The sequence below is a fragment of the Acomys russatus genome, chromosome 9 (assembly GCF_903995435.1).
Source record: "Acomys russatus chromosome 9, mAcoRus1.1, whole genome shotgun sequence".
Classification (NCBI taxonomy): domain Eukaryota; kingdom Metazoa; phylum Chordata; class Mammalia; order Rodentia; family Muridae; genus Acomys; species Acomys russatus.
In genome coordinates this window covers 29819477-29890604 of record NC_067145.1, presented here as the reverse complement: position 1 = coordinate 29890604, position 71128 = coordinate 29819477, and the positions used below count along the sequence as shown (strand labels likewise).

General features: G+C 46.9%; 1 protein-coding gene across 1 annotated transcript; it reads left to right on the top strand.

The window, feature by feature from the left end:
- The first annotated feature begins 20634 nt into the window (after nucleotides 1-20634).
- Ice1 (interactor of little elongation complex ELL subunit 1) lies at nucleotides 20635-66846 on the top strand. Its single transcript, XM_051151061.1, has 19 exons — nucleotides 20635-20936; nucleotides 27194-27252; nucleotides 27702-27736; nucleotides 30134-30152; nucleotides 30813-30924; nucleotides 32555-32631; nucleotides 33538-33575; nucleotides 35088-35170; nucleotides 35381-35420; nucleotides 35503-35559; nucleotides 40414-40500; nucleotides 42007-42410; nucleotides 44166-48860; nucleotides 49784-49952; nucleotides 52383-52543; nucleotides 56666-56856; nucleotides 57894-58000; nucleotides 63253-63351; nucleotides 66105-66846. The coding sequence occupies exons 1-19, from the start codon at nucleotides 20856-20858 to the stop codon at nucleotides 66314-66316; spliced, it is 6726 nt and encodes a 2241-aa protein (XP_051007018.1). The 5' UTR covers nucleotides 20635-20855; the 3' UTR covers nucleotides 66317-66846.
- Nucleotides 66847-71128: the final 4282 nt, after the last annotated feature.

The following is a 71128-nucleotide window of genomic DNA, read 5'->3' as shown; positions in this document are numbered from 1 at the left end:
AGAGGCCTGCTGGGGACAGTCTAGCATCTCTCCAGCACCCACTCCCAATGCTGCTGAATAGAGAGGATGCACACAGCCAGGCAGCACGGGGTTGGGGGGATGAGCAATCCGATTTGGCTGGTGTTTTTCCCACTGGCTTGGCTTTCACTAACAACTGTTCAAACTCAGAGGCTTTCACACACTTGTGATTAGGATCCCAGAGAATGAGATCAGTGTGGCCTGGGAAATAAATGGCACACGGCAAGGACATGAGTACCACGCCATAAGGTCTCAACTGGGAAATTTCGCTGATGGTTTCTTCCCTCATGAGAGCAAATAAAGGCTATCGCTTAACGCCCTTCATCCCAGTGTGCGGAGTGTCCTGTAAAATATGAACAGCAAAGCTGAAAGCAGATTCTGCAAGCCATTCATGAAAAGTGAACCTTCAGTCTCCAACATGCAGATTCATTCCATTGCTAGAGAGGAACAGGACAGGCAGCAAAGAAAGTCTTCCTTGCAGGGGCGGGGGATGCCTTCCCAGGCTGTTGGAGTTTGGCCCATTGGCCCACCTCTGGGGTTTCAATGCACCCCATCAGTCAGCCCACTTACAGATCACAGGTGACACACGTATAACCCACCTCCAGAGCAAAAGTCTAGGGTGAATGCATCCTGGTGCACTGAGCAGGTGTCCAGTGAGAATGGGAGGCAGAGCCCCTCCCCAGTGCATAGGAATTCAATTATTCAATTCAATTAACCACTCAAATTTTGGCTAGGCTTCTTGTGACTGGGACTTTATGAATGACACGAAGGCACAAAATAAGTTCACTTCAAGATAGAGCTATCTTCCAGCTGAGCCTAACCTAGGCAAGTAAATTCATAAAATGGTGAAGGTCTTTCCCAAGGAAGACAGATCTGGGTTGGGGGTTGGGGGGTACGATGTTGAGGGACTGGCTGTGGCTGTCATGGAAGAAGAGGGAGTGCTCTGGATCCAAGGCCCTGGAACTCTGAAGACCTGAACGGTGGGGGGACCTCTGCACGACTTGAGGGGAAAGCCTTCCCTGTGAGCACCCCAGAAGGAAAGAAAGTCAGTACCCTGATTTTACCCTGTGAGACACCGAACAGGGAACCCAGCCTTGTTGTGCCCCAGCTCCAACCAAGCGACAGTAGATTATGAAGCGACTGTGTCTAAGCAGGACGATTTATGGTAGCCTTCCCAGAGCAAAGGAAAAGCAGTACAATTTGTTTTGGAATCAAATATAGGCAAATCCTTGACTAAGCCTCAGCCATCCAACAGAGAGAGACGGTCAGCAACCTCTCACTAGTCTGTACTACGATTGGCTGCCCTCCATTTCTTACTGGTGGATGCACAGGAGCTGCTCAGCAGCACAGTCCCTGCCATCTGTACTGGAGCTGACCACACTCCCACTGCTGTGAGTATCAGCAATCCCCTGGAGTCATTGCGCCTTTTCCACGACTGGTTGGTATTGCAATGGGATCGTGGCCTTTCACAGGCTTCTGTGGCCACTCAGATGCTGCCTGGTGGGCCTCCAAGGTGCCCCAACTGTCTAGTTGTCCCCCACTCTTCTTAGATAGTCACAATGACAGCAGTGGACGGCCTGCAGTAGGGAAGGCTGCTCAGCCTTCTCGCGGCACTCTGCAATCCATCTGGCCCCATAGCATTTTCCTTCAGCCACTCGGACAAATCTTACAGGACTGGGAGGAAAGCTAGTGGCTTGTGGCAGCAAAGCATCAGGATCTGTGGTGTTCGAAAGCATCTAGCCTTGTTGTCTCATGACCCTGAGTCTGCATGAGTTGTCCACTACCTGAGATACCAACCAACCTTCAGATGACCCCTGCATCTAGAACATTCTCATGCTCTGGTAGGCAAAGGAAAATTAGTACTGGAAAGAATAGTGCGAAAGGTAGCTCTTCCTTTTGATGCATTCAAACTAAATGTGTATCCAAATGACTAAACCACAGTACAATTGGCAGTGTAGTTCACTAAGAAGTGAAGAGACTCTCTCTCTCTCTCTCTCTCTCTCTCTCTCTCTCTCTCTCTCTCTCTCTCTCTCTCTCTTTGCTGGAAAATACTTAGCCTCCAAATAAAAAGTCCTGGCCTTTAAACAGCACACCATTTTCCCCCTATAAAAACAATCTACATAACTGGGCGTGGTGGCACACGTCTTTAATTCCAGCACTTGCGAGGTAGAAGCAGATGGATCTCTGTGAGTTCGAGGCCAACCTGGTCTACAAAATGAGTCTAGGATCGCCAAGGCTACACAATGAAATCCTGTCTGAAAAAACCAACCAAACCAACCAACAAACAAACCAACAAAAACAATCCACAAATGAGCCAGAGGCTACATAACATCATCAATTTTTGTGATTTGGTGTCACAAGCCACCAGGTTCCCCCAGCTGGCTCTAGAGGCCCTTCTAGTCTCGTGAGATTTATCAGAGTGGCTGAAGGAAAACAGGAGACGTTTAAACATGGCCTGTGTTTCCAGATGAAGAACTGTGTTATAAATCAACACTAATTTACATTGTGTGGCCTACGGCCAGGATGACAGACAGGCCTGGGAGTGGAATAGACAGTCTGGGAAGGCTAGGATCCTTGCAGTCCTCTCATAGGAACAATGTGACAGAAGATGGCATAAGCAAGGATTAGAATTGAGAAGATCGGCCAACTCTCTGGGGGAAGCTATTTTCTCATAGTCACTCATTTTAAAATGAAGCTTGAATGTAATATAAGTCTATGTTAGAAGAAAATTTAGTTCTGGGGTTAAGGAAGGATTTTCCTACATAATCCAAGAAATAAAAACCATAAAGTAAAATACCAATGAGTTTGATGGATTTATACGGCATGTGAATTTCTACATTGGAAAAAAAAAAAAACCCATAAATCTAAAGCGACGAGGGAAAATCTAGGAGAGCATTTGCAGCATTCATAAAAGGCTAATTGTGATGACGATGTGAATGAGGAAAGTCTGGGTTCCCCAGAAGGCCAGTGGGCAGGGGGCACAAACAGGTAAAGTGAACGCATGGCCAACAGATGCATGAAATGTCGCTGACCTTTCGGGTAATAGTCAACAGAAGCAAGGTAATGTCGCATTTGTTGGTGAAAATTTAATAAAACAAATCATAACCTACATGTTGGGTTGGCTAAGAAATAGTCAGCCGAGGGCCTGCATGTGTAGGGTCAGCAGCTTCCTCTAGGGTCCTCTGTGAGGACTGCCACCCACACCCTTCACAGTCAGCCTTGCAGGCCACTGAGCAACTCCCTGCACGAGATGAGCGTGTCATCCGCATGGGCTCTCTGTTTCCATGAGAGACATGTTTATTAACTTTTTTTTTTTTTTAAGCTTAGTCAGAAATCTGGCATACGTATATCACTGGCCTAGAATGAGTACCTTTTCCTTGCAGCAGCCATTTAGCTTCCAGGAATCCAACATCTAGTGCCATTAGACAGGGAGAAATGACAGCTATACCAATGTTAAAAGTTACTTTTCTAAAGATTTAAGATGAAAGCAGATAGCTGGAGAAATGGCTCAGTGGCTAAGAGCACTGGCTCTTCTTGCAGAGGACCAGGTTCAATTCCCAGAACTCACAGTGGCTCACAACCTTCTGTAAGCCCAGTTCCAGGGATGCAAAATTTTCTTCGGGACATCTATGGGCATCAGGCAGGCAAGTGGTGTGCAGACTCAAATCTGTATGCTTTATGCGAACAAACTCATTTAACCTTTGGGTTAGAGGGAACTGTAGAAGACAGATCTTGTATCTATTGCCACATTCAGATGGCCTAACGCAGCACAGATGTCTTCACTTTGTGTCCCGATGTTCTGGAGGCCAGAGGCAGAAGGCAGATTCAGGAACCGAAGCCCAGGAGTCACCAGCCCCAGCTCCTTTTATGCAGGCTTGGAGGAGAACTCCATCCCAGCCTTCACCAGCTGCCTTGGCCACCTGTGTTCCCCAGCCTGGAGCTTCTCCCTCCGTCTTCAGAAGTACCAATCCACTTCTTCTTCTGTCTACACAGTGCTTTACCTCTGCATCAACCTGATATGGATCCTTTTACTTGATTGCTTTAGGCCTTCCCCATAACCAAGAGAAAACCTTCTGTCGTGAGTACATCTTCCAAGTCTTCCTTGCCATATAAGGGGTAAAGGATGCAGCTGTGATGTAGCCCGGTGCTTAGCCAGAAGGAGAACACCTACTGCTGAGTGGTGGCTTTGCTTCCACAGAGAGTATCTTTAACTACGTGATTTTTCAGTTTTTGTTTTTTTTTTTTTTTTGAGACTCTGGCTGTCCTGGAATGTACTACACAAACCGGGCTGGCCTCAAACTCACAGGGATCTGCCTGCCTCTACCTCCCAAGTGCTGGGATTAAAGACCTGGGCCACCACACCTGCTTGGTTTAACTACATTACCAATAGCCTCGGGTGGTCCCTGGGAGAGACCTGAGCTCAAAACTAAGCATAGAATTGTGAGATGCCTGGCATCACCCAAGCACCAGCACTCACAAGGCCGAAAGCCAGCTCCTTATCCATTCCACCTGAAGAAGCTGAGTGTTCACAGCACAGGGTGGACAACTCTGCATGGGAAGTCCTACCTTAGAGTCAAAGGGGAGGAGAGCAAGGGCAGAGTGACTAGAAGTGTTGTTGTGTCCACAGGAAAGCAGATCTTTCAAAGCGACAGGCAGGTTCTTACCAGGACTGGATAGATTCTTGGCACAATGGTGCAGAAGATGTAGCTGGCCAGAAGAGCACCCACGCTCCCAGGGTGACCTGTGTGGGGACAGCTACTAAAATAAGAAATTGGATTTTGGGTTTGTTTTTTTTTTTATTGTTGTTGTTTGGTTGGTTTGTTTTTACTGTAATCTCCCTGGACAAGATTAACCTGAAGTGTCCACAAGACAGAAAATTTGGAGATGGAGATAGACAAGAATTCCCTGGGACAACTGTCCAGTAGAGGACTCCCTGGCTTCCACAGGGTGACTGTGATGTTCCCAGAGTGACTACACCAGCCAGGGGGTGTCATAACAACTCTGACAGTGGGCACAGTGTGAACTCTTCCTGTTTGTTTTGGTCTCTTTTTTTTTTTTTTTTTTGTCCAGGATGGCTTGGAACTGTGTAGCTAAGGCTGGCCTCAAACTTACTTTCATCTTCCTAGTACTGGGACTACCGGCATGAACCAACCGCTACACCCAGATAACTTCTTTGTAATGTGTATTTGCTGTCTGGGCTGGGCTGCTTCTAAGAGGATCTCAGCCTGTGAAAAGGGAGCGCAGTAAAATGGATAAGCAGCAGACTTAGGAACACGTTGTCTCTGTAGCTCTACATGTATCAGAGAATCCCAGCCTGTGATCTGTGGCCAGGCACACTGTGTGTTTGCACCACAGCACAGTGGAAGGGCTTGTTGCCCCTTTTTATGAATGCATTGATAGAGACCCTCCCCAGACATTAGTTATCTGTGTAAGGCCACACTGAGTGCCTATGCCCTGAGTGTCTGCATAAGGCCACATTGCCCCCTGGGATTTCCAGACAGTGACTACACTGGTTGCTGGTTTGTTTCTTGTAATGCTTTGATGAGTGTGTGTGTGTGTGTGTGTGTGTGTGTGTGTGTGTGTGTGTGTGTGTTTGTTTACATATATTTATAAACAGCTCTGGGTTTCAAATGTTTTTATTTGTGTCCCACAGAAAAGGAGAAGAAAGCCATCCCTAAAAAGCTTTTGACTTTCAAATCTAGATAGTTAGGACACATAAAATATGGTGTTCTTGCTGCAGAGGTCCCCCTGGAATTTATAGACTCCCCTAAATCCACCTTCTAGGTAATATTTCCTCATCACTCCCTGGACAACCTCCCTTCTAACCATATGTACTTCTCACCTGTCCCTATGAGGCCAGTTCTCTATGTCATGTGCCTTTGCCAAAACCATTCCCTTCCTTTGAGAATGCCTGACCCTAACAGCCATAACACTGTTCCTGGCAGACTCCAATGTCACCTCCTCTGTGAGCAATTCCTGGGTCCTTAACGAAAACTGTTCCTCCTGTGCCTGCTGGCTCAGAGCATTCACAGTGGCCACCATACTTAATGTGAGCGCACTTGCTCAGGCTGTAGTTACCTGCATGTGGAGCCGCATCTCCCTCCTCTTCACTCACGGATATTGGAGTGTCTCTCCTCAGTGTCTGTCATATCTGGAGAAGGGAGTCTCATCTCCTCAGCCTCCATTACCCCGGGAGACAGGAGTGCCTCTCCCCCACCTTCACATCCTAGAGCAGTGGCTGGCTAGGAATTGCATGGTTATTCAATGAGTACAGATCTGAACCCAAATGGGTGGATCTGAACATGGATTCTTATTCTCCTGAGTGGGTGTTTAGGTGAGGGAGTCATGGAATATATGAGAGCTTCATCAAACCTAGTGGGAAACAGGAATTTCCCCTGAAGAAGAAACACAGGAAGACTTTCAGATAAGGGAATTGAAAACATAAACTCTGGCAGGCAGAAAGATTTTTTTTTTCTTTTTTCTTTTTCTTTCTTTCTCTTTTTCTAAATTACTACCACTTGGTTCAAGGGCGATAGATCATGTTTGTCAAGTTTTAAATGGCTTGGGCTCTTTTTGCTCTTGTCAAATGTAAGATCTGTGAGTTAACCCTGCTTTGTGAAGAACATGACGCTGCGCTGGTCACGTTGCTGTTTCCCTGTGAGAGCAAGCTCTTTAGAAACACCACGCTCCTCTGTGGAATTCCAGAGTTGTGAGTCAACTTACTTACCCCCTGGTTCGGGGCAGAAAATCTGAAACATGAGCGAAAAACAAAAGGTTTTATGCTGTACTCGACACGCATGGCTAGCATAAAGTATTTCACACCACCCTCAAGGGCTGTGCATAAGCTGTAGTCCCTGCCTACCATTCCCAAGTGGCCCAGCTAAATGATTGTGGATTAAGCCCTGCTTTGTGAATTGATTTGTAACATACATTGGAGTAGACCCAGTGGTGAGATATAGTGCTTGGGATTTACGATTTACAGATTAAAGAGTGTAGAAGCGCTTAAGAGGAGAGGGGGAGGGCATGGGAGGTAGATGACATAATTCTGTTGTATTCTAAACTCTACCTTGGTTAATTGGCCTGAGCTAGATTAATTCAGCATAAATCATAAAAGAAAAAAAAAATGCTGGGCTTGGGCAGGAATTCGGGGGTAGCAAAGTGTGGGTGGGTAAGATGGACAAAGAGAACTCTCCACAGAGGAATTACGCAGAAGAACACAAGTGAGTGGTGGTGTCCATGTCGAGTTGTGACCCACTCACCATCAGAAAAATCAAGGTTCAGGGATGTAATGGATGGGAGGACTCCTGCCTCATGTGGCAGCAGGCCTTTTTCTGATACGGTGAGAGGGATGTCGGGACTAAGGAACAACCTATTTTCTTCAAGCCACTTCAGGAATGTGTGTCTGTTCTCCCAGGGGATAGAAAAAGGCAGCTTCTCCCAAAATGAGAAAGTAGACAGACCACAAGAGGGAGGGAACACTGGCAGAAGGGACACAGGGCAGCAGAGGAAACGTGACAGAGTCTGCAGAAGGAAGAAACGACAGGGAAGGCGAACTGTCAGTGAGTCAGTGATGAGAAAGAGACAGGTTAGGAGAACAAAGGTCTCAGACGAAAACTTCCAGAAAAGGAACACCAGGCCTTGCTGAGGACAAATGTGACGCGTGCAGCCCACTAGCAATCTCCAACAGGCACAGCTGAGGGCAGGCTGCGGGGGGAGAGGGCGGGGGGGTGGGGGGAGGGTTGGGGGTGGGCTTACTGAACAGCCATAAGGAGCAGCCATAAGGATGCTCTGGACCTGGATGCCAGGTGCTTCTCTGAGGGGCTGAGATGACCCCTAGAACTGGTTAGGGCAGAAATACACTCAGGAAATTGTCTCTGCAGGTGCTGATGGGAACGCTAGTCCTGTGAAACAAGGCCACAGCAGTTCACAGCTGAGACCTGCTCTCCATCGAAGTGGGGCCTGTTTCTGCCTCTATCTGCAACTCTTCCTGGAAGGAATAGGCTGACTAGGAAGCTCACGTCCTTCCTGTCCCCTTCTAGAACATGAGGCATGCTGTGGCAGATACAGGAGGGCACACCAAAGAAAGGTAGAGTGAAGGTGAGTGTCGGTCCACCACCTGTGCCAGACAAAATTGTCTGACCAAAGTCAAAACCGACACTACTTTGCACAGCACATTCCGAACGTGCAATCATTTCCTGAGTTCGCTGGTCTTTGCAGCATCTAGCCACTGCACTATGTTTGTTGGAAACCCTGTGGCACAGGCCCCTGCCTTAGTTTGCTCTGAGCAATCCTTGAAGTTAATAACTATTTTAGTTACTCCGTCCATGGGTGACAGTAGCACACCTGGACACGGAACACTCAGCCTCCAAAACCTAACCAGCAGGCTGAGCAAACACCAATCATGTTTGGAGGGAAACTCTTAAAGAGCACATGGTGTCTTTCACACTCACTCATGTTAGGGTGTATTTGGGTACATCTGGGCTTCTTAACTCTTTCCATGTGTTTGATAGCTGGTGCGGGGCCAGACACCAGCTGCCCATGTTCAATATTTTTTTTACCATGAATATATATATATATATATATATATATATATATATATATATATATATTCCATAAATTATATAAGTATAATTTGCCAATTTATATTTTCTTAGACACTCATGTTTGAGTCGAACAGAATTTAAACATAGTTTTCACAGTGCTGAGCACTGGGATGGGAGCTGACTGCGAGCTGGGCCTCCAGAAGAACAGCAGGCCAAGCCAGAGCAGAAGCAAGCAAAGCCTGCCCTCTGGTACTCAGGAAGGCGGAAGGCAGGAAGGAAGAGAGCCACCACATCCTGCAGCTAAAGGACCTCTTTTCCTGTTTGTTAAGAGCTGGAAGCTGCAGGTTCCACTGCTCCTGAGGGCTTCAGGGCTCAGCTCTGAACTGCTCCATACACAGGCAGCAGGACAATTCCTGTCCTAGGAATGTCTAATTATCTAAGTGTAACTTGTATCTAAATTCTAGTTACATTGTGTTTTGTTTAAATAATTGACACGGAGCAAAAATGATGCCTATGTATAGAAAATACTATGGTACTTTTCTGTGACTAGTGGGAGAATGGTCAATTCTTTTTAAATGTATGTCATTTTCCTTTATGAACCTTTGAATCCTTCTATTAGCGTTTATAAAACATTGTAAGCCATCCTCTCTCTAATGTTCTACAGAATGCCAGAGAGTTTCAGCATGAGAGAAGAGGGCAAGGTTGAAAAAGATGCTGTTTGGATCACCCCTTCTGTCACATTAATCCATCTTTGAAGAAAAGACTTTGATTTATTGCCACCATTTTTCTTTGCATTAATTCACCTCAGGTGTAGATTTTCTATCACAAACAGAAATCGATGCCAACTCTCTGCCTTTGTCTCTTCTTCTGACACTTGTTTGGGCACCGTGTTTGTGGCTTCATAACGGGAACCTGCAATCTAGTGGAAGCTAAGAAAATGAACACTGAGCCGGCTTTTTTTCTCAAACTCCTTAGTTTAGAGTAACTATTTATACAATATCAAGCTTTCCCCCTTTTTTATGTCACATGTGCATAAAATTCTTGAAAAAAGTGTCAAGAGACATACAAACATTTTCCAGTGAAATCTTTTACATGCCTTTAATAAAGACATCCTTCCTCCTGTTCCATAGCTTTGAAGACGGGTATGCAGGCTTCCAGGTCCAGTTATTTGTTTCAGAAGTGTGGAGACAAGTCTCAGCTGGGTTAACAGCTATTACCGTCTCTAGCAGACTTTACTTTTTAAGGGTTTTATGTTTATTTTTTAAAAAGCAAGTAGAAAGTACAATTTCCCCCCATGCATTGCTGTTTCTGCCTGTGTCCTGCTACTCAGACGTGCTGACTCCCATTCAGTACTGAGTCTTGCTTGTTTACTAGAGGTTAGTGGGTCCACATTAGGATCCACTCTTGAGTCATACATTCTATAGGTTTGTAACAACGTACCTGAATATGTCACAGAGTCACAAGAACAAGCTACCCTTTTGTGAAAATCCCCTCTGCTCTGCCATTTCCTTTTCCTTCTCTGGAGCTCCCAGAAGCCACCAACCTCCTCAGTGACTCCACAGTTCTGCCTTCCCAACACATCATGGAATCACAGAGCATGCAGCCTCCTTCCATGGCATCGTTAGTCCACCCCTCCCACTCCCTTTAATGACTCAATCGCTCATTTCTCTTTAGTGCTGAACAATATTCTCTTGTCAGGATGCACTGTGGTTCATTTGTGAGTTCATGTTCTAAAGAACATTTTGATTCTTCCCCCAAGTTTTGCAATTATCGGCAAAAGTTTTCTCACACGCACACTTCCCCGAGCTCCTAAATTTTCAAGCCTTCTGGGTCAATATCAAGGCTCGCCATTGCTTCCATTTTCCATTCCTCTTCTCCCTGGGTTGTGAGTTTCTTCAGATATCAGCTGGAAAGCTTCCACCAATTCCTTCACTCGTGCTTCTTTCAACAACTGTTTTTTGAATGCTTGTCATGTGTGAGGAATGATGTCAGCCCTGGGGACACAGTGATAAACTAAGAGAAGGGGAGCCCCCACATCCTCACGAAAGTCTCCACTCCTGGGGAGAAAGGCAGTAAGGAAACACATAGGTACTAGCTGCTGGGCAGTGAAGGGGCAGGATGAGCTGCCAAGCGCCCAGCTGCTCTCTGACAGGGTAGCCTTGGAGCAGAGGCACTAATGAGGTAAAGTCAGAGGTCAGGGGAAGGAAGAGATGCCTGAGGGAATGAGGAACAGGGCAAAGGTCTTCAGAAAGAAGGCTACTTGCTGGGTAGCAGGGAGGGGACACAGCTGTCCTGGGAAGGAAAAGAAGGACAGGCAGGCATGAGAAAGGTCACTGATGGGTGCATTTCTTTTCTTCATCCATGGAAGATATTGTAGAGTTACATTTAAAAACATTTTTGTCTTAGTGTGTGTGGCACGAGGACAGGAGTGAACAGTGCTGGTGGTGAGACACAGTCAGGACAGCACAGGCTGTCACTCCAACTGAGCTGCTAGCCGGAGAAGCTGGTCTTGAGTGCCCACATGGGAAAGGAGGTTGAGTGGGAGGTCTCAGTCTCAGGTGCTAACTGTAAACTATCAGTGGTGTAGTTAACCTGGGTGTTTCAGGGCTCAGATACTCTGATGGAGAATGAGAATTTATAGCTTGCAAACACTGACATCCTGAGCCTCTTAGAGATACTTTTTTAGGAATCCTACATCTTCCAAATTCTTCTAGAAGACTCCCATGAGAAACAAGCCTACAGTACAGACTCACAAACAGAGAAACATGTTTCCTCGGATGGAACTAAAGACATCAAAAGCCCACTGTGTGAGGACCAGAATTCATCAGCCCTTGTTTTAGTGACTACAGTGTGGTGATGTGGGACACTGCCACACAGCAGGGGCAGCTTAGTGATGCTCTGATTAAGTCATCACACAATGAGACACAGGGATCACAAACAGTGGGTCTCCCTGTGGGAGGAGCTCTTTGGTCCGTTGTAACATTCCCCGGAGGCAGCTTGCAGTTACTCTAGGTCTCTGAATGATTGTAACCATACATTCATACATGGTGTACAGCAGGAGCAATGTACATGATGGGAACACCAAAGACCTAGGTAAGCAAAGAGGAAAGAGAGGCAAGACCTACACATGTGTGGCTGATGCAAGAAGTGAACCAGCCAGCAGTGTCCTTGGTGTCTCCAGATGGTGGGGACTTGTTCTGAAGGAAGGTGGGACTGGACACGAGGGTGAAAGGTCAAGGTGAGCATGGTTGAAAGTGGAGGTGGGCATCCAGTGTCCTTGGCTCTGGAGGATAATGACACTGTACACACGAAGAGTACTGGGATGGCCAGGGAAAAAGTACCAGGCAAGGCCATTTCCCAGCCATCCTATCAAATGTAACATCCACCTACACTCGCAAGGGTTTGCCTGTGACTTGATGGGTCTAAGCATCTCTGATGAATTTAGAAAGACAAGCCTCCAATTTCATTTGCACCACACTTCACAGCTTACACAGCTAGTCCTGGTGCCAGAATGAAATAGAGAAATGCTGGTGGCATGGGTATTTTGAGGTAGAAGTAAACATGGCTCTCAAAGAGCCTGTGCGAAGCTAGCAAGATGGGACAAAGAGCTACAAGTACCGGTTTGGAGAACACACTTTATGAGGAAAAATCTGGCCTCTTGTTTGCTCACTCAGGCTGCCATGTACTAACAGTACCCAGCAAGTTGTCTCTACTCAGTAAATATCTGGTAATGTGTTGGGGTGAGAAGCAAGGAGACATGAGCAAAGCATGGGCTTTGGGCCCAGGGAAGACAGGTGCTCTGGGCAGGACATCCTCACTACCGTACCTCACAGCATCGTGTGCAAGTGCCAGAGACTCAAGAAGGCTGTCTCTTCAGGCAGGTATGTATGGGGACAGGCAAGTGGAAACAGGAAGGGCGGTGGTGAGGAAGCGCCTGCAAATCTTCAGAGAAATGGTAACACCCCATCCAAGTGTGGAAGACAGGCTTCCTCGCGCAGACCTGGAAGAAGAGGGGTGAGGCAGACAGAACGTGTAGTAGGTGAAAAGCCCCATGTGTGCTTGAGGCTGTACCCCGTGGGACCTGTTAGAAAGCACGCTATGTTTGGAGTGCTGTGCTGGGATCCAGGAGATGGCTAAGAATCAAAAGCAAATCTGACACAGATGGACTCTACCTTCCCTGGCACTCAAGCTGGAGTCCTAACTCCGCCACTTCTTCTCTGTGACTCACGGGGCCTGACGTGGATGACTCTGACATCCATGTGCTCACTGTAAACCAGCACAGGCCTTGCTAGAGTTGTGAAAACAAGCAAGCTTATCTATTCACTCAAGAGACACCACCTGTCTGCATGGTGCTTTGGGCTCTGAGCCGTGGTAAAGAACACGGCTGTGAGTCCCTACTCTCTCAGGGTCACCTACTTTGAATATTTTACATCTATTTAGGGTAGTGTGATCCAGAAGCTATGGGTGGGGGGAGGGATACCTAGTGGTGGAGGCCTGGAGGAGCTGAGCTGGTCACGTTTAGGCTGAGGGTAGGCAGCCACACAAGATTTGGAGAATTATAGAGATGGTACACAGAAAGTCTGGCTCGGAGCAGACCAAACCAGAAGAAAGTTTGCTTTTGTGTCTGCTGCAGAAGCAACTGGAACCTATCCAGTCTCTGCTTTTTAGGCCATGCTCACAGCCAGGAGGTGAAGGACAGTGAGCAAGGGGGTACGTGCTGGGAGGATATGGCAGGGAAGGGAGTCCTCCTTCCAGGAAGCTAGGGGAAAGCTGGGAGCCTGGGATGGGAGTGCGGAGGTGACAGTGGGCTGTGGAGGAAGGCATAGGTGGTTGTGGAAGCAGCACCCGAGAGTCTCGATGATGCATGCGTGCATGCATGTGGGGAAGGCTGGAGCTGCAAAGCGAAATATCCAGGAGGATGTAGCACAGCACTGCACAAAAACAACCAGAGAAGACAGACCGGCACCAGGAGGTACACAGAGGAAGTTCACTGAATGGACCTTGGAGAGCTGGGAGGACTCCATCCTGGGATGGCAAGGTTTGCCACCTGCCTGCCCCAGCCTTTAGAGTGGCCACCTGCCACTGTGTCAATCATGGACAATGTACTCACTGCCATGAGATTTCACTGGGGTCTCCCTTAGCTGCCATCTCAGGCATAGACTTTGCCCCTTACAGCCCCTTTGAGAAAACACAATGTCCTTTTCAGTTTGCTGGTCAGGCCTCTTATCGTCCAGTTAAAATGTTGCCCACCCCCTATTCCTCAACCCCCATCTCTCTTATCTTTCGGTTAAAACTTCCCCCAGCTGCGAATTCCAACCTGCCACTTGAGGGCAAGAAGACTTGCCTTTGCTCCAGTAGGATCCAGTATTCTCCAGCTGCCTGGCTTTCCTCCAGGACTGGACTGAGGAGAAGAGGAGTCAGTTGAAACAATGTCTACCACACATGGCTCCTTCAACTGAGACCTGGATTTGTGAGGTGCTTTAAGCCAATCCACGGCCAGAGTACCCTTCCCTTCATGGCTCCACAAGGGCTGTGTGTGTGTGTGTGTGTGTGTGTGTGTGTGTGTGTGTGTGTGATAATACATTATAGAATATATTTCACATACATTCATAAATGTAACCTTCTCGGCCTGAATAATGTTACTCGTATGCTTGATGTATGTTTCCGGGTTGACCATTTGGTATTGCGTAACTGCGTTCTTCCCTGAGGAGGACTGCTTCTCCCGCTCTCAGCACTCCTTAGTTGCCTGTGGTACTTTGTGTAGGTTGAGACCTCGTTAGCTTTCCCCAGTTTACATTAGCATGTGTGTTGGTATCATTTTTATTTAGGGCATGTGTAGGCAGCCATATTGTTTATACAACGTGTGTGTAGCTTCTCTGTGTCTCCTAGAGACACAATAAAACAGCAAACTCCCTCTTACTCTGGCCCTTACAATCTAAGAGCCTTAGGCGAGAGAATTGTTTTGTAGATGTACCAGGTAGGACTGCGCTCCGCAACTCTGCAAACTGACTGGCTGATCTTCTGCAACGGTCTCTGCCTGTTGCAAAGGGAAGTTTTCTTGACGAGGGGTGAAGATTACACTGATCTGTGGTATAGGGCCAAGTGTTTACATGGTTGTTAGGGACTACGCTGGTTTAGTCAAGTGGCAGTTGCAGATATGGGTTCACTAGCTCTGACTAGTTAGCTAGGTTTCCAGGCCAGGCATGATTTCCCTCATATTGAGATAGCTGTAAGCTCAACTAGAGAGCGGATGGTGACAGGCGAGGCGTGTATGCCACTACTGCTCCCTTGGTGCCATCATGCTAAGCTGGTTGTCGCTGTGGTTTATAGCTAGGCAGGACTCTGGGGTGACAGAGGCTTTGCCTTTTGAAGGGGACTTGAAAGGCTGGCTGCTCCTAGGTTCTCTGGGAGGTATGACTCGGTGGCACTGGGAACCAATCTCAGTCACAAAAAGGCAACAGTACGGGACTGGTTGTGCAAGAGGCACTGCATGAGGGAAACAGATGTTGCTGTGGGAGGAGCTCCCACTCCCAAGGTGCAAACGTGAGGACTGGGGCACAGAAACAAAGCATGCTGCGGCAGGAGGTGCGAACTCAGCCTCTTTGTGATATGTTGCTGCGAGGCAGCTACACAAGCCCTACGTTGCCGCATCATGAACAGACAACACAAGAGAAGGGTTGGGATTGAGAGATGAGCTTCAGTTGCTGTTCCGAGCCCTAGAGTCATATTTCCTCCAGTCAGTGGTCAGACAACGAGTAAGGGAGCATCGTCCTAGCAACGGACGACCAGGAGAACCAAATGATACCATGGGGTCAGGTGCAAGGAGCCTGGAAGCTAGCTGCCTTGATGTCCAGGACAAAGAGAAACAGGCTTTAGGATGCTGATGACATCATGGGCTGCAGGTGCCCTCGGGTCACAAGAGAAGGCCAGAGCTCCAGACAGCTGTGGTTCTGGGCACAGTGGATATAATAGCAGTTTTAACTTCTACCTCCCCTCTGAAGAGGTGCAAAGCCCACCTTGGTCCCGGACGTACCACAGAACATCTGCTGGCTCCATTCCCTGTCTCTTGCTGTTCTCTTGTGCCTATGACACCCTGTGGTCTATCCTAGCACACAGAACCCTGCCCTCATTGCCCAGGTCCTGTGAGGATATGGCTGATTATATGTGTGTACCTGTTTTCTGTGGACACAGATACCTCTGAACAAGGTCCCATAAACAGCCCGCAGTTTCTGGGAATCAGTGCAGGGAACACGTTTAGCTCTGAGTTCATTGCTTGTAGCCCTCACTGGCCCCAGGTAAAGAGAAATGTTTCCCACGCTTTCATATTGTCATCTTGAGAGCTCGCATGTGAGCCTATGTCTCTTCTAGGCCTGCCTTCCTCCCATGTGACAAGGCACTGCAACCGCCACGTATGCACAAGCAGGCAGCAACATCGGAGCCTGTCTCCTTTCTGCCTTCACGTCTGTCAGTTTCCATTCTGTCTGAGCCAGGACTGATTTAAAATAGGGCAGCCTTAATTTTTTTTTGAGTACCTAAAGTGCTCCTGGAAGTGGGTTTACCATTCTGAGGGATAGAGCTGACACTCAGAGCAAACCAGTGTTTCCTAGGGACACCTACTGCCCACTACCCAGGCAGGTGTGTTCCAGAACCTGGAGCAAAGGCCCTTAGGACCAGGCAGTGTGGACTGAGAGAGGGCAAGATCACTACCCCAAACTGCATCACTGTAGACAGTCCCAAGGGCCACCTCCCTCCCCTTAAGAGCTCCTAAAGGCCAGTGTGTTCCTGTTCTTATTGGAAAGAGGCTATTTCTAAAACACTCACAGGGAAAGGTCGCCACCTGGCGTCCATTTACTAATATTACATACAGAAGGAGAAATACACAGAACTGCAGACTCTGAAGGGGTGGTTGAGGGATTTTAATTTAATGACAACAGCAACAACAACAAAACCGGCCCACCTTTGGATAATTTATGAAATGAGATAAATGTGTCCGGATGCACATGCACCTATGTGAGCATGCACATGAGGCCCAAGGACATCCTCACACTGGCCTAGAAATCACCATGTAGGCTATGCTGGCTGGCCAGAAATCCCCAGGGATCGGCTGCCGCTGCTTCCCGGCACTAAAACTACAAGCACACCTCCTTTTTATCCTTTTAATATGGGCTCTGAGGATCACACTGAGGTGCATCTCCTGTGCAGTGTGTCAACTGAGCTCCTCAGCCCAAGAATATACCTACTCATGAAGCAGAACATAGTGACTTCAGCTGGGCGGTGGCGATGTACACCTTTAGTCCCAGCACTCAAGAGGCAGAGGCAGGCGGATCTCTGTGAGTTCGAGGCCACCCTGGTCTACAGAGTGAGTTCCAGGAGAGCCAGAGCTGTTACATAGCGAAACCCTGTCTTGAAAAACAAAACAAAACAAAACAAAGAAACAAACAAACAAAAAACCATAGTGACTTCAATGACAAATAGCTTCCCATGGTGAATTTTCCTTGGTTTCTGAGGCTAATCTATCAGCCATCTCACCTGAGAGGTAAGTAGCCAGTTGCCTACTGCTGATACCAACTTCCAAAGCTTCGCTTCCCAGGAGGTGCATAAGTCTAAAGGAAGTGAGGGGGAGGTGGGAATGCAAGCCTTCCAGGAGATTCTCCAGGTAGCTGGTGAGACTTGACAGCATAGGGAATCTCCTAGAGCCATGGCTAGAATTCAGGTACCCTGTCAGACCCGAGGACACTGACAGAAAAGCATATTGTTCTTGAAAGTCTAACAGGAAATATGCTCTCTCACCCTCTCCTACTCTCTCCTACTCTCTCCCCCGCCCCTCTTCCCTCCAGTCTCTTCCCCTGTCTTGCCACCCCTCCCCGCCCCGAGTGTGTATGTGCATGTATGCATGTGTTTATATATCTTGGTGGGTGGGGAAGGAGGCATATGCAAGTGTGTTCGTGTGTGAGGGACAGAATTTGACCTTAGGTCTTTCTTCAGTTCTCTCCAGCTTCATTTTTGAGTCTCACACAGGACCTGAAGTTTCTGGATCCCACTAGATCCCACTAGACATGCCGCCGGCACGCCGAGGGAGCCTTTAGTATCCTCCTCACTGCGTACTCCTGCATCTTGTTTTTCATTAGGATGCTGGGGATCAGAACTCACACACGTCCCTACTTCAATGTTCTTTACAAAGTACCATCTCCCCCCCCCCCATGAGTAACCTGAGATACGTCTTAGCTTTTGGTGCTGCTGAGGCCATATGCCAAGAGCTGGATAGGATTTGAAGAGAGGGTTATTCTTTGTATGGTTCTGGAAGTCTAACCCCATGTGAAGGCCTTCTTGTAGAGTCGCAAGGCTGTCGGTTGTGTGGCACCATGGAGCAGGAAGCAGGTGTCTCCTCTGGTTTGTCTCTCTCCTCTTCCAAAGACACACATGATCATCTTGGGGGCTTCACCCTGGCGGCCATATCTAAGCTTGGCCATGACTCTAAGTCTCTTACTCTACACAGCAAAGCCCAAACACTCATAGCATCTGCTGTGGGGGCGTTTTGCCTGCTGAATGCAAGGAAGTAAATCCAGGTGCTGTGCGCAGTGAGGCCAAGGGTGTGCCAGGCTTGGTCTCTGAAAAGATACACCTCAAAAGGATTCTGTGCCTAAAGGGCGCAGTGGCTCCTTAGCCTGAGCAGTTCCTTTGCTTGTTGCCTGGTTCCTCATGGACCCCCTCAGCACTCCTTTAACCTTTTCCACAGACATCAGGTATCCACATAGATCAACTCTTTCCCATTGTTCATCACTTTTGCTCAAGCATCTCACCATCAATCTAACTGAAAGCAGCCAATATTACCTATGGCCCACGGCCCAGGGCTCAGGCTAAGTGCTTGGTTTCGAAATCTCCTCTGGCTCATAACCTAGTGAACCACTTTCAGTTCAGTCTTCTACAGCCTCAGGTTTCCTGTGATGCTGAAACAAGGACGAGGATGGCCTTTCCCCCACTCCCAGGAGCCTCTTCCTTTCCACCTGAGAAGAATGACTTACTCTCATGTTCTGAGGCCTCGGCAAGAACATTCCAGAAGACCAGCTGAAGTATAGTAGGTCCCTGCTCCTCCAAATTTCTTCCAGCCTCAACCTATCACTCAATTACAAAGTCACTCCTATGCTGTCAGGGACTTGCCACCAGCAATGCCCTCCACAGTGAGAACCTATCTGTCTGAAGTCACTAATAATACAATGCCCCAGATGACTTCAAGGAGAGATTAATTCGGGTTCACTGATGCCTCTGCCTAAGGCTGAAAGAGAACCTGCCAGTGGTTTGAAATTTGGTAGACAAATTTCGTGGCTGGGCAAGAAAAAGAGAGTGTACCTGTGTGTACTCTCTTTTTCTAATGCTACTGCACCTCATCAGGGGGCTCCACACAGATGACCTTATCTAATCCTACTGGTCTTCCCAAGTTTTTACCTCTTAAGTGCCAACCTAATGGTGTAGATTGCTATTGTCTTAATAGCATGCAAAGGGAATTAAGCTACAGTGCATGTTTAGAAGGGGAAGAACCAAAGCAAGATATATTTATCTGTCTTCCCAAGATGGAGAGAGTCATCAGTGCATGACAAATAATTGGTTTCTGCATAGTGAATCCTGTGGCTTGAAAACAGCAACAAGGTCACCACACAATTTGAAATGTGGTCTTTTAAAAATTAGTTCTTAGAAGGAAATAGCTGAAGTCCAGGGCCAACCAGAAGGGAAGCCCATATCTAATCTTGCCTTGCTGCAGAAGCTGGAGCCAACACAATGATGGATCTCTGACAGGCAGGGCCACACCAACCAGGACTGCTTATGCATAACTCCTGCCCTCTACTTAAGCCTGAACCCACATCATAATTCAGAAGATGGACTTGGGGTCAGGGATGTGGATGAGGGTAATTACTCTGTGTGTGTGTGTGTGTGTGTGTGTGTGTGTGTGTGTGTGTGTGTGTGTGTGTTGGGGGTGGGGGGAGGGGAAACCTTGGATACACCTTTTTCTGATTTTCACTATTAATTGTGTCCTCCACTTGGCTTGTCAAAGATAGGTGCCCAGGCCAAGCTTGTTACCAGTGATTGGCCCTGACCCTAAAATTCCAAGTTCTCCTTGTAATCTGACCCATCCTGCTGCTCACCGGATTCTGAGGAGACCTGCACAGACTGTGTCATCATGGGCCTGTCTTGCTTGGTTACAAACAACAATGAGAAAACATCCAGTTGTCTCTGGGTATCTCTCTGGTCTTTCAACATCAAGGAAAGTGGCTTGAAAAAGGGACAGAGTGTGAGGGTTTTACCTGTTTTCAGTTTCACTTTCTCAACGGACAGGACAGCAGGGTCTGGATGCCCTCTATTGTCGAAATCTCAGAAACTGGGAACGTTGTAACCAGAAGATGAGGAGGTGTCAGACATTTCCTAGTTGATAGATACAGATGGCAACAAAGAAAGTTTCTGAGTGCGGTGGATACAATGTCAGCGAGAGTTCAAGCTCTGCTTTCAAGCTGTCTTTAAGGCTAAATGAGAATCTGTCCTCTTCGCCTTTCCAGCTTAAGCATGACAGTAGCCGGGAAAACTCTCAGCGGGATCGTTGGGGTTGGCTGTGTGCAGACAGAACCCACACGTTCGTTGCAGGGCCCTTCTAGGAGGAAGGGGCCTTGGAGGTTGACTTAGGCGGCGCCCAGTCTTACCGTCCATCCCTGCGAGGCACTCTGGGAATTGTAGTTTTTCCTCAGCTTGTCTAGTAGGAGAACAGTGCTGCTCAGGTATTAACTCACACACGTTCCCACCCCCAGGCTAGGGCCCTCCCGCGGCGGGAGGCACGCCAATGACGCCGAAGCCACGCCCCTTAGGGGCGGAAAAGATTTAGGTGTCTACACAGAGCCTGTAATGCAGCAGGCTGCAGGGAGAGAGCCGACAGTTCCCGGAGGCAGGGTCTGGCTCTGTCTCAGCTTTCCAAGGACAGGGGTCAGGGATTTGCACTTTGCGCGGTCCAGCTCCGTGCCGGTTTTCTGATCAGGCGGCGCCGCGGGCAACCCTGAGGAGGGGCGGGGCCGGGTGGGGCGGGGACCTGGTGTGCTGTCGTCGCTCTTGGGCCCTCCGGGCTGCGCCGCTCCCCAGTGCCCTAGGCTGCTAAGCTGGTCTGAGCCCTAGGCCGGCTCTACGGGGACTTCGGCGCACGCATGGACCTGCCCGCGCCCGGCGGGAAGCGGCCAGGCTGGCGGTGGCCCGGGAGGCGGAGCAGGGCCGAGGCAGCGGGCCCCTGAGCGCGCGCCCTGCAGGCCCGGCCGCAGCACCATGATGCCCGGCGAGACGCACCCGGCGGCGCCCGGGCCAGCCGACCTCGCGCGGTGTCAAGGCTGCGCCTCCCTGCAGCAGGTACGACGATCTCTGGCAGACCATTTTGAGCTGTCTTGGGGGCCGGGGCCCGTGCTTTGTTTAGTTCCTGGACTCCACCATTGCTTCACCCGATGCGATGCTGGTGACGGACAGAATGAACGTGGTCTGTAAGATCCCTTCCTCGCCTGCCCAGACTCAGGGTTTGTAGAACCGAGCTGTCAAAGTGAGAAGGGAATCTTCCTTTTGGGGATGAAGGCCTTCTCGCAGTCCTATTTGTTGCTTGAGGGGCAAGGGTTTTATGATTTATGTTGCGTGCCCGGGTCTCTAGACTTGAAAATTTGGGAGCTTGCATTTAAGCTTACACCTATCGGTTAACATATCATCAAGCTTAGCTTTTGTTAAGTAACATGTTAGTTATCTGGTTAAAATATTACATTAAGGATATGTACTTGTCGGTAGTTTGTTCCAGCGGCGTTCTCAACAATGAATCGCTGCGGATGGGTTATGTGGGTTTGTACTGATGCAGTATAGTCCCAGTGCTGTTCTGGAGATCGTCGCAGCTTTCTGTTCTTAGCGTCCCATTTAACTATTATTGTCAGTGGCAAAACGGAATACACCCTAGCCCGGTTCATGTCATCCCCTTTCTGCCTTCTCTTCTAAGCGCTGTTCACGTTTTGGTAAACCAGGTGGATGCTAATAAGATGAACGCGTGCAAGTACGACTTGACAGGATTTTAGATATTGGGAAGAAAATAATGGACGATGTCCAGGGGAGGGGTTTTTGAGGTAGTGGCAGCTGTGGACGACGAAAGGCAGCTCTGGACATCGATTTTAACAGGTGGGATGGTTTCTTGCTGTTTGATGAACAAAGCCTGTGGCAGTCTCATGGTTAGTGATGAGATCAGGGATGCAGACTAGGTAGCTATGCGTGGAAGCCTGGTTTTTATTGCAAAGTGCAGTGTGTCTGCGCCGATTCATATATTCTAGTTGTTTGGGGATAGGAGATGGGAAATTTGGTTGCACTTTTGTATAAAGAAGATGGATATGTTATAATTCTTCCCTCCTATCGCAAGTTTCTGAATGACATGCTCTTGTTTGTGTTTTGAGCCTATTTACTCAAAAAGAACATTTTGGGGATCCACTGCTGTTTTATAGCAATGCATGTAAAGAGAAGAGGAAAGTTATGTTTGAAGCATTGTGACAGAGTCAAAAATAGGAGGGAAGAGTGGGTAAGGACCAGGCTGTGGTTGCTGGGATTTTGTGGTCTCTGAGAAAATCATATTTGAGCAAAGTAGTAAGAGAATGAGTTCTGCAGATGTTTTTGTTTTTGTTTTTTTGTTTGTTTGTTTGTTTGGGTTTTTTTTTTTTTTTTTTTTTTTTTTTGGAGGGGTGGGAGGCACAAACATTCTACTGGCTACCTCATGGCCTGGAGTAGGTGCTTTCCTGGTGTGCTTTGATGACCACAAAGGCCGTTGAGGCCAGGCTGAAGGGTTAGAGTTGGCAGAGGTCAGGACAGCAAGAAGAGCCCTAGTTGTAAGATCCTCACACAGCACCGTGTGGGCTTAGGGTTCTCCAAATGAGCTGGTGAGTCAGGGCAGGTGTTTGCACAAATAGCTGTGGAGACCGTACTTCTTAGCCATCATGAGAGCTGCCTCCACACACTGCCCACCAGGGACTCCCTGTCTGTTGAATCAGCACTGGCATCGAGTCCTAACAGTTACTTAGGCCAGAAGCCAGAGACCATCCTAGTGCCTCCTTTCTCTGACAGATCACATCTAGTCCATTTACTGGTTCTCTTGACCCCACCATCTTTATTTCTTACCACCTTCACTGTAGAAAGAATTCTAACTTGTGTGCTAGAAGGGGGTACTTTTCTCTTTCCAAGGGCACCTCTTTTTCTTCCCCTCCAAGCCACACTTCTACTGTTGGTCTCCAGAACAGCAAGTAGAGGAGGGGCTCTTTTAGCTCTGTATAGGCCTGGTCTGTATGTAAACTTTCTTCCTTAAGTGGCAAGATCATAAACCGCTGTGCTTTGGGAACTTGTTCACACCTGCTTAGTTGCCATTGAGGTGTGAAAGCAGCCATAGACAGTGAAAGAGTCCCAGGGCTGGGCTCCTCACAAGGGGAGGTGAGCTTTTAAAAGGGCTTTTTAGGGCAGTAGTGTTCCAGAGGCAGCTGTGAGTTCTGTCTCTGGAACAAGTCTTTAATTTGCAAAGTGAGTCTGGGAAGATGGGTCCCCAGCAGATGGTGGAGCATCCAGGAGGCTCTGTGCCTACTTCCTGTCTGTTGAGAGTTGGAAGCTTTTGTCTGTTAACACCACCACAGCAAAGCATGTGGTGGAAAGCCCAGGTGAAAGGTAAATTGTCTCACTAGTGTGACCTAGTGAGAGAGCATGCCAGCAAGGAGTTCACCGAGCTCTAGGGAACGATAGCCGACAAGGCTCCTGAGTGTGAGAAGTCTTCGGATGGTTCTCATGTGTGGATGTGGAAGGTACCAAGACTTCAGTCTTTAAATAACTCTGTGGCCTGTGGTGGAAGAAGAAGGAAGCTGGATGCTGGAAATCTGGGGCTAAATGTTTTAAAATGACATTATACTGGGGAGGTTTAGCCATTCTTCAGATGGTTCTGAAGTGTCTCTGAAATGTCCTAATGCACATCCAAGGATGTGAAAGCTGGTTTCTAGATTTCTCTGGACAACTGAGTCCATAGTAAGAATCTTTTTCTGGGGAAGGATTAGGTAGCATTTTGAGTCACTTAAGCTTTGAAAACCTCTAGCTTCTGAAGAGTGTCTGGCTGCTGGGGCTGAGCCTTTGAGAGGAAAGCATGGAATGGAGAGGGGTGAAAAGACAGAAAGAGACTTACACAGGAAGTAGGTTGCTGGCCTCTTGGGAGGAGAAAGATGACTGGACATCACCATAGCAAGAGTTTGCTGTGTGCAGCTTAAACTTCTCCAGGAGAGAAGCCTGACAGTTTTAACCCATTTCTACTTCTCCATCCTGCAGACAAATGTCCACATAGTCTTTCCCACCTGAATAGTCCTTTGCCTGCAGAACATCTGTCTGTCTGTCTCTCGTTTCCTTTAGCATGGAGGATACAGTTGTCTTTTTATCTGCTAAGTCAGGAATGTATCTAAAGGCTTCCCAGTGGTCTTAAGTGTCTCACGATAGCTTCCCAGAGCACTCCTGACCTTTGGGTTGTAGTAGTTTGTTACCATTTGTAGCCCAGCAGTCACGGAAACCAGTGTGGGGCCTGAATCTGATGTTGCCAATGTAAATTAGGCAAGCATTGAGTTTCTTAGTTTTAGGATAAGCCAGGGGATTGGCTATTGGAAGATGCTTTTCTTTTGGGGAACATTTGAAACTGCACTTTGCATTAGAGTTGGTCAGCACATAAAAAAGCTGTGGATACTCCCCAGAACAGGAAACTACTCAGAAGTATTTCACTTAAAGGATCCTCATCTTGTAGAGGCTCCAGGAGAGAAAGTGTGACTGCTGAGAGAACAGTTTTCAGAGAGCACCATGCCCTTCCCTAGAACTGTTGAGCAGTGGATCCCACCTGCCCACAGGACTGTGGGTCAGAAGGACGCAGAGGGCCCCCTCAACCTCCCATACTCCACTAATCTCACTACTCAGAGAGTTCAGTTCCAAATATCATAAATAAGCCTGGGTTGGAAGAGGAGGAAAAAAAAATGCTCAGTTAGGAACAATGCAGTGTCCAAATGGTGACACAGGATATCGGGCATACACATAGGCCTTGGGCTTAGTACAAGGGCTGAAACAGGTAATGTGGAAGGCTCTCCTTTCCCTAGAGCAGTGGTTCTCAACCTTCCTGATGCTGTGACCCTTTAATACAGTCTCTTGTGCTATGGTGACCCAACCATAAACTTATTTTCTTGCTATCTCATAACAGTAATTTTGCTACTGTTATGAGTTGCAAAATTTAAATATCTGTGTTTTTCTATAATTTAGGTGACCCCTGTGAAAAAATCATATGATCCTCAAAAGGGTCTCCATCCACAGGCTGAGAACCACTGCTCTAGGGTGTTATGTTTTGTGGCTTTAAGTCCCGCCCCCCCTCTGGTTTCTCTAAGCCAGAGTTATATGTCTTCAACGTTGAGAGATAAACTGTTAACAGTGTCCTATTAACACAACCTGGAGGCCTGCCCATATCATCTTTCCAAAAGACACCATTTTTAATTGCTTATATTATATGAAATTGAAAATGAACCTTCTTGTCCTTAGTGAATTTGTTCCCTGTTTTGTAGTTGAAGACATTTAGTCTAGATTTGTAATCTTGGAAGTTGAGGGTGGTACACTCATGTTACCCCTATCTCCACACCTATGTTGGCTGCCCATCTTCCCTGTGCACAGGACTTCAGCTGTGCTCTAAGGTAGATTGGCACCTTTGTGTTTCTTCGTGGTTTCTTCCTTCTTTGCTCTAGTTCATATGTACTTTTAAAGACTATTATGCAGCTGGCCTAGGCTGTTCAGCAATCACTGCGTAGCTTAGGTTAGCCCCATCCTCCCGCCACCATTTCCAAATGCTGGGGTAACAGCCATAGACCACCACAGCAGGTTTAGTAACTGGACTCCACTTTTAGTTTTTCTTGTTACTGTGACAAAACACTTAGCACCAATAGGTTAAGGAGTACTTGTCTTGCTCATGGTTGGGGGGAGGGGATGCAGTCCACGGGGGAAGTGTGGCACAGACGTGTGTGCACACTGCACCAGCAGTCAGGAGCTGGGAGCTCAGTGCTCGTGCTCAGCTTGCTTAGTCCTTTCCATTCGGTCTAAGCCTCAGCCCATGGAACAATGCTGCCCACATTCAGAACAGGCCTTCCTCTCTTGGTCAAACCTCTCTGGAAATTCCTTCATGGGATACACTCTCCCATCTTCCCAGTAATCCAAATCTCATTGCTTTTCATCATCAGTTATGGGTGGCTTAGCCATTCGTCCTTTAATGAGATTAAGTTTATGCTTCTGTTTGCAGTGTCAACAGTGCTGCTGTGAACATTACTATGAACTTGCCATGGGCATGTGTTTTCTGCTGCTTTAGACATCCTAGTGACTGACTTGTCCCTGTGTCTGATTTTGTGGGTGCTCTCAGTGTCCCTTTAACCATCACCTGGCTTCTCCAGTGTTCCCTCATTCATGTCATTGTATTAGTGCCTGTAAGGTTTTCTCCTCCGCTTTTGTTTACTTTAAGTCAGGCTTTGGTCTGTTTCCATTCATCATCATAGCTTAGCTTTGGAAATCTTTGGTTCATTAAGAGCCAGGCCTATGCTGCCTCCTAGCTGGGTGTGCGGGGCCTTTTGGACTGTTGTATGGTCATGTGGCTCAGTCATTTACTGATGGAGGAATAGCTGGTGCCAGCACTTGGATCTTACCCCATGCTCCCTGATGCCTGGGGTGATACACACCATCCTCAGATTAGTTTGCTCAGGTTACCTCACTCCATGCTTTGAGTCATCACGGGTCAGTACTCCTGCCTCAAGTGTGCATGGTCCAGTAGACACCTTGGGAAGACAGGCTTCCTGCTGGATGGCAGAGGAACACTTTCCATCACAGAGTGGAAAGCTGGAGCTGCAAAAAAAGATAGACACTCTTGAGTGGACACGTTACTGTCCTCTCTGAATCCTCTGGATTGACAAGACACTGACCGTTGAGATGGAAAAGTGGAGAATAGTCCCTGACACAGACCTATCGGTCGGCATTAGATGCTGGAGAGCTACTGTGGTGTATTTAAGACCTTGCTGTTACTCCTGAATGTTTTATTAGTTGGAAAATTGGCATTTAAAGAAGTCATCCAAAGAAAAGAAAAGTCTGTGTTTTAGTTACTGGAAACATCTAGGCAGTGTAACCAATAACACTTTGATCTTCACTTTTCTAACAGGATTTGTGGCCAGCTTTTGATTGGTCCCTGAAATGTAATACAGATCCTCACAAAATGACTTTTTAACATAATCTTGACCCCATTATAATACTTGACTTCTGTCATGTTATCTTAAATTTTGTTGTTTTGCTATATTTTTCTAGCAGCTTTTATGTTTCTATGAAGTAGTAGGAAGTCGGTAACTTATTATTGCCCTTTGACCTCAGTGTGAAGGATCATTTCAGTTCTCTCTAAGGGTGAGGGGCTGGGGCTGCAGAGGAGTCATAATGTACATGGAGGTTTGCCTGATTCTGTTTCTGTAGTTCCATTCACTACATTTATGAAACTTATATTTTATAAGTCCTAGTTACATGAAATGAAATGCCATAAAAACATAAATACCTGACTGTAGCTTTTTTTCTTTCAGAACTTAAATGAGTATGTTGAAGCATTAATTGCCTTGAAACAAAAAATTATTAATACAGAGTAAGTATATCTTTGCCAGTCTGTCCACCTGGCTGACGTGGGCGGTGGTTTGGAAGCCACAGTGTATCCTGTGGTGCTGGCTAGAGTAGAACCCCTGGATCCTTTGCCTCAGTGGTTCACGGGCCTTTAGTATAAAGATATTTTTACCAAATTGGATTTTGAAAGCTCTTTCTCTCTGAAATTGTTATGTATTCTGGGTGTCAAATTCCCTTACTATTTTATGCTACACTGTTAAAATTCTTGTTAATATTTCCTGATAGTGTCGTATTTTAGATTAAAAGCTCATACTCCTCTATAGTGCATTGAGGAATCAAGGTGATGTCAGCCTAGCATGCTTTTGTTTCTGGGGACCAAAGGGGAGAGGCCACCTAGGGTGGTCTGAGCCATAGCTCTTTGTGGTACACTTGTGCCATGACACAGGATCTAACTCCTCTTTATCTCTTTTGCAGTAACCTGCTGACAGAATATCAGAAGAAATGTGATGATATCCTTTACTTGCTTTTCCCTTTGGGGGTAATAACTCAGGATAGGAGGCCCTCCTTCGTAACAATCATCTTTCAAAGCAGTGTCTGTTGGCTTAATGGGAGCCTGCCACACAAGCACAGCAACAACAGGCCTTTCCGTGTGGGAGCAATGGGTGTGCAACGGGCATCCTAAATGAAGTGGCCTAGCTGTCTCTTGTTTCTGTTGCTTGTTCTGATTTTCTTTGGGTCTTCAGTGTTTTAATGAGTGAATTTTCCTCGTATATGTGGTGTGACATCTGGCTTATGGATGCAGCAGCATAGCTACAGTGGTCCTTGCTGATTGGTTAGGAAATCGATCTTGTTCTTATTGCACAGCATTAATGTGGATGTACATCCACAAATTATACAAGTATGCAATTTTACATTTGTGACACAATTCTCAGCCTACACTCACCGTTGGCTCAGCAAGGGCTGAGCAAGCGCCATAGTGTAGTTAACATGGTCAGATGATTTCAGCAGCAGGAAAAAGCTGGCTCTGCTGCATCTGTTAGTAACAGCTGCCTTGGGTTCGATCTCTCTCACAAGAACATAATAACATTTCTTCCCCAAATATCAACATATAAAGACCTGTGGAGACTGGGCTTCTCTCCAGTGCTGGGCAGATGCTGCTGGGCAGATGTGCTCTTGCAGAGGTCCAGTCTGCAGTCTCTACAGGGCTGTGAAGCCAGCTGCTTAGCTGTTGTGGCACCTGACCTTGGGATCACAGATTGTTTGAGCTGCTTTCTAAAAGTCTTTGTCAGAGTGACTTTAGAGCCTAAGTTTCCTGTTGAAATAAAAGTCATTGGCAGTTCCTGCAGGTGATTTATCTGCTGAAGTGTAAAGTGCAATAGGACTTTAGGAACAGAGCCTTGAGTTGAATATAGGCACTGTCTAGAAATAGTTATCACAGCTGTTGATGTGAACTAGTAACAGGTGGGAGGCTGAGCGCTGTTAGAGCAATGAGCCTTCAGCACTTCTAGAGAAATGGTGATTACATCTTAATCTCATGTGCGTGGTCTCATCTTCTAAAATTTCCCCAGCAAATTTTTAAAATAAATTGATTCTTTTTCTTAAAGGTTTGTCATATTAATTATGTGTCTTGGGTGGGTGTGTGTACATGAGTGCAGCACCCATGTTGGCCAAGAGAGGGCATCTTGGCATACTCTGGAACTGGAACTACAGGTGGCTTTGAACACATGCTGTAAGTGCTAGGGTTTGAACTAGAAACTCTGGGAGAGCCATGTGCTTGTTCTTAACCACTGAGCCACATCTCTCACACCAGAACAGTTCCTTTAAATGTATAAAACTTGCAGTTGTGTCTTGAGATATAGAGATTTGTTTTGTGATGGGATATTTGGCTTCAGCTACAGAAACTAATTTTAAAACACTTTGGCATTAGCCCTAAATCTGTATTTTTTACAGCTCAAAGCTGTGGCTGTTCTACCCCTAGGGTGCCAGTGTCCTAGGCTTAATGGGGCTTCTTCCTAATTGGACCCCTTGTCACGCTTCTTCAGAAGGAGAGGAGCACATCCTCTTAGGGAACTGCAGCCACTGTGGGAGCAGGAGAATGGCCTTGAGAAGACATGGAGTCCCCAGTGGCCTTGAGAATCCTAACTCTTGTCTGCAGGACTGTTTGAGAAATGAAAGAGAGTTTGAGGGTTCTAATATGTACAGAAATAAAAGTATTTTCCATCAGTATTAGTCTTAGTCCTGGTAATTCTAGTTAGTCATTTATTTAAGACTTCAGTAGAGAAACAGATGTTTTGACTTGAGTTCTGTCTTAGTTACTATTCTATTGCTATGAAGAGACATCATGACCAAGGCAACTCTTAGAGAAGAAAATATTTAATTGGAGGTGTATCTTCAGTTCCAGAGGTTTACTCTGTTATCATTGCAGGGAGCATGGTGGCATGAAGACAGGCACTGGAGCAGTAGCTGAGAGCTACATCTTGGTCTGTAGGCAGATGGGGGAATGACAGAGGCAGGGAGAGATGGAGGGAGGGAGAGAGGGACGGGAGCCAGTGAGAGACAGATGCTGGACCTAGGGTGAGCTTTTTGAAACCACCAGGCCCACCCCAATGGCACACCTTCTCCACAAAGCCATGCCTTATTTCAACAAGGACATACTCCTCATCCTTCTAGTCCTCAAATAAGCCACTCTCTCACAACTAAGCATTCCAATATATGAACTATGGGGGCCATTCTTATTCACAATGCCACAGCTTCATACTTTAAGGAGGAATGATGCAGGCTCAGCAGTCTTAGGGGCAGGTGTGTGCAGATTGTGTAGCATTGTGGTCCAGCCTATGTGGTCACAATGACCATCTCAGACAAATTCCAGAAGATAAAGGTTCTGAGTTTTCTTTAACAAGTTCTACAGCTGCAGTTTGCAAGAAGGTAAGCTCCCTGGCTTTCGTATCTGCTGCTAACACCTGTCTGAATTCTTGGGTAGGGGTGGATGTGTGGTAGGCTAGAGCCTGGGAGACCTGCCTTAGATTAAACTGCTTTAGATGCTCTCTTACCAGCAGATTTGCATTGTCCTATCAAATGTATTGATTGTGTAGGTTTCAGGTTGCATCCTGGCGGTTTGCTTCAGGAACTGTTGATTACAGTGTGAGCGGAAGCTGACGTTCTCTGTTACTTTTGCCCACGCAGTTACATGGTTTGATGCAATCTGTGTTGTTTATAACAAAATAAAGCCACTAAATCTGTAGTGCTGTGTTGTGACTGACAACAGTTATCAGTTAGAAGCCAGCATGGGGTTATAAATCAGATTGCAAGATGCTGTATCACTTCATTGCAACAGATAGGAAGAAGATGAATGCTGTAGGTGCCAGGTGCTTGGCACACCGTCCTCGGCTTCTCCTGTGTGTTCATGCTTGTCTGATAGTTTCTGATGTTGCTTTTTGATAGTTTCATTAAAAGGTTTATTATGCCTGAAAGATAAAAAGCAGTCTAATGTTTGGTGTGAGTGGCAAAAATGTGTTTAAAGTGAGTATCTGTTGACACACTCCAGTTGTTTTTGCTCAGTAATGCCAACACCTTGTCCATTTTCAGAGAGAACAGCACACTGCATCACCAAGTGGAGCAGATGCTTCAGAAAATCTCCCCACTGCAGAAGTGTCAAGAAGAATTGGGATCCTTAAAAGCTGAACTGGAGGAGAAAAAGGTGCCCTTTCCTGTGGAGGCCACTGTCAGCCTTAGGACTGGCCTGTGCACTTGCTGATTGGGGTTGAGGAACTCTTACTGTTGCCAAGGGTGCGAGTGCAGACCCTTCCATGTCTGTCCTCATGGGGCACTCCACTCCAGCTGAAGTGTGGCTTTGCAGTCATGTGTGGAACTCTTCACAAGTGTTGAGAGGACTGGATGTGAATTGCTGTGGCTTTTATGTTTTCTGAGTAGTCCCTCTTTTTTTATTTAAAATATTTTTTGTGTCTTAAGTGGGAAATAACGTGTACATTCAGAAGTAGTGATAGGAGGGTTGTGTGACAGTGTGGGGCAGTTGGGTTTCCCTAGTACTGCTGGTCTAGCCTCAGCTCAGCTCTCAGGCCTTGTGCTGTGGTAGAGTTCACACATCCTTTGAGGGCCGCTCATGGATCTTGAGCCAGTTCATATGGATGGTCTTGGCGTTTTGGTGGCCATGCTCTGCCTCCGTAGTTTTTCAGGGTCATGAGGGCCAGAGAGCAGCTTTCATTCACACGTTAGTCACAGACTCTTATAGGTGAGTGTTTGGCCTTATCTGAGGGAGGTAGAGCCTTAGGAGAAGATGCTTCGGATAAGAAACTGATACTTTGGCCTCTCACGGGCTCTCTTCTTCACAGTCAAGCCCTTGAACAGCTCCAAGTGTTGTAAATGTTTTCCTGTATGCATGCTGGTGTCCTTTACAGGAGTCTAGGCATGCGCCTGTGGAGTTTACATGTAGAAGCATCTGTATCCCATAGCTAGGGGGATGGCCCGAGGAGAGGTGGTGCTGTGTATGGTCATCCTACCCTGTGTCCTTGTTGGCTCTTTTCAGGGGAGATTGCTGCTCTCCCATTACCTTGTCTGATTCCTCATGTTGTAGTTTGAGTAGTGATGTGCGGTTGTCTGGCTTTTCACATATGGGGTGATGGATATATTTCTCTAGGAATTCTTTGTGGCTTAACAGCAGTGAAGGTTAAGAAGCCAATCACAGTGTTCAGCCCTATGTACTGTTGGTCACGTAATGTCCACAGTATACCCTCAAGGAAGTGTGAACCTTGGAGTCAGACCTCAGGTGTAGGCCCTCTGGTCACTCAGTGGCCATGACTTACAAGGATAAGCCATCCTGTCAAATCCTTCGTGAAGAGGGCTTGATGAAGCTTGCCTCTCAGAGCTCTTAATTTTAGTCAGGGAAATGCTGTGTACAGTCTACATATGGACACAATGTCATCTTAGCCTATAGGGCCATCATGGTAGATGAGTCAGTGCTCATATATGTTCCCAGTTAATATTGATTAGCAACTTGTTTTCCATTTCCTCACACCGGTAATGTGTACTGTCAGCTTAGATTCGGCTGTTGCAGCTGCTGAGATGAATGTACTAGCGGTCTGGTATTTAAGCCAGTGGGGCTGCGGATTGGAATTGAGTAGTTTTTGCTCTGCTCTGCTGCCAGCTCTGTCCGTTGGGGACCTAGCCTGTTTGTAGGGGTACTGAGCGACTGTTGAGCCTTGCTGAGGGTTCTGGCTGTGCACTCCAGAAAGTTTAGCTCATGGTAAAGCAAACGAGGACTATGGTCAGTGACCGTTTGAGGTGATGTTTGTTTCCTGTTTCCTTGTTAGAGTTCTCTGAAGCTGTATCAGAACACTCACCAAGAATATGCTCGTGTGAAAGAAGAATGCCTGAAAAGTGATGCCCAGTAAGTAGCCGTGTTATTGACATGGGGCTCTTATCTTTGATACTAGAACATCTGGAAATAATGGTGGTTTACTTTTCTTTTTTTTTCTGTTTCTGTTCATTAGTTGTGCAAACTTGGGGTAATGTAGCAGCCACAGTTTCCACAACTGTCACATTGGGGTCAGCACTGTTGGGACTAAGGTTGTCTGGTGCTGAGGGGCTGCACAGCGGTATTAACCATACTTACTTTATCATGTATGACCTGCACCTGAACTACAGTCTTGGGCCTCCTGTCTTTGCACTGGTCTTTTACAGGTATCACCCGATGGCAGTGTCTCACTGCAGAGCGGCCTTTGTTGCTGTTACTGAAATGGACTATTAAAAGCATCTTGCTAATTATACCACTTAAAAAACACTTGTAGAGCTGTACATGCTGCTGCTTGCTGGGACCGTGACATGGCCACGTTTCAGTGACTTTCCTGAGCTTCTTGGCTTCTTTACTTTGAGAAATCTGTCTTACAGCAGGGTAGCCTCCACCTTGCTGATTCCCTTGCTCACTTGCATGCTCCTGACAGTGGTGGGTCAGGGCTGCATGACCCAGGAGACAGATCATTTGGGCACAGTCCAGAGATGACATTTACTATTCCAAAAGAGAGCTCGCATGTGTGTTTGTGGCAAAGACTCAATAGGCCCATTTTGTGTTTCTCAACAGAAGTCAGGTTTTTATAAACCCATTTTACAAATACTGCACATTAAATGGTATAGTGTTCTTTCCCAGCCTCATTCTACCATAAGATGAACTGCTGGGAATTTAGTTGACATGTGCTACTAGTTGTGAGTGAAAATCTCTTATATAAATCTTAGTAATTAAAAAATGCGATGAACTGTAATTTCTTTTGCTGTCTAACTCAAAGGGCTTTATTATCAGGAAGAAGAAGCTGGAGGCCAAGGTGAAGAGGCTGGAAGGTAAGTGCAGCTTTTGTTCACTGGCCAGCAGAGCCATGCCGTCCTTGAGACCCGGGGTGAGCGTGAGGCTGTGAAGTGTCAGAGGGCATGCTAGGAGAAGGTGTGTGCCACTCTCCTCAGTCGTCAGCTCAGGGTGTGCACATGAGTGTGTGCTAGTGCTCACATTCCTTCTCTTGTCTGTAACCCTTTGCTGTAAAAACAGGCGGCATGGAAAGAAATGCAGTGGTTCAACTTTAGGTATTTCTTTCTTTTTTCCAATTGAAATTGGTGATTACTAGAAAAGGCTGCCACTTCATGTGCTGTCCTACTCAGGGTTCCATTGCTGTGATAAACACTGTTACAAAAGCATCTTGCGGACAAAGGGTTTATTTGGCTTGTACAGCACAATCCATTGTGGGAAGCCAAGGCAGGAACTCACTCAGGGCAGGAGCCTGGAGGCAGGAGTTGATGCAGAGGCCGTGAGTGCTACTTACTGTCTGGCTTCTTATAGCTTGCTCAGCCTGGTTTCTTATAGGAACGCAGCATCTCCAGCCCAGGGATGCCCCCTGTCAGTCACTAACTAAGAAATGACCTACAGGCTTGCCTGCAGCTTGATCTTATGGAGGCATTTTCTCAATTGATGTTCCCTTCTCTCATAAGACTCTGGCCGTGCCAAGTTGATTTCAAGGAACTGCTGAATGTAGATAGTTCTGGCACACATACAGAGAATTCTGTGAAGTGCCCCACCTGGTCCTCAGTGTCTGCTTACATGGACTCCCAGCAGCACAGCAGTTGTGTTCTACTCAGAATGAGGTATTTCTGTGTAAGGTGTGGACGTAAGAGCTCAAATATAGTTGCAAAAGGTCATTTAGAACAAGAGTGGATGAAGTTCCTCTCATCCTCAGTTCAGATATCAACTCTACAGATGTTTGGGTAATATCCATCTCCTGAACACTGACAGGCAGTAGGTGCATGACTGTGCTCTCAGCCCATCCTGTCTTCCATGTGGAGATGAGGGGAGTGCCCGAGAGGGTGTGTGTAACCTTGAGAGCAGTCCTTCTGTGAAGCCAAATGTGGCCTTTATTTTCAAGGAACCAAAAGTAACTCCCTAGAAATCGGTAGGACACCCTAAAAGTGTTGGGGACAGTCAAACTCAAAAAGAAAAGAACTGTTATTGGTGTCTATAGGACTTCACTTCCCTTTGCAGTGGTGCATTTACATGTTTTTGTGATATCAATTCTGGTTAGATTCTTACTGGTGTGTGCGTTGTGTGATACTTTTGAATCAAAAAGGAATGAATGATTTGCTCAGTCTAAAGCTCTGCACACTGTCTCTGGCCGGCTGCAGGGTTGCTTGGAAGGGTTTGGAGTTGCTGTGCCTGCTGGGGAAAGGATCCTCACAGCCTTAGTCAGTTGAGTAGCTTCATGAGTGGGCACTCTGTCTGACATGGAGCAAAGCTTGCACTGGACTGTATCTGATTGGGCCACTAACCCACCACTCTTTCTGTTGCTTTGCTGTACCTGTTAAACATAGAGGCTGCTGTCAAGCAAACTCAGGACTTCAAGCAATTGAGAAATGAAAAGAAAATACTTGAAAAGGAGTTTAAGAAGACACAGGTACTGGGTAAAATGATGCACACACTTTACATCCCTGACTGGGGCTTCTGTGGACACAGGTACTGGGTAAAAGATGCACACACTTTACATTCATGACTCAAGGTCTCTGTGGCATCCAAGGTGTGGCTGTAGTCACTGTCTGACCTTTGCCCTAGTGTCTGCTTTGGTACAGCATAAGCACTCTTGGTGTTTCTTCCCCACCCCCTACAGGAAAGGCTTGATGAAATTTCCAAACAGACAAATGAAAAGGGTGAGTTTTGAGTTAATGTTTATGTGGAGAGTCAGTTTTCACGTGCAGTGTTTATTTCAAACCCTTCTCCGTATGTTTTTAGAGTTGAGACACATTGGAACACAGATCTCAAGTGACTCTCACGGAAGCATAGATAAAAGTGAGTACACTGGTTAATGTGCTTGGCTTTGTGAATGGCTCATTGTAGTTGAGGCTTATGTGCCTCTCACTCTACCCTAACTGTAAAAATATGGCATTGTAAAGACTTTGTTATTTTGGATGGTTGTTAGGTTAGAATATACACATGTTTCTTATACATGTGCATAAAGCCAACTATTTTCTTACAAAATATATGGAAGAGTAGAAGAAAGTATTGTTTGGGAAAGGAAGCATATTTATACAAGTCTCACACTTTTCAGCAAGTCAAGATAGATTATAGCCGATCTGTCTAGATTATAGCCAATCAGATTAATTCATTAAGCTTCCTGGGTGCCTTAGCAGTGTAAGTCAGGCAGGCAACTGTAGCCATGGTTCTGCAGTGTTTTCTGGGGATAGCTATGTATGAGGAAACCATACATGAGAAGCCATGCACTGCTGGTTTCAGAACACAGCAGGAGAGACGTGGAGTGCATGCCTCTGCAGTAGCCAGGAGCAGGCCTGGCTGTAGGTGAGCTGGCTAGGACATTGCATCCACATACTCAGTGAATTGTTTGGCCCTTGGCTGCTTGCCTCCTCTTTCTGGTCTGTTTTAAAAATGGAGATAGGACTTTGAATTTATGTTCTTACATCTTGGAAGTGGTTGGTTGGTTTGTTTGTTTTTTGTTTGTTTGTTTTCTTGTTTTTATTTTTATTTTTTTAGATAAAATTAAAATGCTACAGTAGCAGATGAAGGTATTTTAGTCTTACAAAGACTGGGCTTTTGTCAAAGTATAAATGAGAAGTGAAACCCAAGTGTACAGTTCTCAATAATTTCCTTTGTTTTTCCTGGTCTTGGGTTTAGCTGATGGTGCTGAGGAGGCTGGTCTGTGGCGTTCTTGAGTTTGAGTGCCCTCTCCTACCTGGTGTGGAAAGTGGGGTCTTAGCCGGCCTTGCTGAGGTCTGACTAGCTCACCTTCCTAGCCAGCTGACTAGCTCACCTTCCTAGCCAGTTGTCCACCATTGAATATAATTGTCCTCCCTTCTGTAGGAGAAGTCTGGTTGCCACCTTTTCTGCTGAAAAGGACCCCATGCCTCCTCTCATGGTTTTTGTCATCACATCCTAGCTTTTAAAAGTGTCTTAAGTCTCAAAGAACTTGTTATTTTCCCATATAATTTTATGTTGTATTTTTTATCTTCCTTGTTGATGAGGACAGGAATATTGTCTATTGATGCATTGACTTCTTAATTCTGAACTGCTCCCTTAGTGGTTTTCCTCATTAATGCTTGGCTTTAGGAAGTAATTGACATGTTTGCCACTGAAGAGGGTTGAATTGAATTTCTTTTACAAAAAAGGCTTCCCCGGGCCACTTCTGCTCCTACTAAATTCCAGTGAAAAAAAGACTTACTTTAAGTTGAAACAAAGCTATGTACCTGAACCTGCTGGTGTCTGAAATTCAGCCCTTGGAATGTCAGCATCTCAAGTCAGAAGCCAATTGGCTAGTGATACACTGTCTTCAAAAATAGAAGTAGCTTCTTTGACAATGACCTTTTCACAGGGGTCAGGGGTTGCCTAAGACCATTGGGAAACACACATGTTTACATTACAATTTACAACAGTAGCAGAATCACACTTATGAAATAGCAACAAAAATAGCTTTATGGTTGGAGTCACCACAACATGAAGAACTGTATTAAAGGTGCAATACCAGGAAGGTTGAGGACCTCTGTTTTAGATGTTTAGTGTCTATAGAGAAAAGTGAATGCATGTTCAGGAACATGCTCATGGGCCATTGGCGTCACATGAGGTGTAGGGACCTTGAGAAGCTAAAACACCAGCTACCTAGATGAAATGTTGGCTGACTAATAGGTTGATTTCCTGCCCTTGGACATGAAGTGTGGGGTCTCTGAGAATGTATTATAAAGGAACAGCGTCAAAGATGGCAGAGAAGCAATTCCCTGGAAAAAGAAGCCAGAAGTCTCAGCACTCATCTGCCTGAAGGTTTCAGAGGGGTGAATAGAGCTTGGAAGGAATATTGACAAGGAAGAAAAGGAAAATCCCTGAGCAGAAAGTACAGTGTGTGTGTGTGTGTGTGTGTGTGTGTGTGTGTGTGTGTGTGTGTGTGTGTGTGTGTGTGTGTGCGCGCGCGCGTGCTTGCGCGCAAGCAGGTGTTAATACCACCAGGGCAGAGCACACCTCTCACAAGCTAGTGGGACACATGCCTCAGATGAAGTTTAACAGAATAGTGACTGTATGGGGCTGACTTAGGATAGGCTCAGCAGTGCCCATGTGGAAGCAGTGATCCAGACTTCAAAACCCTGCATGCAGATGAAAGAGTTCAAATGCTGGGGTAGATTACTGTCTGTTAGACAGTATTGCTGCTGTGTACCCAAGCACTTGGAACCATGCCAGACAAACCACCCAGGATTCCTGAGGAAATGGCCCATGCTCAAGGGAAAGCTTCCATGTGCGTCTTTGAAAGACGGTGTTGTAAGAGGCTAAAGAAGCAGCTACACAAGAACGGCAGTGTTGGAAGCAGGCTCTGGGGTGGGCTCTGCAAATCCCACGCCCAGGGTTCTCGAGGATGTTTTCAGAACTTGATAAAGGTTGGCTGATAACAACGAAACGTGTACAGGTGACACTGATTAAAAAGTATCTCCTCCCTTAAGTCAAAAACAGAAAACGTGGTGGCTACAGTGATTGGGCCTTTGGATCTGGTGCTGGATTATGGTGCTGGCTGTGGAAACAGAAACCCACTGTAAATGTGATTAAGAACAGGAAAGCCTGTGCCTGTGCAGGCTCTACACACTGCAGTTTCTGTTTCCAGTGTCATACTCAGGTGTGCAAAGTAGGTGACAGGGCACTCTCGGGAGCTCATTGTTTCTGGCCACGGAATGTTCAGAAGTACACTTGGAAAGGGCCAGAGCAGATAGTGTGCTGCTGCTGCTGGGTTGCGTATTACGAGACCCTACAGTATGGAGAAGATAAGGCAGCTGCCCTTTCTCAAACAACAGACGAACCACCACGTATCTGGAGAAAGACCGAAACTCTTTCTGGGATAACAAGGGTGGGGCATAAAAAAGTCAGGCATCCCTCAACATCTATATATCCAGTGTTGTTTCAGTTCAGCGGTATTGAACAGGGCAAGTTTCTCAGGAGGAGCAGCTGTCAGCAGTAAGCTCCTTTAGAGGAAGTTGAGCCAGGCCTTGCTCTGGCCATACACACCATGACTACAGAAGATGCCCTTGATGCAGCGTGACACAGCAACAGCTGTGAGGACGCTAGACTGTAGGATAAGAAGAAACTGTTCAGGGCTTAAACATAGCTGCATCACAGCTACGTCAGTGCTGTTCTGAGAACTTTGCTTGTTGGGAAGGGCTAGCCTTGGGGACATTCATGAGAAGGCCTGTGTGCTCCATGCATTGTGACTGTCCTCCAGGAGGGTGAAAAAGTAACTTTTTCCCTTGTCTTTAATGTTCCTTGTGTGCTGCTTTCGGTCTATGTCCTAAGCGGGATTGTGGCCAGGTCATTTAAGCAAAGGAGATTACAGTGTTTGGAAGCAGGCTCTGGGGTAGACTAAACCCTAATTCGGGTAAGCTTCTCAGCCATTGGGCTGGAGCTCAGGCCCTGACGGTGATAACAGTATCAGCCTGGAATAGGACAGGCGGGGGGTATCTGTACAGATTTACCTGTAATATGTCAGCCACGCTTGTCCTGTGTTCCCATCCGTGGACTTCATCTTGGGGGTTATAGGCTATAGTATCTTTAATACAACTGCACTATATTAAAATCCATGGTTGGTTCCTGGAGATTATAAAAGATTGATCTGTCTAATATTCTCTTGATCTGGGTTACAAGTGTTATCCATTTCAATAAAGCTTGCTTTAGAAACTTAGGCTTAAGGACACTATTAGAGAACTTCGATTTGGCCTCAAAATTATTTCACATTGAAATATAATGAGTATGGACTTTTGTTTTAACCCATGCTTCACCTCAAGCTCTGTATGTTTGTATTTCATGACTATATTTTGCCTTGATGGGGTTTTGAAATGTGTGCATTTAATGAGTTATAGAAAGAAACTTTAGCCCTGATACTACAGTGTTCCTGTGATTTTCATCAGGCCTCTGGCACACACTTCCCCTTGGTCTTTCAGTATGGGTCAGTGCTTCAGCAGCAGTGAAAGTGTGTACTCCTCCCTGCTGCGTGGGCGCCCTCTGCAGGCATCAGAAGACATTGTTTCCACCCCTCCCCCTCATGGCCATTGATGTTTACAGCCTATCAGTTCTCTGGCTGCTTGCTGCATGGTTTCTGGTGGCTCTGCTGAAGGATAGATGTAGCTGAGGGATGCTCTGCTACTGTTGTACCTATCTTATACAGTCTGGTATGAAGGCACACGGTAACTTGCTGGCCCGTGAATAGAGTAAAGCCCTTAATACCTTTAATAACAAACAGACTGGATTTTCTGAGTCCTTCCCTAAAACAGTGGTTCTCATGTGTCAAGACTCCTTTGGAGACTGAATGACCTTTTCATGCAGGTTGCCTAAGACCACTGGAAAATATAGATATTTACATTAAATAATTACAGTTATGAAGTAACAATAAAAAATAACTTTATGGTTGGTGGTCACTACAACATGAGCAAACTGTATTAAAGGTCACAGCATTATGAAGGTTGATAACCACTGATCTAGAAGAAAGAAAAAAGAGCAGACAAACCTATGTCGAGCCTTCAGTTTTTAGCAAAAGCATCATGTGACTTGTTAACAGTTAACTGAGTTATGCTCAGTGGCTGCAGTGGGAGCTTCAGATGCCACTTCTTAGCTGCAGAAGTCTGCTCCACAGGGCTGTAACTGATCTTGGTACTTTGCTGTTTACAGGGAAGGTAAAAGTTCTCTTGAAAGAGCTGTGGCTCTGTGTGAACACTGCACACAGACTGTCCGGAGAGAGCAGCAGGCGCATCCCAGGTGAGGGACACCACAGAGGCTCCTTACGCATGCATGTGCCACAGGCTGCAATGGTGCCTCCAGTGGGCAGCTGAGTGGGCACTTGGACGGTATGAAGCGGTGTGGGTCCAGTCTGTCAAATACAGCCAACCTATGGTGGCAGCTCTAGCCAGAACACTTGGAGGGAAACTGAGGCACACTTGGCAGCTGTATGTGGGAGACCAAACAGTCTTACTGTACTACAAAATAGTTTCTTTTAGGTTGCTTTTATTTTTACACAAGAATCATTAAACAGTGAGAAAGTTCTTCAGAATCCTTACCCAATCCTATTAACGAACTGTGGGGCTCATGGGAATTGCATATTTTCCCACCTATAGTCCTAGACTCCATTTCTGCTCAGGACACTGCACTGGGAACTCATAACAGTATGCATGTTACGCTGTGGCCCACTGAGGCTCACATCCAGAGTAGATCTCCTTTGTTTCCAATTTTACCAGTGAAGAACCTTTTTATTTTATTTTAAAAATTAATTCCTTATGCATTTAGTTTTTGGAGTTCTTGCATAGGGAAGGCTGGCCCTCTCTGCTTCTGATTCTCTGGTCTGTTTCAGTGAACCTCTCCTGCTTCCCAGTGCATGGCAGCCTGTGCTTCCCTGTCCTCTGCTGCTTCCCAGTGCATGGCAACCCGTGTTTCCCTATCCTCTACTGCTTCCCAGTGCATGGCAGCCTGTGCTTCCCTGTCCTCTGCTGCTTCCCAGTGCATGGCAGCCAGTGCTTCCCTGTCCTCTGTTGACTCTGCTGTCTGTTTCTTGTGTCAGTGTAGCGTGCTCCTTTCCAGTGTATTGTAATCTTGTACTTACTGGAAACTACTGCAGAGCAGCTCCTGTGTGCTTCATCCATGCTTGTCCTGCTTAGGTCTCTTCTCTGTCCCAGTCTTGCTTTGAGTCTCTGTACCACTGGCACCATCCCACGTCTCTTGATAGGGCTGATTCATGTATAACTTGGTGAATGCTATGATGCTGTGAGACACATATTAACAGAAGTTCATGAAACTCAAGGCCCCCCCTCCACAAAATTGTATAGTTGCCCATTTGACACACTATGCTAGCAGTATTTGAGGGAGCTAGTAGGGCAGAGAAATAGGTCTCTGCCCACAACCCGAGGCAGACAGTTTTATCGTTCTGAAAAACAACCTGAAACCAGCCAATGTCAAAGCTATCCATAGGCATTCTGTACAAGGTGCATGAGACTGTTGTTGAAGAAAAAGTGTCTCCCAGTGTGTGGAAAGGCAGGAAGGCCTCTGTCTCTGCTGCTGTGCTGCAAACTGCCCCTGGTGCCTCAGTGGACCAGTCTCTATCCACATCCTTGTCCCAGTCTACACAGTAACTCTAGAAGCTGGTTGGTAACCTTCTGAAAGCTGTTTACTTATTTCAAGTTAATTGTGCTAGTAATTTGACTGTTATCAGGATGTAATTTATAAGTTTCTTGGCACTATTAAATATGTGATGCCTGTATCTCCCCTGCTCAGAAAAACCTGCCAAAGGAAACACCAGAGCCTCTGGGGAAGATGAGCTGTTCCAAGGGCAAGGCAGCCCTGGCAGGACTGCAGACATGCCATCTTTCTTCACCAAGCTGTCCATGGAGATGGAGGGTGACTTTACTTCCTCTGAAAGTGCAGAAGAAGAGCCGCCTGGTGGAGCAAGCCCCAGCACTGAGCATTTGCTTCATGAGGAGCAGCCTTCTGCAGTCTCGGTGCAGAGGCCTGGTGATGACAACAGGACCAACGTCTATAACGGTGAACACTGTCCTGATGAGGATCTTCAAGCTGCAATTGACTTCTTCAAACTTCCCCCTCCTCTTCTGTCTCCAGTGCCCTCTCCTCCTCCGATGACATCGCCACACCTGGGCTCTTTACCTTCCTCCCTGGCACCTGTGAGTTGGCTTTCTGACTTTTAATTCCATGTGGATTGTTTGTTCTTTGTCTAAGGTGTTTCAAAGGAATTAGTGTAGTCAGGCAAAACTGTTCATTTTAGCCAGTTTAACTATGAAGTAAGATAAGAGTATAAAAGGCTGAACCAGGGCCATATGGGTCAACATACGCGGCGTGATTTTCTTCACCCTGTATTATGGTTGCATTGTTTTTATCTTTAATTATACTTTTTTTGTGGGAAGATGGCATTTGTCTTTATTGCTAGAACATGATAAATGTGGAGGGAATGAGGCCTACTCTGGCAGACATGGCCTGTTTCCAAAGATAGAAAAATCTCAATGTCTCCCATCCCTGACCTACACTCAGGAGCACCCCAGCCTTGGCATATCTTTCCATACTGTTTGCTCCCTCAGGATGCAGTTCTCTTCAGACACCTAGTCGGGTAATGTGGCTTCAGAGGTGATGGTTCATACAGTGCCGGGCTGCTATGTGAATGTAGGGCCAGGCATGGAGCTCCTCTGCTCTGATAGAACTTTGCAGGACTGTGGGGCACTGCCTGAGAGGACAGGGCTCTGCCCAGGAGAGGCTGCAAAAGAAAGCTGTGAAGAGCAGGTAGTTTCAGGAGAGAACCCGCTTTACAGCGATGTGTGACGCAAGGTAGACGTGGCTTGGGGAAGTGATGTGGGCTGTTTCTGGAAGGAGTCTCCCTGAGGAACTCAGACATTACTAGGGAGGTGGGAAATCCTAGGCTAAAGGCAAAGGCTGTGACAGGTTTTCATAAGAAAGTTTGTGTCTAGCCACAGTGTGAATAGGAGCAACAGTTTAGAAGCAGGAACACTTATCAGGACTAGTTCTTAATATCTGGACACAGGTCGCGCCACTGGGGACACAGAGGCTGGTCTAGCTTAAAAATGTCTTGAGGACTGGTGCTCGATAACATTTTCACTGTGGTCTTTAGGGGAGATGGAGTCAAAATAGTTGCAAAACAGCTAATTTAAAATGTGTTAGAGGCCGGCTTAGGAATTGTATGAATATGTTGATGTTCCTACTGACTTCTTACCACACACTGGCTCATCTAAAATGAACACACATGATACCTTGGAGATGGACAGGACATTGTTTGAGTAGAGCCATGTAGCTGTGGTGGCATTCAGTAGGAATATTGAAAGAGATGGGGAGCCAACCAGAACCCTGGGCAGCTGTAGGAAATAAGTGAAGACAGAGGCAGGGAAGAAAGACAGGTGGTGGAAATGTGAGGAAAGCCAGAAGAGAGGCTGCCTAACTTTTTTATACTAGGATAGTTGTGTTCCAGCACTTGCATTCACCCATCCATTATTGTGCTTAGGAAAGGCAGGCTTTGATGAGATAAGAGAGGCAGTTAATCCAGAGGGGAGCCACTAGTTAGGGCTGGAGAACATGGTGGAGAAGGAGACAGCTTAGTAAGGAGGGTGAGGGTGTGTGTGTCAGGATCTGTGCAGTCCCCAGAGTAATAACATGGCTCAGAGGCTAGCCTGGGCACGAGTCCAACAAGAGGGGAAGCAGAGAGTGATGGAGGAGCCAGAGCACCATAAACCTCAGCATCAAGCCTCTTCTTGAACAGAGCCCAGAACTAGGAATGCGTGAGAGCATACATAGCCTGGGTGTTGCGTAGACTGGCGCTCAGACGGTATGATTATGAGAGTGTCTGCAGGAAGCGGCCGCTCTTGAGTGTGTTATTTTTATGCTGATGGTGACTTTGTGCTTTGTGTCACTTTAAGGAATCCTCCTTTGGCGAGTTCATGGATTCTAGCGACGACAGCAGCTCTGCCCCTCTTAGAAGCTCTGTGGAGTTGGCTTCAGAATCTTATACAGCAGAGTCACGGGGTTATCTTGGCTTGCTTGAAAAAATTAGAAGGAGTGATACATGTGTGGAGAAGCCCAGGTCACCGGAAGCTGCCCAAGCTGCAAACAAACTGACACGTGTTGGATTTGATCCTGGCAGAGCAGAACTGGGAGAACCACCAGCCCCACCATCTCCAGCTTGGGGAAGGCACTGGATAGCACCATCTAAATTCGTGAGGGACAGAGGAGAGTTTGTACAAGAGGCAGAAAGAAAGGCGGAAGTCAGGGAGATGGATAAGTCTGTGCAAGTTGGGAAAGGGCTGCTTAAGCATAATAGGAGACTGTGCGCAGAGGTGGCGTCTAGAGGCCCAGCACGGAAGAAGGAAGCTGGAACTGCGGAATCAGATATTTGTTATTCTCCCCTTGGCAAGAGGACGTTCAGTGAACTCATGGAATCTGAAGGAAAAACCCTGTCATCAAAAGCACTGTTCACACCCCAGTCAGAATTTTCTGAATGGACACTCTCTGATGAATTTGCTTCCAAGTTGCACCATGTGACAGGTTCTGGCCATTTTCAGAGAGAGAAAAGAGATGTTCAGGAGTGCACTCTAGAGTCAGGCGCGCAAACACTCGCAGCACGGCGCGGCCGTTCAGCCAGTCTTCCCTCCTCTTCCTCTGCTACCTCGATACCTGTGTCTGTCTGCAGTAACCACCAGGCTTCATGGCTAGGCACTGTCAGTGTGAGTTCTTCAGCAGAAGTTACCTGCAGGGACCAGCAGCGATCAGAACAAAAGTCACCAATGAGAACTCTAAATACATTTCTTCTGCAGTCTGAGCCAGCAGCACGTTTTCTAAATGAAAATGACCCAGAAAACAGCTTGCCTGCTTTGTGTCCCAAGTCAAAATTAGGAACATCTACCTTTAGTGATTGGAAGAGCAGGCACCTGGAACCGTTCAGGGCTTCAAAAAGCACAGCAAAAGCATGCTCTCTTCCCCAGTCAATATTTCAGAAGCCGGGAAGTGGGCAGGGTAAAGGCCGAGGTCCTATGCTCACACTGCCTAAGTCAGACTGGACATCATTAGTACAGTCTCAGGCTGGCTCCGCCAAAAGGAGCCCTGCCCCTACCGACAGCACCTCGTGGCACCGCAGTCATGTCCTAAGGCGAGGTAATGTGGGCAGACTCAGAGCTACCTCAGAACAACAAAGGGCCAGGCTACAGCCAGAGAAGGTAGCACCAGCCCCACAGAACAGCAGACTGGCAGCCATGCGTGGACCTCTTGGAAAAAGTATCCTCCTTCCGGAACTCAAGGCAGCTGCTGCTTTGTTGCCAAACCAAGTGTCCGTCATAACGAAGCAGGCAAGGCCCAAGATGATGCAGAGTTGCAGCCTGGAGCACTGGCAGCCACGTGGGAACACACCAAGCCCAGCTACAGATGATGGCGAGGAAAGAAGTCCTGCGTCATCGGTAGCAGAGTGTGCTAGAGACGGGAACCCCACAACACAAGGCCTTGAGGGGGTCACTGATGAAGAAAGTCCTTCTCCAGAAGTTCCTGTGTCTTGGCGAAAAACGAATTGTGATTCTCCAAGTAGTTCCTTGCAGGCAGAGAATTTTCGTTGTTCTACAGATTATAAATTACCTTTCTCCTCTGAAGACAATCTCTTCCAGAGCCTGTGTGTCAGGAATGAGCCCTTGCTGCAGAGGCCCAGGAAGTCTCCCCAAACCACACAGTCAGGTGCCAGCAGGCTGGAGGCTAGGGAGCTCCTTCCATCTAGGGTGACATCCAGAGGCTGTCCTGCTAAACATATGCGCCGTGGAGCCCATCACCAGCCAAACAGTGAGGCCCCTGTAGTTGCAAGAAATTCTCCTAGTGCTTCTCGGAATGCCAGTGCACCCCCCACAGTGCCAAGCAGGGGTCTTAGAACTCGTGCACCCACAGGCCCTGTTTGTCCTTCAGTCCTTGGCAGTGTAGATGAGGAGACCCCAGGGACTTCCCAAAGCAGTCTCCCTGGGGTTTTCTACTGCTACACGGGCGTCAGAGAGCAGGGAGAGGAGGACACTGAGGTAGAGGATGAGGCCATTAGTTGCAGTGAGGGCGAGCATGAGGCTGAAGCTGTGATGGGGCACAGACAGCAGGATGCATCAAGAGACTTGCAGAGACATTTGGGAGACCCGGAGGCTGTGGCGGGTGAGGCAGGGCGCGCCTCAGATGTAGGAGCCCTGACCTCAGCGCTACAGGAATGCAACTTGAGCACCTTTCTTTACCTAGACAAGCGGTCTACATCAGAGGTGGTAATGTTTCTTGAAAGTTGTCAGGTAAGGGACTGTAGTTCAAGGGCTTCTGTTTCAGAAAGTTCTAGTAAAGGAACCCTAAGTGAAGAAGTGAGCAAAGTGTTAAAGCAAAGCAAGGTCTCCAGAAGGAAATGTGAGAAGAGGTTCCGCGAAGAAGAGCTACTGAGGGCCTCCAATGAGTCAGACAGAGACAACTGTAATGTCAGGGATTCACACCAACGTGTTCAGTGTCCTCAGGAAATGCCATCTGATGTTCTCACCAAGACCAGGGAAAATCTCGACACTAACTCTGGGGCCTGTGGAGGGAAGGATACCGAGCATGTATTGCTTGTAAATATGGATCATGGCCAGGCAGATGAAGATCTGACAGAAAGCACTCTGCCTGAGGAAACACCCAGCCCCATGTCCCACACTGCTCAGCTGCCAGAACCAGCAACTGTGGATGCTGGAGGCAGCTCCCCACGAAGCAGCCCGTCTGACCCTGAGCACATTCAGAGCAGATCTGAGGATGAGACCAATTCTGGGGGGTGTCCCAGTACTGGGGAAGAGGGACCGATAGAACCTGGGGAGCTGTTGGCCCTGAGCTCTGACTCTCCAGCCCCACCAAGGACAGAGCAGGGCTCGGACTGTGTGGCAGAGACAGCATTTCACTATCAGATCTCTGCAGTGACTTCCGAAGTTATAAATGTACTTATAAATAATGATGAAGACCTCGTGATCGAAAAGGGGGACAACTGGACGATCATCAGTGGCCTTGCCCTCTCCCCTGGCCTGGAGCAAGTCATTCTGTGTGATGCTCTTGAGGATGATGCTCCTGCCCAGGGTCAGGAAGATCTGGACGATGGTTCTGTGGAGAAGTCCCCTGCAGCTAGTCCTGCTGGCCCTCTACCTCAAGAGCCTCTGTGTGGTGGTGCTCTCTCTGATGCTCAGGAGGATATTTGCAGCAGTGGTCAGAGTGCCAATTTTGATAAGAGTCGTCTTCGGAACAGGCCCGTGAAACCAAGCATCTGGATTCGTTCCCAGATGTATGACCAGATGCTTGAGACTGAAAAAGTTGCATCTGATCACACATATTGTAACTGGAAATTAGAGCCAGTTGGTAAAAATAAGAGTCGATCAAAGATTTCCAACAAAGACCAGTCAAGCAAGCTAGCAAAGCCACCAGGACTCAGCAGAGAGGAAGTGCATCTAAATGGAGTCCCTCAGCCAGCATCAGGGGAAAGAACAAATCCAAAAGTGCCAAGGAGCGAAGCTCAGCCCACCATGGCAGGTGCAGATACATCCACCCTCACCAACTGTTCTCCTGATACTCTGAGCAAGATCCGGCAAGAAGTGGGGCCTCCACTGCCTCCCTTGCTCCCTCCACTAATAGCCACACCTCCAAGGACATCACGGTCACGATCTCCTCTGATACCAAGTCCTAGTCCATCCTCACAATCTTCACCTGCTGGCCATGGTTCCCCCTTGTGTGAGGTGCCAGCCCTTCCTGTATTGTCTCCATGGCCCGAAGAACTCCAGCAGGCCTCCCCTCTGGATCCCTCTCCATCCCCTTCCACTGCAGTAGCCAGTGGAAGGATAATGTCCTCTCCTTTGCAGTTCTGTGCTGCTACACCAAAGCACGCACTTCCCGTGCCTGGCCGACTCCCATCCTGTGCACCAGGCCATGCTGCTGTGAGTGGGTCACAGGAGAGCTCTGTTAAAATCCTTGACACCATGTACCCAGAGTTGTCTGCCAGGGCCCGGACCCTCAGCCTCCTCAAAGGGAACATGCAGCTGTCCCGAGGCTCTTCTGTGGATGGAAAGGTGTTGCCAGGGCGTGTCAGTGCTCTCCTAGGACTCAAAGCTATCACCTCAACATCAACTGCTTTTGTCCTAACGGGGGGCAGTTCTGGTGGTGACAGTAGCCAAGGTAAGTCTCCAGACTTGGAATTGGAGCAGGATGCAGGTGGGAAAAGAACCCTAGCAGCATCCACACTGAGGAGTGCTAAAAGGCTGCGCCTGGACAATGAGTCCCCAGAGCCAGACACCAGCGAGCTTACAGCAGAGGGCATCCCTGAGGCCCCCCAAGAAGGACTCCCACCAGCTGAAAGTGTCCCAGCTGAGGAAGAGCAAGCTGATATCCCAGCCTGCGGTCCAGCATCTCAGCTGCGTGTAAACCCAAGGGGAATGGCAGAGTCATATAACATAGCCATAGCCCGGGCTCTGAAGAAGATAGCCGAGTCCTCCTTTGACCTGCTTCCTGTCATTCGTAGTCATGTGTATGTGGGAAATATCTCCAAAAAGCCTGTCATGAGAGATCAAGAGAAAGAAGTGGTTTATGAATTTAGCACAACAAACAAGGTACGTGGCAGCCTCTCTCTCTCTGGGTATATTAAGCATGAGTGTACTGGCTAGTGCAAGTGACACTGAAGATAACCTCTTAACACTGAAACGTGTTTATATCTACCCTGTAGACTAGAAATACAGGAAGATAGTGGAGGCTTGCCACATAAAACTCTATAGAGGAAAATCTGTCAAAACAAATATTGCCCATTTCTGGATGATGATGGCATTTCAAGCTTGAACTATGTTTCATTCAACATGCCACATTGCCGTCACATGTTGGATGGTGGTTCGTGCAGTGTCAGAGCATTGTGCAGACTAGCTGTGTAGCTCCTGAGGACTTCATATCTGTGTGCCAAGCAGCCCCAGCTCCTTGCTAGGTGACTCCAGTGCCTGCTGGATCATCTTCAGTGGCCACTGTCACATCCTCATGGAGTGAATACATGTGTTGTTCTTGATTGCTACCTTTCTGAAAGCCTAGAGGCCCAAGTGTCTTTGAGAGACTATCTTCCATGTGATGAGTTGTCAAATTTTCAGTGATACGGTTCTCTCTCAGGGGAAGGAATATAGCACCCACTCTACACAATAGAATAAATAGAAATGGGGATAGATTAGCCTGAGCTTAATGTGCACACACATGCTTGCACACAATGGGTTCTTAGCAAAAACACAAATTACAGAGTGGTGACCATGCCGTCTCAGGCAAGTAGGTGTATTTATTGACACGCATGGTATCTATAGTGTGACTGATCTCAATAGGTCAGTCAAAGTGAGTTCTCTTACCTCTGCCGAGACCCATGGCTACCATGCTCGGCAAGTGTTAGCAGTTACTGTAGCCCCTCTGGTGCTCTGTAAGTTTTCTTTGTCTGATAGATAGCTAATTAGGATTGTTCTTCTATCACTAACCATAATTCTCTTTTGTTTTTCTTTCCCCAATCTAGCACTTAGGAGAATACTTACTTCGCTCTATTCTCTCAGAGCTAAAGGTTCAGAAGACATCTCTGGACCACAGTTACATCCATGCCCTGTGCAGAGTGTATGTGGGTATTTGTCGGCAACTTGGAGACTTGGAAAGAGCTCGCTTGTTCTGTTACAGCCTCCTGAAGGAAGGTGTGTGCAGGTTACAGCACATTATATTGAACACCTGCTGTTGCACTTTCACCTTACACTTGCTTCTGTCTTCTTCAGCTGGTTATATCTTTCAAAGTAATGTTTTTAATCTCCAAGTTTGAGGCTAGGATGGTCTAGAGATCCTGTCTCAAAAAAAAAAAGTTTGATCTATCAGAAAGCTTAAGTGGCTCTAATTATACTAGTTTCAATATAATTTACTTACATTGATACATGTACTTACACCTGAATAGATTGTCTCTTGTTGCCCACTATATATTTATTTTATAGCTGTGTTGCAAAATATGGGAATCCTTTTACACTGACACTCCATCTTGCTGTGCCTCTGGCAGTAACTGTGAGATGGATTTTGTAGCCTTCTGAAAAGATGTATCAATAATGAAAAGGTGGTAGAGGAGCGGGGCTGTTTCGTTTAACTTCCCCTTTTACTGAAACTTCCTCAGTCTCAACTGTGGGTCCAAATCAGGATGGTTTGTGGCAGCAAACCACCAGGATTCATAGAACACAGCATAGTGCTGCTCCAGGACATCCATGTTAGTGTGCCCACATTGTTTCTGCTCACTGATTTGTTCAATAACCCATCATGGGAAGCATGCTGTGTGACTGTGAAAGGCTGAGGACCATAGGCCCATAGGACACCGGAACACAGAGGCAGGCAGCAGAGGAATGGAGTGTGCTTCAGCCACATCCCATGCATTTCTTGCTCTTATTCAGTCATGGGTTCACTCAGACTGCAGGCTTTCTTCTTACAGGTGTTTGTCTGTAGGTGTTCACTCCATGGCTTCGCAGATGTCCTTAGCCATTTCCTGTCTCAGATGTTCCTGTTGTCCTGTGGCACTTTCTTTCCCTTTGTAGAACACAGTCACTTTATTTGCACCCTCAAATTCTGTCCTACCCCAGAAAAATGCACTGTTCACAGCTGTTAACCATTTGTTCAGTAACTGGACTGTACTTCCAAAGGTGGATTTAATAGTCTGGGCATGACTCCGCTGCTTTCCCTGTCAAGTGAAGTATAGAGACCAGACCTAGGAGGGGGCATGTGGAAGAGCTGTGACAGTAGACAGGCATCAGAAGACTAGGACAAACGTTTTAGAACAAAGTTTCTAACATGGAACAGTATTTTGTTTTGGTTTTTGTTTTGTTTTTTTTTTGGTTTTTGGGGGTTTTTTTACATGTAATTATTTTGTTACAGATTCTTCTACTCTCGGGCTTTTCTCTTTTAAAATAAACTTGACAAACAATAACTTAACTCTTAGTGAGCACCTCTTCTCAGGTGGAGAACCCCACATCTGTTTGCTGTCGCTACAAATCCAATAGGTATTATAGTTTTAGCATGCTATTTACTCTCCCTTTCAGACATACTCAACTTGACTTCTGAGATCTGTCCATGCATGAGTAGCCTGTTGCTTTCCACAACCATGTTGTATTCAGTTATTCAACAGACAACGATTGCTGTCCTGTCCAATCACTTGTTTCCAACTATAGGCCGTTATGAAGTAAGACATCATAAATATCTGTTTTCAAGTCTGTGTAAGGATGTCTCTATTTCTGTTGGATATGTACCTAGGAGTGGAACTTCTTAGTATGTAATGAAATCTTAAAATTACAAACAAAACCAGTTTCCCAGCTTGTCATGAAGCCATACTTGCTTAAAACTGTCTTGTTCTCCTGCGTCCACCATTACTGCGATTAGAAGAGTGAGTAGGTCAGGGGATAGCCTGGATGGACTCTTTTGATGTGCTGCTGTATGCACCTGTTCTTCTGACACCTGCCTCCTGCCATAGCTCTTCCACATGCCCACTCCTAGTCTGCTCTATATTTTTCACTTGACAGGGAAAGCGGCCTGGAGTCCTCCCTCAGACTACCCAATCATCCACTTTACAAAGTACAATCCAGTCACTCAACAAATGGTTAATGGCTGTGTGGGAAGTAATTGAGTTGTCTTGTAATACTGTGCATCAAATGAGAAAATCTGAGACTAAAAAAAATTTGGAGGCAAGATGTTTTAACTTTCTCTCCTTTGATGGATCCCTTTAATAGCACCTTTTCTTACTGTGTTTTCTGGTTTTATACAAAGTTTAAAATCTAACAGTCTGCCAAGCCAGATCTAATCACTCACTTGTAACACCAGGGCTTGGGAGATTGTGGAGGGAGGATTGCCACTGCTTTGAGGCCAGTCTGGGCTACAGAATGAGACCTGTCTCAAAATAAGACAACCAAAAACAGCAGCAAAGATGGAGAAAGAACATTTTTTGAAACACTGAAGACCAGAGCCCTGCTGGCCATGCGCTCACAGCTCTGTCAGCTGAGGTTGCCTTATAGGCCCCTGTGAAGTGAAATCATGTCTTGTTTTAGAGCAGTCGCCTAGGTGAGACAGCTATAAAGGCCTTTTCATCCCTGTCTGTCTTACAGATTTTCCAGAATCTGAGAAGTTGACTCTGTTCATTGCAAACATGTGGCGTGAAGTATTTCTCTCCCAGTCAGCCATTAGTCAAGCAATGCAGCTGGTTGCCAGACAGCGTGCCAGAGGGGAGGTTCTGAACTGCTTGAGAGCTTTCCTGAGTTGGGAAAAGGTACACTTGATTTTTTTATTTCTTTCCTGCAGTGCTTGTAAGATGAATATAGGTCTTACTTTGTGTTGTATTTCCTTTTATCTTAGTTCTTCAACCTTTCTAAAAAATGATATTTATCCATGTATTTATTTATGTTGGTGTGCCTGACCGTGCATATGCGCTCACTATAAGAGTGAATGTCAGAGAACAACCTTCTTGTCTATTCTTTCCTCCCTCTGTCTAATCAGGCTTAGTTCATCAGGCTTGATGGCATGTGCCCTTACCTACTGAGCCACCTGACCAGCTTGTTCTCAGACATTTTAGAGATATTCTTCACAGTAGATCCTTTACAATATATTAGCCTAAGTTTATGCATTTGATTCAATAAGTATCCATGACATTCCACGAAGAGTTGCAGCCCTCCAAAATGTATGAAGTTTGTTTGATATGCTAATTTACGACTGATGAAATCTACTGGTCTGCAATTCATGGAGAAAGGGACTGTAAGTTTATTGATTTTTGGAAAAGGTGCTTAGGTGAAAAGCTGCTAGCCTCAGTTTCCTCCTGTTTGGACTTTCTCCGAACCTGATAGTCTATATCTTTCAGGTTGATGGGACTTGATCATGTTCTAAATGTTTTGCTCTTTTTACTTTTACCTTTTACTGTCTTTTTTCTTCAATCATGGGTTTATTAAAGTAATACTCAGATTGACACTTGCTTAGTCATATATCTCATCTAGTGAGAATCTAGTTAATAGTAAATCATGCCAACAGATGCTGCAGTTGGTATGGGCTTTTTTTATTTTGCTCTTTTCTGGCTGTTATGAGTATGTAGTATTTAAATGACTTAGAAAAATTATAGAGTTTTTATGGTTTATATACACATATAGTTTATATGTGTACTGTTGTGCTTTCCTTTTAAAGTATTCTTTGAGCTAATCTGTATTTGGCTTTATATTATGAGAAAGAAAGGAACACAAGCCTGTAACCACCTTGTTGGCAAGCTATCAAGACATAGCCTTGGTTGGGCCTGATGGTGCACACCCTTAATCCCAGTGCTCAGAGGCAGGTGAATCTAAGTTTAAGGACAGTCTGGTCCACATAGCAGCCCCAGGGCAGCCAGGCTACATAGACCTGTGTCAAAACGAAAAAAACACACAGGCACACAGAAGTATGTGTACATAGATTGTAGGATGGTGCCATGGACTCTATTAGGTCCTTTGGTCTGGTCCTGAGAGTGAGAATGGTACATCACTTGCTGGGCATGTCCTGAGAGCCACACCCGTCCCTGCTGCCCTAATGCTGAGGTAGCTTCCCTTATACAAAAGGCTTTTGAGTGGAGATGTTTGATATTTGGAGGTTTTGGGTTTTTTTTTTTTTTTCCAAGTTTGAAATACTTGTGTGAGATTTACACTGAATGTTCCTGTTCTGAAGCTGTAATGCTCTGAGTCTGAGCTGTGCACTCCGGACTACCACAGTACCCTGCGGGGTCCCTCTGGTCTGCTGTGGCCAGGCTGTCTCCACATTCATTCCATGGAGTATATAAAACCCGCAAAGCATGTCTGTGTGGAGAAATGATGACTTGGTACCAAGGTACCACTGGTTTTAAGATTTAAAGTTAGACAAATTTAAATTTTGTTTAGTTTTATAATTCTTGTTCCATTCATAAATTGAATAATAGTTAAAAAGTAGGTGTGGCTGTACTTTGACCATTGATTAGTTTTATGTTAGTGCATATACAACAGATCATATCTCCTAAACGAGCAGTCTTTATAAACTTCAGTTATTTAGTTATCCACATTTAAAGTGGTCATAAATGATACATACTTCAGAAGCACTACAAACTGCAGCTGCAGCTCTGAAAGTAGGGTCTTCCCGTTAGTCAGGTTGAGAATGTGCTGTATGACCTGCATCAAGTGTTTGTTTTCCTAATGGAATGTGTCGTCTAGACATTTTAATTCTTTATGCTGATACCAGATAACTTTAATCTTGACCCCAACCTAGACTGGGAATTCTAGCAGATTGCAAAGTTACCAACTTCTCCAAGAAAAAGTACCCTTGGGGAAACCTGAGACTTTGTCAGTAGCTTGTGCAGATTCCCAAGCCCAGGCTTTCCTCTGTGTTGATCTGAGCCTGTGTTTGCCCCAGGACCTGCTTGCTATGCTGATGGGGTGCTGAGCAGCTCAGCCTTGTGGGAGTGGCATGGGGCATGTAGCCCCACCCTAGCCTTTCTTAAGGTCATCACACAAAGACATAAGTGAATGTTCATAGAGATAGAGCTAGATACAATCTCATGCCCTATGTGGAGAGGTGAGCTGTCCATCAGTCAGTGTGTCCCTGTGAAGACGAAGAGCACTACTTAAGCCGCTCACAAAGGTGAGACCATAGACAACACCAGAATGTCCTCAAAAGTGAGGGAAGCTAGACACCATTGTCTAATCATTTGTGGAAAGGACAAATTGATCAGCATTCCCAAAATTCAGCAGAACTTATGGAATAATAGTTAGTCTGTTGTTTGATTAGAACTACATTTATAACATTAATTTCCTGCTTGTACTGAGTGCAGTCTGTGATTCTGTCTGGATTACAGCTCAGCTCTTTGGTGCTTATTGTGGCTCCAATACCTTTGATGCTGCAGCTGCTCCTCCCCTCCTCTTCCTCTTCTTCCTCCTCCTCCTCTTCCTCCTCCTCCTCCTCCTTCTCCTCCCCCCTTCTTTCTCCTCCTCTTCTTTTCTTCTTTAATTATTTTACATCCCAAGTACAGTTTTCCCTCTCTCCTTTCCTCTCAATACTTCCCTCTTCACCTCACCTCCCTGCTATCCATCTCCCTTGACCTTTCTCCCCAGAGAAGGCTCAGAAAAATAGAGGCCTCTCATGTCTATCAGCCCACGTGGACATCAAGTTGCAGTAGGACTAGATTCATCTTCTCTTGCTGTAGCTAGGCAGGGCAGCCCAGTTAGGGGAAAAGGATCCCAAGGCAGGCACAGAGTCAGAGACAGCCCTGCTCCTGCTGTTAGGAGTCCCACATGAGGACCAAGCTGCACACTGTTCCCTAGGTGCAGAGGGCCTGGGTCTGTCCCACGCATGCTCTCTGGTTGGCGGTTCAGTCTCTATGAGCCCATGTGGGCCTAGGTTAGTTTGTTCTGTATGTTTTCTTGTTTGCTCCTTGATCTCTCTGGCTCCTTCAATCCTTCGTCCCCTACCTTCCATAGAAATCCCCAAGCTCAGCCTAATGTTTGGCTTGGGTCTCTGCATCTGTTTCCATCAGTTTCTGGGTGAAGTCTCCCAGAGACAGGCCTGTCTGGAAGTATAACAGAATATCACTAATAGTGTCAGGGGTGGGCTCTCTCTCATGGGGTATGTCTCAACCTCGTCCAGTCATTTGTTTGCTATTCCCTCAATTTCTCCTCCATCTTTACGTCTTGTAGGCAGGACAAAGTGTAGTTAGAGGTTTTGTGGCTGGGCTGGTGTCCCAGTCCCTCCATTGGAAGTCTTGCCTGGTTACAGGAGGTGGCAGTTTCAGGCTCCTTATCCCCCATTGCCAGGAGTCTTAGCTAGTGTCACTCTCATGGATTCCAGTGAGTTTCTGTTGTCTTAGTTTTCTAGCTTATGCTAGAGACACCCCTCTCCACCGATTCCAGTTCTCTCTCCTTGTCTTCTCTCTCTCTCCATCCTCCCCCAACTTGACCCCTCCTGCTCCCCTACTCATCCCCTCCTCCACCCAGTTCTCTCCCTCTGTCCACTCCGGATGTCTATTCTGTTCCCCCTTCTCACTGAGATTCAAGCATCCTCCCTTGGGCCCTCCTTGTAACTTAGCTTCTGTTGCTCTGTGGTTTGTAGTCTGGTTATCTTGTACTTTATGGCTAATTTCCACACAGAAGTGAGTGCATACCAGCGTTATCTTTCTGGGCCTGGGTTGTCTTGCTCAGGATGATCTTCTCTAATTCCATTCATCTCACCATCCTGTACACGCCAATCTTGTCTGTTTCTGCTTCTTACTGTGACTACAGTAAACAGTTTCTAGTTAAACTCAGGCTGCTTCATAGTTTCTCTTACGGTGCAGGGCAGTCCAGCAGACGCTTATTACAGTGTCACACTGCTGACGACCCAAGAAGTAACTTTTCATTCTGTTTTTGTTTGCTAGAATGCTCCTATCGATGTTGGGATCGTGGTCTCTAAGCTGCTCCTGACCATACAGCTGTGCCCCAAAACAGAATTTCAGTCGAGTGAAGAGTTTGGCGAGGACCTGAGTGCAAACATTTGGGAATACATATTTGCCATTGACCTCCTCTGCTGCCATCAGAGGTGGATTTGGACGCATGACAACATCATAAGGTGAGCAGCTTCGCTGCGTTAAGTAGAGGCAGGTTGAGGGAAGATAAGCCTGCTAATGTTGGAGTGTGTTTCCTTTTTACGGGAGGCATTTAAGATACAAATAACATTTTTATAAGAGGTAATGAAAGTACCATAAAATGTCTGAGTCACTATTAAATGCTTCAGCTTTGTTTTTCTGCATGCTGCTAGCTACTTTTTATTATCCCTTTCTTGTCTCCCCAGTAGAAATGACCACCTCCTGTCCTTAGAGGGGCATCAACACGAGGCACCTCAGTGAATACAAGCTAACCAAGTGCCACTTTGTCACCTTCATGCACTGACAGGCCAGGGCCAGAGGAAGCACTGTGTGTAGTTAGCAGTTAGCTGCTCTTGCTTGGGGCAGGGTGAAGCCTGGTACCCAACACAGACTTGGAACATGACTAGTTTGGCTTCCTTTGCTTGTTGGTGCTCCATCCCTAGAGAGAGTGGAGACAATTGTCCCTCAAATTAAAAAAAAAAAAAAAATGTTCGTGAAGTCTGGCTGAGAAAGCCTGGTTTAAGCTGCTTTAAGGGAGGATATGCCATTAAAGCGCTCACCACACGAAGTGCTCGAAGGTTGTTATGAGAGCTGAGCTGTTGGTGCAGGAGAATCTTGTTCCACTTTCCTGGTTCCAGGAATGACAGACTAGTTCCATTTCTACAGTGCAGTCTGTGTCAACAAGCCTGTCTGTAGGAAGTCCCTGACGTACACGTGGATATGCATGTCACAGTTGGCCCTACATAAGGAGCTTCTGACTAGTGCCTGCCTGCGGGGGTGCAGGAGCCCCGTGGACTCCTCATATGAACTCAGGGCGGCAGGTCATTCTTTCCCAGTCACCCGCCAGAGTCCTCTAAGTGACTCTAGAGGATGTGCTTCCCCGCTCAACACTGTCCTTACCATGCCATTTACATGTGCAAACAGAAGGGGTGTAGGAGCTGGGAAGAAAAACCTGGATGACAGGAGCAGTGCTGCGCGACCGCCTGCATGGTGATGGGCTTGTATCTTTCGTGTTTTCTAGTAAGGAGCTGTGGCCTGTGATGGATAAGTGGATCAAATACAGGAAAGGACATTCAAACATCGCATACACCCCTGATGTTATTGTGGCATCTGTGCTGAGACTGATCGGTAAGTGTCTGTGTGATTATCTTGCCACGCTTGTTCTTGTTAAGATCTTGGTGTGGGAATAAGAGTGTAGCAACATATCTCAGGGTGAAACTTTCTTTTGCTCACGCTTTTGTTACTGCTTCCTCACCTAAGTGCTCTACTCATCTCTCAGAGCTTACAGTGCTCTGGGGTAGTGTGTTTGCCTTACAGTTCAAGATGTGGTGTCAACACATGCACAGACAGGTTCATAAATTGCTACAAAATATACTGTGGTCTTGTTCGGTGTCTAAAATATCATCATGGGCCAGCGAGATGTCACAGTGCACAGAGGTACTAGCCCCTAAGCCTGATGGCTTGCCTTCAGTCCCCAGGGGCCACAAATCTGAATGTGTTTCTTTGAGCTATCCCAATTATAGACACCCAGTAAGGGCCACTTTAGTAACTATAGAAACTAAAGTTGCTGCTTGAGAATGCTGTGAGACTCAGCCCCACCTCGCTGGAGGATCTAGAGCGGCCTTTAGAGCCCTCCTCGGAACCCCTAGTCTTTAGAGTTACTTTCTTTGTTCTTTGCCTGGCCTGTGGTAGCCTGCTGTCCACTCCTTCAGGATCATCGGTCCTGTTTACTCACAACTCGCATATTTTGTTAAGAGCTGTTGGTATCTCCTTCCTGTGTCTGGGGAACACAAGCCAAAGTACTAGCTTCTTCAGAGAGCCCTTTGGGTTGTCGCTAATTAAAGCTCAAAGGCAGTACTATTGGAAAGAGTGTCACCATTTGGGAATATGCAGTATGAATGGATGAACCTTGTGAGTACATAGCCGACGTAGTGTCCCTGCTGATTGTCTGTGTATCTACAAACGCACTTCTTCCTCCTTGTGAACTGTACTCACTGCTTAGTGGCACTGTGCTTAGAGCATGTGTAAGACATCTGAGACAGAAACTTGGCACTGTGTGGGTACGTAACAAGATGGCCAAAGACTAGGCAGTCAAGGATGGAGACACGGCATGGAGGGCCACTCACTCTGCAGGGCCCCCTCAGACCGTTTGGCTGAGTTCCTTGATCAGTGGCCATCTCTGTCCTGGAACAGGAGAAAGAAGGTAGGGAGGAAGGCCTGTGCTGGCAAACTCAGCATCCATGTGCACTTGTGTGTGCGCCTGGGGCTCTTCCAGTGCTGCTGCTCCTGACTTCAGGAGAGACTGCTTCTCTGTGGACTGACTGCTACAAGTAAAAAGCTCCTTTGAGAGTTTACAAATTAGGAGAGCTGCTTAGGCTTGTCAGTGTCTGTTGGCATGGGCCGTTCACACAGGAGGAAGCACCTTTGCTGATTCAGTGACAACAAGCTCTTGCCTTTCCCACCATGGCGTATTTATAACACTCGTGCATGTATATGGCATTTTCCCTAGAATGTGACTTTATGAAGTCACACTTTGTATATGTGCCGTGTGTGTGTGTGTGTGTGTGTGTGTGTGTGTGTGTGTGTGTGTGTGTGTGTGTGTACCTTTGTGCACCTGTACTTGTGAAGGCCAAAGGCCACCTCATGTGTCATATCTTGGGTGTCACCTACTTTGTGGGTTTTGCTTGTTTGTTTAGTTCTGTTTTTTTGTGATACTGCCTCACACAGGACTGAAACTCACTAAATTGTCCAGGTGGCCTGACTATCACAATGCTGCAGGGTCCAGCACTGGGGTTATAACACTCCTAGCTTGTGACTTGAGTTTTGAGGATCAAACTGAGCCTTTGATGTTGTCAAAGTGAGTGTGCTCTGTGTTTACTCCTGCAGTGAGGAGACTGAGTAGAATGCTGTTCTCTGGTGCTCGGGGGCCGTGTGGCTCTTACAGGAGGCTCAGCTCTTGGTGTAGCTCCTCTTACCAGCTGGCCGTGGCCATCTCTCTATTGCTTCTCTAGACTGCCCAAGAAGCTCTGAGGTAGAAAATGAGACTCTCCTGCTTCCACAGCTGTGTCTGCACAGCCACCCAGGGAAGCCTGTAAGGAGGAAAGTGGGGAATTGTCACAGGGACCTAACGGGACAGCAGGCACTTTGGGTTAGATGTTACACAGTGCTTTCAGACCAGCTACACAAGCGCTCGCACTAAATGTGAACCAGGAAGAACACACTGAAGTTGTATCCCAGAGCCAGAATATGGGCAACTTTAGGGACATAACTCCATTTGTGCATTTAGCAAAGTAAAGCCCGTTTACTTTTTAATTCTTGAATAACAACCGTGCTCTTAGATAGTGGATAATCCTACAGTTGTTACAGACAAGAGGAACTACTAAGACATAGCTGTGTAGCGATAACTCACAAATACACAACATGTACTTTGAATAGCCATTTTTCAGTCCAAATTGTCCTCTGTAATGAGAAGCAAACTGTCAGTGTGTAATACAGTATAATACTGAGCTGAGCAACAAACACACTGTTAGCTGGCACCATGCACAGTTATTATGGAGGGTTCTCCAGCACCTACCAGTGTTGTATTGTAGATCATCCAAGAACCTGAGGGAGGGCCTGATGTGCCATGGGGCTGTGAATGTCTTGGCAGGGCTGCTGGCACCTGCATAGTTTGAGCTTTGGACAGGGCCACTGACTGAGGGTGGCAGTACCAAGGCAGAAGAAGTGTAGATGAGAATCAGGGGCAAAGCACCAGCTTTTGCCTTGGGAGAAGGGGCCCTGCCCCACCCTAGGGAAGGGTTTTTCCTTGAGTTAATCATTCTGGATAAACCTTATAGGGTTACAAGCCTGCCCAGAGCTTCCTTTTTTTTGATTCCAGAGCCAGCCCAATCAGCTGTATTTAACCCTTATATTTGACAGTGTGACTAAAGAGAGGGGTCTTCTGAAACAAAAACCAAGTGGGCACAGATGGCCTTGCCTTGGAGTCTTTTCTTGGGTCTGTGGTAGACAACAGTTTCTTCTCATCCTGTGCTTGGTCAGCATTAAGTGTGCCATATTTGCCGTCAGCAAAAGAACTGACTCTTAGCCTTTAGTGGTGAGACTCACCTTTAACCCCAGCACCCAGGGAGGCAGATGCTGGCAGATCTTTGAGTTTGGGGCCATCCTGGTCTACGGAGTGAGTTCCAAGACACCCAGAGCTACACAGAAACCATGTCTTAAAACACATAAACAACAAAACAAAAGGAAGAGAGTCTTGCACAGAAATGTAATCAGTGAAACTGAAGAGTGTTTCAGGGACCATTTTGAATATTTCTAGATATTCCACCTTGTTTTTCTTGAAATGGAATCTGCTATGGCTCCTGTTGAAGTAGTAAGTTCTTAAAGTTACTTGTGAAACCTAAAACCCACCAGACGAGCTCTCATGGTGAAGAAACCTGCTTCCCCACTTCCCACCTTGTGATCTGCAGTGTTCACCTGTGGAGCAGTTGATCAAATACATCTTCCAAATGCCATCAGTGCACGCAGCACAATGTACACACAGGGTCATCCTCAGAGGCCTTCAGGCACTGGGGAGCTGCTAAGCTGGGTGCTTGCTGGAAGTTATGCTTCAGCTTTTGCTTCAAAGCTCCCATGTAGCCATCGCCCATGGTGGGAACTTGTAGACTCAATTTTCTTAACCAAAATATTTTATTAACAACTGATTGACTGAGCCAACGTCAATTATAACCAGATTAACCAAAACAGTAGGAAATGAAGATTAATTGACACAACAAAAAAACCTTAAGGATATCAGTCCCGAGGAACGATTCTTTGGTCGGCAGCTGCAGGATTTCTTCCAATGGAACCAGGGGTAGTAAGACCCCAGAGCCTCAGCAGGAGCCGGAGCTCTGAAGCCTTCCCTCAAGTGGTTTTCTCTAAGAGCGTCTTGAAGGGCAGTGATGAACAGCCAAATCTATCCCAAGTCTCCAAGCGCTGCCCCCCCCCCCCCCCCCCTCCGCCAGTTCTGGGCTCATTTATATAGCTCCTCCCAGAGTCCATTCACAGGAACTTTTTCGTCTGGTAGCAATTAAGCTCCTGCACGAGGTGCTTGCTTTTCTAGTGAAATAACGTCACCTGTTCTCTTACTAGACCATTCGATCCCACACTTGAGATCCTAAAGAACAGGTTTCTCTCCTTCAGGAACTTGCCTTCCTGTCTCCCTTTCTAAATGCCTGACTGACTCATAGCTCACATTGGGCATGCTTTCAGCACCTATGCTCTATATTCTGGGAGTGCTTTCCATGCACTCCTGTGACCTTCCACGTCACACATGTATGCGCCACGATCCTGGTTGGATGAAAGTAGCCTTGCCTGGTCCATCAATTCTCTAAGTGCCAGCCAGGAAGCCTCGCCTCCCTCACCCAGTGAGGCACAGCTGTGGTTGATCAGGTGCAGGCTTCTCCCCATGGCTCTGCTTCCGTGTGGTCTGGAAGCACGGAGCTTCCTTCTGTGGCTGCTCTGTCATCAGTCTGCTGGTGAGGCCACAGCCTTCTCTGTTAACCTGGTAAACTTATCTCTTACACTTTGCCTGTGGTGACCACTACTCAACTTCCATTTCTGCATTGCTACTGCCCTTCTCAGGGTTACATCACTTAGTGATGGAACACTGTGACCAAAGTCAACTTGGCGAGAAAAGCGTTTATTTGCTAATGATGCCACATGACAAAACATCATCAAAGGAAGCAGAGCAGGAACCTGGAAGCAGGAGCTGCTGATACAGAGGCCATGGAGGAGTGCTGCTTACTGGCTTGCTCAGACTGCTTTCTTAGAGAACCCAAGACTGGCAGGGTGTGGGCTGGGCGCTCCCACGTCAATCATTAATTAAGAAAGAGCCCTACAGGCTTGCCTACAGCAGTTCTCTATTCTCAATGACTTTAGCCTATGTCAGGTTTATTTAAAACTAGCCACCATAACCCTAACGCAAACCACTACGTAAGAAAGCAGTGGGTGTATTGTGCTTATGACTGGTAACAAGTGCTGAGCCACTCCTGAATGGCAGAGTGTATCGTGCTAGGAGCTCCGTGGCCTCAGCTGTACCACTGAGTGTTAGCTCTCACTGCAGTTCAGGGAGCCCCGTGGCCTCAGCTGTATCACTGAGTGTTAGCTCTCACTGCAGTTCAGGGAGCCCCGTGGCCTCAGCTGTATCACTGAGTGTTAGCTCTCACTGCAGTTCAGGGAGCTCTGTGGCCTCAGCTGTATCACTGAGTGTCAGCTCTCACTGCAGTTCAGGATCTTCAGGCTTAAATGACACCATGCTAAATGGGGGGGAGAATAATTTTTGGCCTCCAGCAAATATTAGCCAGTACTTACTGAAGCCTGCTTTGCTGTGTTGGTTTTTCCAGGTCGATTAGGCCAGTTGGGTTTGAAGGAAGGATTTCCAACCGCTGTGAAGAACATGAGCTCGGTTATTGGTATGTTCATACAACATGCTCAGGATGAAGGTAAGATGTGATGTTCATGCCTCTTGAGCTGTTCCCCCTGCCTGTCCTGAGGACATGAGCCAGTGCCCTTCCAGCTTAAGATCATGCATGGTTTGTTGTTTCTGTAAGGGTCAGTTTCCCGCTGGGCAGTACTTCCTCACAAGAGGAGCTCTGCTCCTCAGGCTGGTCCTTGTCATTTAGGAAGCACCCTGAGAACAGCTCACCACCTCTCACCCACACATGCATAAGCACAGAGCACCTGCTGTTTCTCAGCTAGAGAGTGTGCTGGCTAGTGTTGTGTCAACTTGACACAAGCTAATGTCCTCTGTGAGGAGGGGACCACACTGACAGCATGCCTGTGAGGCTGCCTGCTGGGCTGCTTCCTTTGAAAACCAGCACAGCCACCTGAGGAGAATACGGTACAGCAGAGCGGACCCTCGAGTTAGCCATTCATGGGTTCGATGCCTTACTCTTGTGGGAAAAGCTTAACTCAGAGTAACCCTTAGAATGATGGGTCTGGTTTCTATTTTGGATATTGATTGGTTGGTCAATGAACAATGTAATTTAGATAGTTTTGCACTACATACACAGACTGACAGCTTAGATACCTTGTAATGCTGGGCTACTTCTAGCATGGCAGGTCTTTGTCTTCAGCCATTGGTGACAGGCCTGCTGTGCCAGCCATAGGGACAGCAGTTGAGCTTTCTCTAAGGCACTGTCTCTGACCTAGCTGCTAAGGCAGTGTCCATTGCCTCCATATGAAATGCTCTTGAGGACAGTTTAGGCACATCAGACATAAAGTAGCCAGGGTCATGGCTGATGAGTTGTCGGTCCAACATGTGCAGCCTGGGCTATGTTGCTGTCATAGTTGTAACCTAGAAGCCATGTATCATGGTACACCCCCCACATGATTACATGCATCCTAGGCTCCCTAGAGGTGGAAAGGCATTGTCCGTATTTCATATACTAAATCCCATATGGAAGAAGAGGAGGAGCCAGCATTGCCTGTCAGCCCTGTTGGTGCAGGTCTGTGTGCTGCAGTCAGGGAAGTCTGCCTGGGACCACATGTGTGTGCTTAAGGCTGCTGTGAGCACTTCACTGATGTCTCACTGAGTCCTGAATGTAGAGGGAGCCATATGCTAGGCTTGTCTTGGTTCTTGAGATCAGGGAAGAAGTCCTATGAGCATATCCATTGTCCTATACATGAGCACTCACATTTAGGCACATGAACTTCTCTGGTGTTTGCTTCCTTCTTGAGGAGGGGGACCTTCCAGAGCTGCCCTTGGTAGAAACTGAGCATCGCCCCCATTTCACAACCTAAAACTTTATGAGCACTGACGAAATACCACAGCTGTAAAAGGACGTATCGTGGAGCTGTTAATAACCTGAAATTACTAGACCTTTGCTGTGTATATAAGGCATATATGGATCATAAATGAATGTCAGGGTTAGACCAAAGTCCCATCTGTGATCTGTGCATGTGCGTTTGGATGAGGTACGCAGTCTGACATTCTAGTTTGCCTTGATTATCCCTGCCTTGCTCATAAAAAATGGAGACGTATGGCTAATAATGAACACTAGCTCCTAACTCATTTAAAATTCAGTGGATTCTATTAACTAAGTTATACGCTAATACTATTCTAAAAAGTAAACTTTTGTCAACATAGAGATAATGGCACTCTGATTAAACCTAGCTCTGTCACATTGGCCCAGAGCCACACTGGTCTAGAGTCACAATGGCCCAGAGCCACACTGGTCTAGAGTCACAATGGCCCAGAGCCATACTGGTCTAGAGTCACAATGGCCTAGAGCCATACTGGTCTAGGGTCACACTGGTCTAGAGTCACATTGGCCCAGAGCCACACTGACCCGGAGTCACACTGGCCCAGAGTCATATTGGTCTAGAGTCACACTGGTCTAGAGCCACACTGGCCCAGAGTCACACTGGTCCAGAGCCACACTTGTCTAGAGTCACGCTGGCCCAGAGCCACACTGGTCTAGAGCCACACTGGCCCAGAGTCACACTGACCTAGAGCCACACTGGTCTAGAGCCACACTGGCCTAGAGCCACACTGGTCTAGAGCCACACTGGCCTAGAGCCACACTGGCCTAGAGCCACACTGGCCTAGAGCCACACTGGCCTAGAGCCACACTGGCCTAGAGCCACACTGGCCTAGAGCCACACTGGTCTAGAGCCACACTGGCCTAGAGCCACACTGGTCTAGAGCCACACTGGCCTAGAGCCACACTGGTCTAGAGCCACACTGGCCTAGAGCCACACTGGTCTAGAGCCACACTGGTCTAGAGCCACACTGGCCCAGAGCCACACTGGCCTGAAGTTATGATCTCATCTGGTGTCAGTGTAGCACAAGGATAGGCTTTTGGACTATTTTGTAAAAATAGACTAAAGTTATTTTATCATGATTTTCATGTCTACATCCATTTAGAGACAGTGCTGGAGGATGTTTGAAAGTTTTATGTTAGTTGGTCGTTAAAGGATCCACATGTTTTTCCAGCTTCATGAGAGCAGAGGAGCCCTGAAGTCCTCATGACACCAGTGCCCAGAGGTACAGGGAGCTTTTATTTTTCGTTTGTAGACAGGTCTTTCTTGAATGAACGTTTTTATTGTGAGACATTTTTCTTTGGAAGTAGTTTTCATTTGTGGCAGAAAATAATCCATGTCTGAGTAGAGTTCTCTAGGTCACACATGGAGATTCTAAATAACAGATGTGTTCTCTGTGGCTGTGTTATAACTGATTTGAAATCCTTTTCAGATATCCCATGGGGTGTGCAGCTCGCAGCTGTGTATGCCCTTTGTGACTTGAGTCCTAGCAATCCAGCAGAGATATCCAAGATCCTGGAGGCTTGGCGGACACAGACTTCCAACACTATCCCATCCGCAATCGTCAGCTGCCTGGCGGAGGTTGGCTCCCTGAGTGCTGATGGCTCAGCTGACTCCACAAGTACAGGAGACTCTGCTCCCTGAAAGCTGGGGCCTCAGCTCTCTGTGATGAGAGGGTCACCTGAAGGTCGTGGTCACTGCAGAGAGAAGTGCCTTGACACCTTTTGCTGTAAAGAACTGACAGCGAAGGACTTCAGCTGAGGTCCAACAGAGAAAGGCATTAGCAGGTGACACGAGAACATGCCTCATGGCTTGACAAGGAGGCAGAGGAGCAAGCAGTTGCATTTTCCCCTATACCACATGCATTTTAGTTATGGCTGTATGGTCACATGACATAGATTGTATTATTGTTTCTTGGTCAAACAACAAAAACTTGAACTTAGCCCTTTTTATTTTTTGGCTGCAAAAAGTGTCCTTTTTAGTGGCTTTTAAAGATTGAGTGGCATTTTTATAATCTTAAAAGTAAAAAAAATGACATGGTCCCCGAGCCGTTTTAGAGTTTATGCTCAAATAAGTGGCTAGGCAAAAGCAAACTGGCTTTTAAAAACAAGAACTAAATGAGTCTCTCACTGTCATAGCTGGAAATGGCTACAGAAGTATTCCCACAGTGTAATGTGTAGCTGCCATAGTAGGGCAGGCTGTTGGTGCAAGTGCACTTGAATGCATTTTTTCCCATCCTGAACCACTAATCAAGATTGGAGCTGACAGTGCAAGGCTCCCATCTGAGCTATGTAGAGATGGCTAGTCTGATGGGGCAGTGAGCCCTGTGGCTGTGCTCATGCGCAGGCTGTGTGCATGGGGACAGCCCCGGGGGTGTGCATACAGACAGTGCTATCTATGATGTGTCTCACATTGGATGATATTCCACTTTCGGAATTTTTGTATTTGTATATAGAAATGGGTTTAAGAACTCACTGTGATTCTTATTTGTCTTATATTCATCATTTCTTAAAACTCTTGTATGTGTTTTTATAATAAAAAATAAAAGCAAGCCATATACACTGTTGCTGTGATTGGTCGCCTGTGATGTTTGGCATCTTATCTCTAGTGGGATGAAGATGCCTCCTGGAGTCAGGTGTCCTGTGTGGGCTTAGCTGTTCAGTTTCAGTTGCTGCCTGTAGAACCACATCTGACAGTGATTTGGGTAACTCGCCTGTCTGTCTTAAGTAGCTTTCACAAACATGAGTGAGTGGGTTGCCCCTTTGGAAGCTTCTTTTTAGTGTCTCCTGCCTGTGCTGGAACAGGGTGCTCAACAAGCCTGACAATCTAAGTCATCACCCACTCGACCTGGCAGTGAAGGGGGCACACACGTCAGTATGAGATCAGTGGGGTCCTCTGAGGAGGTAAAGTTAGAAAGCCCCAGAAGCAGAGCATCAGCCTGGAAGTGGGAGTGGTTTTGTCCCTCCTGGAAGGTGAAGGAAGCCCTGTGCAGAAGCCCTGCTGACTGCAAGGTTCTGGGGCCCAAAGGCAAGTGCGTGTCCATGAGGTCCTGCTCCACAGCAGCCTGCAGGGTACTTAGGGCTGGACTGTAGGTCTTACTGTAGAGCTCTAGGCTTCTGAGGTGTGATAGTGGCTATTTGCTGAGACTGCTCTAGGGTAAAGGATGCACAGGACATCAACAGGTCCAGGGTGGGGGTGAGGGCAGGGAGAGGAGTGGCATGAAGGATGCACAGAGGGTGCCAGATGAGTGAGGCACACAAAGTGGGGCCTCAGAGGGAACAGGTAGGTTATACTGTAAGTAGCAGTACAGATGGTCAGGGTAGATGACCTGTGATGTGTAGGTGAGAACCAGCATGCTGAGCCACTAGGCACACAGGCTTGGTGGTAAGGGGGATTACAAATGGACACCTTCCATCTGCTTTGGGAGCAAGAAGTCCCACTGTTGGTGGCCTGGAGCTTATATAAACAAAACTTACCAGAGATCAGAGCAGAGGTTTGACATCAGTAGCTGATGGAAGCAGTGCTGACTTGCTCATTCATTCATATTCATAGTCCCCCATGTCCCTTCCCACCCTCTGCTCTTCCTTCCTCTCCCATCTGTCTGTCCATCTAGGAACAGGGGCTTCCCGCCTCAGCCCTCCTGGATGCAAGATGGGACAGAGTGGGAGAAAGCAGAATGTTCTCGTGCTAGATAAAGAAGGGAGGCATTGGTGGGTGAGATGGCCTGTTGAGGTGGCAGAGAAGGTGCGAAGTGAGAGGCCTAGCTCTGTGTGTCTGAGTGTGCAGTGTCTGTGTGCAGCTCTGTGTGATCCCCTCTGGAAGCTTCCGTGGACATGGCGTTTTCCAGCCGGCAGTAGCACCAGCTCCAACTCTGGCTGCTATACTTTGATCCATGGCAATGTGCCAGGACAGAAGTCACCATGGTGTTGTGCTGCTCTGTTGGGCTGAGGCAGCTTTATGCTGATGTTGATTCCTGGTATACTGTCTGATTTTGTGTCAACTTGACACAAGCTAGAGAGTCATCAGGGAGGAAAGCCTCAGTTGAGGAAATACTTCCATGAGATCCAGCTGTGAGGCATTTTCTCAGTTAGGGATCAATCAGGAGGGCCCAACTCTTATACTGGGTCATGCCAACCCTGGGCTAGTGTACTGTGTTCTCTAAGAAAGCAGGCTGAGCAAGCCATGGGAAGCAAGCCAGTAAGCAGCATCCTCCATGGCCTCTGCATCAGCTCCTGACTTGAGGATCCTGCCCTGCTTGAGTTCCTGTCCTGACTTCCTTTGGTGATGAACAGCGATGTGGAAGTGTGAGCCAAATAAGCCCTTTTCACCCCAGCTTGCTTTTTGGTCATGGCATTTAATCACAGCAATAGTAACCCTAACTAAGACACCTGGCATCCAGCAGAATGCAGACAGAGGCTTTTTTTTTTTAATCTGAACTGAAAAGTAGAGCTGTGTGGAGCTGTTTGGGCTAGGCATACCTGCTAGTCCACTGACCTGCCAAGAGCACCAACACCATGGTGAAATATGTCCTTGGAGCTGTTACACCAGACACATAAAGGTGGTCATTTTGTTGTTTCTTCATTATTATAATTTATATTTAAAAAATACACGTGCCTGTGCAATTCATCAAATGCAACTGTGGAAGGGGATGGTTTTAAATTGTGGCCACCAGGGGGTGCTGCAGACAGGCCCATGAGCAGAGAGGCAGGTGACTAGGAGTCTGCTCAAGGAGAAAAGCACTTGCCCACTCCTGGGCTACTGGCATATGGCTGCCTGGGCCCATTATTTCTACAGTAAAGGTTGTAGGGAAGGATGACAGGAAAACAGGTACAAATAATGTTTAACTGTTAAGCCAAATTCTCATTGGTGATTTCTAAAAACAGTTACAAAATAAAATACTTGAGGGTAAACAGACATGTTCCGGTGGGTTAGTGACAGTGCTAGGCAGGACAGGCATGGTCCTCTGGCCTGACTGATGATCAACACAGCCATCCAGGGGACAAGGGCTTGTTGTGACACGTTTCTGTAGGAAGCCTCTGAAGTTAGCAGTTATAAGTGTGAGTTATCTACTTGTCCTCTTGAGGCAGAGATGAGTGAGGCAAAGGTTTTAATGAGGTAGTTCTAGAAATTGAATTTCTGGAGTCAGGAAGGGACTAACTTGTAAGTTAGCCATTTCTGCTTCCTTCTAGCTGACACTTTCTCATGCTTGTGACTCTGAACAGTGGACACCCCCATTCCTGCCCTTGTAAACAAAATATACCAAGGCATCGCCATCTTAATGTTCTTTGGGGGACACCATTTTGTGTATTGGGCCACCACTTTTGTCATCAGTTTGTTTATCACTGGTGAATAATTTCTGAGTGCAGGTGAAAAGAGTGAGTCCAAGGCCCGGGTCTGAAGGAGTGGGGGGGGGGGGCGGGGTGCAGGGAGGCAGGGGGAGCTGTATGAAGTGGCCTGTGTAGCCTTGTAAAGGACCTGTGCTCTGGGGAGCACGTTAGCTCTTCAGTGGGCTCTGTGAGGGACACCACTGGGTGCCTTGTTCAACTGCTCCTGTCCTAGCCCCTCCCCTTTCCTGCTGGGAGCTCATAGGGCAGCCCACCACTTCTCTGGAGGACGAAGCCCATGAAGATGTCTGACAGGGTTCAGGCGGGGCACCCACTCAGGTGACTCCTGAAGCAGCTAAGTGCAGAAGGACATGTCAATGCCAACGGAGGACAGTTAGCACGAGTCAGCAGTTAATGTCAAAGTGGAATTAGAAAAGATTGCATTTTCCCTCTCAAGGATACCACCGTTCATCGTTCTAGAAGCACTAGCCAGGGGAATCCAACCAGTAAAAGGAAAAGGAAAAAAAAGCATGAGATTGGAAAAGTGGAAGGCCATTGTCACTGCAGATAATGTGACCTTGAATAGAGACTTCCAAAAATGTATTAAGACTAAAGAATTAGTCAAAACCTCAAAACAAAAAATAACATTCAAAATTAAGTAGCATTGCCTTTGCCAATGTGAGATCTCTAAAGCAAGTCAGGACAGCAAGGTCAAAAGCAATAAAGTCAACAAAGGAAATTTCAAACCTCAATCCTCTCAAAAAAGGAAAACAAACTTATGACCACCACAAATTGGAAGGCCACCCCATGTTCACAGAGTCCAACAATCAGTACTATAAAAGACCTGAAGCTCACTCACTGCAATCCAAACCAAAGACAACATTCTTCACAGACGAACTCTTTACAAACTCTGGTCTGAACTCTGTTTAGAGCCACAGAAAGCTCCAAATAGGAAAGTGGTCTTGAGCATAAAGACCAATGTAGACAGCATTGTGCTGCCTGAACCGAAAACTACAAAGCTGAGGTACTCAAAACATCATGGTAGGAATGTGAAAACAGACTCATGGATCAACTGGCAAGCTTGTAGTCATGTTCGCACACCTAACCCAGCCGAACGTCAGCATAGTTAGGA

Coding starts and splice junctions, on each gene's coding strand:
- Ice1 (XM_051151061.1), top strand. CDS start 20,856: ATGATGCCCGGCGAGACGCACCCGGCGGCGCCCGGGCCAGCCGACCTC. Junction 49,953..52,382: donor TTACAGCCTCCTGAAGGAAG/GTGTGTGCAGGT, acceptor TCTGTCTTACAG/ATTTTCCAGAATCTGAGAAG. Junction 52,544..56,665: donor CTTTCCTGAGTTGGGAAAAG/GTACACTTGATT, acceptor TTTGTTTGCTAG/AATGCTCCTATCGATGTTGG.